Source organism: Marmota flaviventris, chromosome 1 (genome assembly GCF_047511675.1).
Source record: "Marmota flaviventris isolate mMarFla1 chromosome 1, mMarFla1.hap1, whole genome shotgun sequence".
Taxonomy (NCBI): Eukaryota; Metazoa; Chordata; class Mammalia; order Rodentia; family Sciuridae; genus Marmota; species Marmota flaviventris.
This window is the reverse complement of record NC_092498.1, coordinates 212394455-212446630: the sequence shown is the minus strand read 5'-3', so window position 1 is coordinate 212446630 and position 52176 is coordinate 212394455. Positions and strand designations below refer to the sequence as shown.

The 52176-nt window shown below is 38.6% G+C and overlaps 2 protein-coding genes and 1 pseudogene across 15 annotated transcripts in view; all 3 read right to left on the bottom strand.

Annotated features, from left to right (window-relative positions):
* Window positions 1-404: 404 nt before the first annotated feature.
* LOC114107848 (zinc finger protein 26-like) lies at window positions 405-30750 on the bottom strand. Of its 7 annotated transcripts, XM_071602887.1 has the most exons (15): window positions 30677-30750; window positions 30311-30386; window positions 23388-29992; window positions 20185-20314; window positions 17784-17843; window positions 16438-16516; window positions 14068-14166; window positions 13503-13591; window positions 12609-12735; window positions 11684-11770; window positions 10449-10531; window positions 9532-9658; window positions 8244-8327; window positions 7213-7295; window positions 405-6976 (listed from the first exon to the last, which is right to left on the bottom strand). In XM_071602887.1, exons 7-15 carry the CDS (start codon window positions 14090-14092, stop codon window positions 4670-4672), a joined length of 3012 nt encoding a protein of 1003 aa, XP_071458988.1. In that variant the 5' UTR covers window positions 14093-14166; window positions 16438-16516; window positions 17784-17843; window positions 20185-20314; window positions 23388-29992; window positions 30311-30386; window positions 30677-30750; the 3' UTR covers window positions 405-4669. The 7 variants fall into 7 exon arrangements, with proteins under 7 accessions (XP_071458988.1, XP_071458991.1, XP_071458987.1 ...); XM_071602890.1 differs by lacking the exon at window positions 16438-16516 and having other exon boundaries at window positions 14068-14218; XM_071602886.1 differs by lacking the exon at window positions 16438-16516.
* A 3013-nt stretch (window positions 30751-33763) lies between these two features.
* On the bottom strand, window positions 33764-34498 carry LOC114107688 (transmembrane protein 192 pseudogene; annotated as a pseudogene).
* A 16430-nt stretch (window positions 34499-50928) lies between these two features.
* Znf561 (zinc finger protein 561) overlaps window positions 50929-52176 on the bottom strand; it is a 25111-nt gene continuing 23863 nt past the window's right edge. For all 8 annotated transcript variants that reach the window (XM_071602945.1, XM_027955322.3, XM_071602930.1 and 5 more), the window contains one exon: window positions 50929-52176. This exon is cut by the window's right edge. The gene's annotated coding sequence lies outside the window, so the exon portion shown is untranslated.

Below are 52176 nucleotides of genomic sequence, written 5' to 3'. Positions count from 1 at the left end.
GCAAAAATTCTGCGAAGAACACTTTCTTTTGAGACAAGGTCTAAGTTGCCCAGGCTGGCCTCAAACTTGTGATCCACGCACCTCAGTCTCCTGAGTAATTGGAATTACAGGTGTGAGCTACCATATCCAGCTTTCAGAACATTTCATCAAAATATGGCCCTTTCTCATATGTATGTCACTTTGTATGCTAATGTTATATCCATTACTCTGGGTTTACACTCTCACCTTGTGAGATTCTGGACTACTATGTAGCTCCTTATTCTAGTGTCACTCAGCACAAGGTTATTACATAAATGACTGTTAAAAGCTGTATATACCAGAAGGAACAGTGCACACACCTATATTCCCAGACCTTTAGAACTTACGAAGAACTTGTCTAAAAAAAATAGAGTTGGAGAAGAAGCTCAATGGTAACTGAGTTTAATTCTCATGTGTATGGGGTGAGGCTGTATAATTTATGAGAAAGGAGTACTACAAATATTTTAGGGAAATCAAGTACATAACTTCCAGCCAAGAAAAGTAATGGAAAAATGAACCATTCAAAGAAAAATGCAACAAAAAGACAAATCATAAGTCACTTAAGTATACTCAAAATTTATCAAATTATGTGTAAACAGACATACAGTTCCCAGTAAGTAGGTTAGTGGGCACTTTGAAAATGTCATTAATGCACTACAGAATTAAATGTTCAATGGTGGTCCAGACAAAGGTGAAAAATGTAAAATTGTATGGCCTAACGTATAACCTACCATTTAAGGCTCCCTTTTGCACTTAAAATAACAGTATTCTTTTGCTTTTGAATGGAATATTAGGTCCATTTGGTCTAAAATGTACAATGTTTCCTTAATGATTTTCAGGCTAGATGTATGAGGTATTGAATTCCCTACACACACTGTATTGTTTTTCTTTTTTAAATTTTTTAGACACAATACCTTTATTACCTTTATTTATTTTTATGTGGTGCTGAGGATCAAACCCAGTGCCTCACATGTGCTACAAGCACTCGGCCACTGAGCCATAACCCCAGCCCATGTATTACTATTTCTTTCTACACCTGTTAATATTTGCCTTTCTTATTTGAATGCTATACTGTTGGGTTCACATATACTTAGAAATGTTATATCTTTTTGATGAAGTGATCATTATCGGTTTATCCCCTGTAAGTACATCTATACATACTCTTGCTTGATTTCCACTTCTTTTTTTTTAAGGTGAAAATGGACACAATACCTTTATTTTATTTATTTATTTTTATGCGGTGCTGAAGACTGAACCCAGTGCCTCACACATGCTAGGCAAAGGCTCTACCACTGAGCTACATCCCCAGCCCTTGGTTTCCATTTCTAAGAGAGATTTTTCCATCCCCTCATTTTCAGTCAACTTATGTTCTTTTAAAAGACAAAGGAAGCGCTTGCTTAGCATGTGTGAAGCTGAGACACTGAGTTCAATTCTCAACACCGCATATAAATTTAAAAAAATGAAGGTCCACAAACAACTAAAAAAAAATATATTAAAGAAAAGATGGACTCTCTCATAGATAGCCCAAAGATGTCTTTTGAAAAAGTATTATTCAATAAGACAATCTAGGTATTTTGATGGGTAAATTCAGTCGTTCATTCACACTAAAATTAAACATTAAAAGGAACATACACACCATGATAGAGTGATTTATCCTTGGGATGCAAAAATGGTTTAACACATGTAAATCAATAAATGCGATACATCACATTAGCAAAATGAAGGACAAATTATATCATTGGAAAAACATCACGTTATAACATAAAACATCATTTCATGATAACAATTCTCAATAAGTTAGACATAAAAGAAATGTACTTATACATAATGGCTATGGACAAAGCCACATTCATATTAAAGATACTTTAAAGCAGAAAACTATAGTGGAAATTAGAAATTTATAATTGAAGTCCTAAACAAATATCATTACACACAATGGGAAGAAGCTCACGGATTTTTTAAAAACGATCAAGAACAGACAAGATGCCTACTCTTCCCATTTCTATTTAATATAATAATGGGAAAAGTCTAGTCAGAACAAATTAGCCAAGAAAAATGGAAGACATCCAAATCAGAAAAGTACTAAAAATTGTTTGTGGAAAAGGACAATACTTCATGGAAAAAAAAAAAAAACAGAATAAATAAATTCACAAGTTGCAGGATTCAATGTTAATCTAGGAAAATCATTATTATATCTACACTCTAAAAATAACAATATGAAAAATTTCAAATCCTATTTACAAGAGTATAAAAAATGAAAACATATTTCAGAACAAATTTAAACAGGAAAAGATTTAAACACAAAAAACTATGACATTATGAAAAAAATTAAACAGTCCCAAACGAAAGGGAAAATATTTTTGCTTATGAATTGGGAGATTTTAATTTCATCCCTTCAAACTTCCAATAGCATTGTTCACAGGATTATGAAAAAAAATTTTCTAAATTCATCAGCAACTATAAGCTGAGAAAACAAAGTCAGAAAAGCAAGATTCTTGAACAAGAACAGAAATTCCAAACTTTAAATCATTATTACAAAGGTGCAATAAAAGAAACAGTATGGTACTGGCATAAAAGCTGACACACAGACCAGTGGAACAAATGAGAAAGCTCAGAAAACACACATATCATCAACTAATTTTCAATAAAATTACCAAATATGAAAAAGATACTCTTTCAAATAAATAGTATTGAGAAAGCTGTTTATATATACATAAGCAAAAAGAACAAAACTGGACCATTAAAAAAAAAATAAAAGTAAGGATGTGAAACCATAAAACCTCTAGAAGAAAATGTAGAAGAAAAGCATCCTGATGTTTACCTTGGCAGTGAAATTTGGAGTTAACAAGAAAAAGCAGAGGCATCAAAAACAAACAACTAGAACTACAAGAGATTTCACAAACCAAAGCAAAAACACCCATAAATAAAAAGGCAACATATTCAATGGGAGAAAATATTTGTAAACCATGTTTACAAATGAGATAATGGGTTGATATCTTGAATACTTAAGTAATTTTGTAGCAAAAACCAAAATATCCCAATTTTAAACTTAACAAAAAACTCAATAGATATTTTCCCAAAGACAAGACAATTGGCTTGTGGGTATATGAAAAGACACTCCAAATCAGTGAACATTAGGGAAATAAAAATCACTTAAGGACAGTTCAGAAAAACATCAAAAGATACAATAGCTTAGATGATAGAGGAAAAAGAACATTTCTACATTGTTGCTGGGAACTGAAATTGGTATAGTCATATAAGGTAAGGTAGTTTCTCATAAAATTAAAATACAACTACCAGGCCAGGCACATGCCTGTAATCCCAGCAGCTCAGGAGGCTGAAGCAGGAGGACTTGTGAGTTCAAAGCCAACCTTGGCAAAAGCGAGGCACTAAGCAACTCAGTGAGACCCTATCTCTAAGTAAAATAAAAAATAGGGCTGGGGATGTGGCTCAGTGGTTGAGTGCCCTCCTCCCAAAAATTCAACTACCCTATAATACAACAAATCCACCTCTGGGCTTAAGGAAATAAAATCACTAATTTAAAAGCTGCACTCCTGTTCACTGCAGCAATGCTCGTGGGAGTGAAGTAGGGAAATAATGTCATATCTCCTGACAGATGAATGGAGAAAACATGGTCTTAAATAATTTGCCATAAAGTAGGAATTCCATCATATATCATAACCCAGTTTGACCTTGATGACATTATGCAAGGTGAAAGAAGTTATAGTAAGACAAATACTGCACAATCTCACAAGTGGAATCTAAAGTTGAACTTAAAACAGAGAATGGAGTACCAATTACCAGATACTGGTTTTAGGACAAAAGGAGAGATAATGGTCAAAGGTAAAAACTTTCATTTGTAAGTACTTGAAAGCTTAATATAAAACATGGTGATTTAAGTTAAAACTCATGTAGAGTATACTTGAAATTTAAAACAATAGAAAGTGTTTCTAGAACATAATGAAAAACCATGTGGTAATGGATCTATTAAATCTGTATATTCATCGTCTCACAATTTTTAAGCATATGGCACATCAGGTGGTAGATCTTAAATATAGACAATAGTTTCATTCATATTAAAGATACTTTAAAGCTGAAAACTATAGTGGAAATTAGAAATTTATAATTGAAGTCATAAAAATAAACAAATATTGAAATGCTTGGAATATTCAAAATTTATCTATAGAACCACTCAGAAAGCCATGTTTATAACCATACAAGATTTTAGAACACAGTGAAGCTTATCCCATATTACATACACATGGTTTCTGTTCCATTTAAAACATCATTTCACTCAAGGTTAAATAATACAAATAAACTTCCCAACATTTCTGACTTTCATGAAGCTTTTTCCCACTGTGAGACACAGGTCAACACTGAACCTCTCAGAATGCTGTTTTCACTCTTAGAACATTTTATTGCGATATCTTGCATATTTAGTAAGACTCAAAGAAATACTACAGGGTTAGCATGTTTCTTATTCTACATAGCTTACATGAGTTCTTACATACTGGACTGAGATTATGACGACTCGCCCATGTTCTTAAATTCATGGTATATCCTCAGAATAAGTTTGTCTTTGAAATGAACAACACTTTTATACACTGCTCATATCCAAGAGTTTTCTCAACTATGAATTCAACTGCAATTACTAAGGATCAAGAGGACTTCCAAAAAGATTTTCTGAATTCCTTACATTCAAAGAGTTTTCCTGTTCATTAATGTCAGAAGAACTAATGAAGGGATCCTCACATTCCTTATATTCATATGGTTTCTCTCCAGTGTGTTTTCGCAAATGTTTATTAAGGCCTGAATGCTCGGTAAAGGCTTTTCCACAGTACTTACATACATAGGGTTTCTCTCCAGTGTGGATTCGCATGTGAACCCGAAGATAAGAGGACCACAGAAATGACTTTCCACATATTATACACTGAAAGGGCTTCTCACCAGTATGAGTTCGCATGTGGACCGGAAGGTAAGAAGAACATGTAAATGTTTTTCCACACACCGTACACTGAAAGAGCTTTTCTCCAGTATGAATTTTCAAATGGACATTAAGATACGAGGAAGAAGCAAAGGCTTTCCCACAGTGGTCACATTCGAAGGGTTTCTCCCCCTTATGACTCCTTATGTGTGCAATAAGGCCTGAGGAAGTAGTGAAGGCTTTCCCACATTCCTGGCATGCATATGATTTCTCCCCAGTGTGATTTCGTAGATGTATAGTAAGGCCTGAGCGTGCAGTAAAGTCCTTTCCACAATAATTGCATTTATAGGGTTTTATTCCAGTGTGAATTCGAAAGTGGGTCTCAAGGGATGAAGAATTTCTAAATGATTTTGTGCATACCTTACACTGAAAGGGCTTCTCACTACTGTGAGTTTTTATGTGCACATTAAGTTGAGAAAAGCTAGTGAACGCCTTCCCACATTCCTTACATTCATAGGGTCTCTCCCCAGTATGTGTTCTTAAGTGCTTAGTAAGGCATGAGCGTTCAGGGAAGGTTTTCCCACATTCCTTACATTCATAAGGTTTCTCTCCAGTGTGAGTTCGCATGTGAATGCGAAGGTGGGATGAAGTTGAAAATGCTTTCTCACACATGTTACACTCAAAGGGCTTCTCTCCAGTGTGAGTTCTCAAATGTCCAACAAGAGATGAGGAATGAGCCAAGGCTTTACCACAGTGGTAACATTCAAAGGGCTTCTCTCCTGTATGAATTCTTATATGTTCAACAAGGGCTGAAGATGTACTGAAGGCTTTCCCACATTCCTTGCAATCATATGGCTTCTCCCCATTGTGTGTTAGCACATGCTTAGTGAGGCCTGAGCGTGCAGTGAAGTCTTTCCCACAATAATTACATTTGTAGGGTTTTATTCCAGTGTGAATTCGAAAGTGGGTCTTAAGGCAGGAGGAATTTCTAAAGGTTCTTGCACATACCTTACACTGAAAGGGTTTCTCGCCAGTGTGAGTTTTTGTATGTTCAGTAAGTTGAGCAAAGCTGGTGAAGGCTTTCTGACACTCTGTACATCCATAGGGCTTCTCCCCAGTATGGTTTCGTAAGTGTATAGTAAGCCATGAACGCCCACTGAAGGCTTTCCCACATACTTTACATTCATATGGTTTCTCCCCAGTGTGAGTTCGTATGTGACCCACCAGGTAAGAGGAACGTGTAAATGCTTTCCCACATATGTCACACTCAAAGGGCTTTTCTCCAGTGTGAGTTCTCAAATGTGTAGTAAGATAAGATGAAGAGGCAAAGGCGTTTCCACATTGTTCACACTGAAAGGGTTTCTCTCCTGTGTGACTTCTCATATGTTCAGCAAGGCGTGAGGGTTGAAGGAAGGCTTTCCCACATTCCTTGCACTCATAGGACTTTTCCCGAGTGTGTTCTCGTAAATGTACAATTAAGCTTGAGCGCTTGGTGAAGGCTTTCCCACATTCCTTACAATCGTAAGGTTTCTCCACAGTGTGGTTTTGCATATGAATATTAAGGTAAAGAGGATGTGTAAAGAATTTTTCACATTTCTTACATTCATAGTATTTTTTTACAGTGGGCATTTCAACACACCCATCGGGGCTTGTGGAATTAGTAGAAGTTTTCCCACACTGTTCCAATTTGTAGATATTTTCTCCATTGTGAATTCTGCTATGTGCCTGAAGATGTGTCTCATTAACAAAGGTTTTCCCACAGTCACTGCATTCAAAGGATTTATCATCAGTAAATTTTTTCTGGTAAACATCTGGAGTCAAGGTAAAAGGTTTTACACACTGGTTCAACATAGAACGTCTTTCTTCAGTAGAGGTGTTGTTGAGCAATGGAAGGAAGTTTTTTCCATAGGTATTACACTCTGAAGTGTTCTCTTTATTAGGAGTACTTGCATATGTCTGAAGGAATGAGTGTTCACTAAAAACTTTTCCAACTTGCTTAGAGTCACAGTGTTCTTCTCCATTGTGGCTTCTTGCCTATTCATAAAAAGATGAATGAAGATTAAAAGATTTTTCAATCTTTGACAAGAATGTGAACTTGCAGGAACTCTGAAGAACCAAGTATTACACTAAGTTTAGGGCATCCCTCCAGAGAAACTGTGATTGGTAAAGACTACCTAGTTCAAATTATCTCTCATTTGTGCTGACTTCCATCATGGAATTCCCAATCTGCCCTGAACTTGGAAATTAAGAAATATCTCTTTGAATCTTACCAGCTGTATCCCATTTGATGTATCTGACCAAAACACATCCTGCTGAAGTGCTGTCCCTTTGGTTTGAAGGTGCATCTCCCATTCTGCAGTAAAAAAGAAAAACATACAAGGTTTTGAAAGAAAATAATAAATCTCAATTGTATTCATATTAAACATGTTAAGTTTGAGTAGATGACCTGTCTAAAATTTGGCAATCATAAGGATATAGGACCAATATATAGAAATTTATTAACAATTTGTCCTACAAAAATTAAATCTAAAATAATTAAGGGGCTGGATTTGTGGCTCAGCGGAAGAGCACTTGCCTAGCACGTGCGAGGTCCTGGGTTTGATCCTCAGCTACCGCATAAAGATAAATAACTAAAATAAAGGTATTGTGCCCAACTACAACTAATAAATAAATAAACAGACAAAAATAAAGATAAAAAAAATTAGATGTAATGAACAGAATTAAATATCAGAGAAGGAAAGCAGGAAACATGTGCAACCAAAAACACCATATACTCCCTAGATGTGGTGGCACATACCTGCAATCCCAGGAACTCCAGAAGCTGAGGAAGGATAATTCTAAGTTAGAGGCCTCCCTCAGCAACTTAGAGGGGCTCTAAGCAACTTAGTGAGACTCTGTCTCAAAATAAAAAAGAGGGATATGTAGCTCAGTGGTAAAGTCACCTTGGTCTCAATCCCCAGTACAAAGGAAAGGAAAAAAAGGCTGGACAAAGTAAGGGACTAAGGGAGCATGGGAAGTTGAAGATAACCTAGAACTTACAAGTCCAAGAACCTCAGTTTTCAAATTGAAGGTATTTTTTTTTTAAATCTTTTTTTTTTTTTTTTTTTTTTTTTTTGTAGTTGTAGATGGACAGAATGCCTTTATTTTATGTGGTGCTGAGGATCGAACCGAGTGCCTCACACATGCTAGGCAAGCACTCTACCACTGAGCTACAGCCCCAGCCCCTGAAGGTATTTTTTAAGAAGTTTCCTCATACTTCAAAGCTTATAAATGACACAAAATATTTTTTATAAATACTTACCTTGAAGAATGCCTCGTTCTACTATTGTCAACTGCACTTCTTCCTCCAACCAAGAAATCAGGCTGGGTTTCAACAGCTGACGTCCTATACACAGGGAATGATACATTAATGGATGACACTCATGTGTGATAAACCTTCCTATGATAAGTTAACATTTTTTTTTTTTTCCTTTTTTGGTACCAGGGATTAACTCAGGAGCACTCAACCATGAAGCCACATCCCCAGTTCTATTTTCTGTATTTTATTTAGAGACAGGGTCTCACTGAGTTGGTTAGCATTTCGCTGTTGCTGAGGCTGGCTTTGAACTCTCAATTCTCCTGTCTCAAGACTCCTAAGCTGCTAGGATAACAGGCTTGTGCCACCATGCCTGGCCAGTAAACTACATTTTTATGAAAAGGATTTCAATTATTTCTAAACAGCGCAAAATAAAATACTCATGCTTTGGGAGTCCTGAAGAGATCAGTTTTGTCTGATCCCTAAAATCCTCATTTGGTCTTCACTCATATAGAAACCACTGAAAAAGTGTAATACTCCTAATGTCTTAGGCATTAAATAAATATTGTGCTGTTTAACTAATATCAAAAACCCACCAAGACATTTCTTTCACAAGGATATAATAGAAGCGCAGAAAGGTCCTCATTCTCAAACAAAAACATTGCAACAGTGGTTCCTAAGTTCAGATTGCTTTTTTTAATTCCAGGGGCTGGGGATGTGGCTTAGTGGTAGAACACTTGCCTAGTATGTGTGAGGCACTGGGTTCAATTATCAGCATTGCATATAAATAAATTAAATAAAGGTATTATGTCCATGTAAAACTAAAAATTTTTTAAAGTAATAAAATTCCACTCTACATTATTAAATTCAGATTTCATGTTGAAGAATTGTTAAAACATGAGCGACAAAGACAAAATCTCAAAAGGGACTTTTTAAAAAATATTTTGTTTTTAGTTGTAGATGGATAAATAACTTTATTTATTTTTATGCGGTGCTGAGGATCAAACCCAGTGCCTCACACGTGCCAGGCAAAGCACTGTACCATTGCGCCACAACCCCATCCCTAGAAGGTATATTTCTCTAATACAATGATAGTGATGCTATTGATCCTAAAGATATCTGGTTGAGAATAATCATAGTAGATTAAGGGACTGGGTCTCTATTACTTTCCATCATACCACTGTATTCTAGCTGATACCACTAATCCTGGAATGCAGTTATTACAAATTACAAAATATATTACAAAATATTTTCCTATTTCTGAGAGGCTACAAAAAAATGATGGCAGTCTTACCTACTGTAGACAAGTTCTGGAAGTTCTCCAGCATCACATCTTTATAAAGGTTTCTCTGAGTTGGGTCCAGTGAAGTCCACTCCTCCTGGGTAAAGTCCACAGCCACATCTTCAAAGGTCACTGAATCCTAAAGCACCACACACATGAGGTTTGAGGCAAGTAACATCTCTACCCAATATTCAATGGTGAATGAGAAAGTGACACCAATATTCACATAGGATGGTTAGGTCTCCCATATTCTATCCCAGGTTCAGAGGTCCTGAGAAACCTCTCTATTCACACTTATTCACTGTGGATCTACTCCAATCATATGGTTTTTGTACCTCTTACACATAAAACTTCTCTCTCCACAAACAGACTGGGAGTTTTCTCATTTTATTTCTCCATTGTAACATACTCCTGAAGCATACTACAAAGACTCAATAAATCAAGTTATAGAAATTCTTTGAAAAAAGACACTTTTATTTTCCTTACTATCTGTTAGAACACTGGAAAAAATGAAAGTATCTAATAGGCACAAGGGAACTTAATATTCATGATAATAAAAAAATACTGAAAAAATTTCAGGTTAATCCCTCACCAATATTAGTGTGTCTTTCTGAGGGAAATTCAACTAAAACCTTAGTCTTCACATAGATCTTTTTCCCTCTGAAAAACTCTGCAGACAGGTCTACCTACAAGGAAATGTGTCTTCCTGGTCAGTCTATTATGTCATTTGGGGGATGTAAACAATAAGTTTGACAGCAAATTTGGATATCCCTAATTCATCATTACCAGAGTTAGTGTTCTAAGGCACTGTGTTCTCTAGTGTGAAATCTGTTTCTCTCAAGTATCTTTCCATATCCTGACATCCAATAATGGAGTACCCAATCTTACCTGAATGTGTAAAACAGTAAATACACTTTTATTAAACTTACTAGTTGTATATCACTGGAGGTATGTTCAGTCAAAAAATTCTGCTGAAGTGCTGAATCTTTGGTTTTTAGTTGCATATCCAATTCTGAAATCAAACCAAAATAATAATAATAACAATAATTTAGGTTTAAAGAAAGAAATAGCAAGGCTGGGGTTGTGGCTCAGTGGTAGAGCGCTTGCCTCATACATGTGAGGTACTGGGTTTGATCCTCAGCACCACATAAAAATAAATAAAGATATTATGTCTATATATATCTAAAAATATACGTATATTAGAAGAAAAAGAAAGAAATAGCAGATTAAAGGAGTTAAAAATAAATCTTTGGGATGAGGCATGCCTATAATCCCAGTGGCTCAAGAGACTGAGGCAAGAGGATACCAAGTTCAAGCCAGCCTCAGCAACTTAGCAAGGCCCTAAACAACTCAGTGAGACCCTGTCTCAAAATAAAAACTGGGGATGTGGTGCAGTGTTAAGTGCACTGGGTTCAATCTCTTCTACCAAAAATAAAATAAGTCTTGCCAGGCAGGGTGGGGCATGCCTGTATTCTCAGTCACTAGGGAGGCTGAGGCAGGAAGATCACAAGTTCAATTCAGTAAGACCCTCAGCATCTTAGGACAGTCTCAAAGTAAAAATAAAAATAAAAATGAACTGGGAGTATTTGATGTTCAGATCTTCTGTACTTTCTGTCCTGATGTTCTGTGAGCTCATGAAACATTTTTAAAATTTTTTTGTATAGACAGCATGCCTTTTTATTTTGTTTGTTTATTTTTATGTGGTGCTAAGGATTGAACCCTCACATGTGCTAGGTAAGTGCTCTTCTGCCCCTAGGCTATGGCCACAGCCCATATATTATTATTCTTTAGGGTCATCATTTTGAGGTATGTATTTTGATATTTGATGTTCAAATTTTTCTTCCTGGGCTGGGGTTGTGGCTCAGCGGTAGGCGCTTGCCTTGCATGTGCAAGACCCTGGGTCCGATGCTCAGCACCACGTAAAAATAAATAAGTGAAATAAAGATATTGTGTCCAACTACACTAAAAAATAAATATTTAAAAAAATACATACATCAAAATGATGAACCTGAGTAATAATAATATGTTGTTTCACGAGCTCAAAGAACACTGGGACACAAAGTAAAACATTCTGGAGTTAAAGATAACTTCTGAGTTCCCTTGCTATTGTTTCCAAATATAGTGAATCTGTCACTGATCAGGGCTGTTCTCCACAAACACTCACCTTGGAGAACTCCTGTGTGCATGGTCATCAACTCTTCCTCTTCTTCCAAGGAAGATGCAGGGCTGGGTTTGATAAGCGTCTGACATCCTGCACATGGGAAAAGATGCATTCACAAAAGAGATGATAAATCTTCCTATGATTCAGGTCTATAATTCTCATGAAAGCAGTGAAATTATTTCAAAGCCTTATCCCAAAGTTTGGTAACCTCAGACCCCCAAAGTCTTACAATAAAGTAAAACTAGTGACTCATAATTATTATAGTGCATGAGATTTAAGTGGAGGAATTGACAGACACAATGGACAACTAGAGTCTGAGTATGTCAAAGGTGGAAATCAAGACTACATTTCAACAACAGTAAATGATGCTACTGAACCTGGACCTGGACAACATTTTAAGAACTACCATAGTAGGTTGGGGATACAGTGCAGTGATTAAGTATGTCAACAGCACATGTAAGACCCTGGATTTGGGGCTGGGGATGTGACTCAAGCGGTAGCATGCTCTCCTGGCATGCGTGCGGCCCGGGTTCGATCCTCAGCAACACATACAAAAAAAGATGTTGTGTCTGCCGAAAACTAAAAAATAAATATTAAAACACTCTCTCTCTCTCTTAAAAAAAAAAAAGACCCTGGATTTAACATATAGCATCACACACAGGGGGAAAAAAACCTGCCACAATAGATTAGAATGTATTGGGAGGGCTGGGGATGTAGCTCAGTGGTAGGCTGCTTGCCTAGCAGGCCCAAGGCCCTAAATTCAATCCCCAATAATGCAAAGTGAAAAAAAGGGGAAAAAAAAAGTATTAGGGAAGATTGTGTTTGCTAGTTTCCATTCACAGAGGTGACATTATGGATCCTACAGCACAGTAAATACTTTGCATATACCTATTCCGTATGAGGTTATAAGGAATGATGGCAGTCTTACCTACTGTGGCCAAGTTCTTACAGTTCTTCACTGTCACATCATTATGTGTTTTTCTCTGAGTTGGGTCCTCTAAAGTCAACTCCTCCTGGGTGAATTCCACAGCCACATCCTCAATGCTCACTGAATCCTAAATAATCACACACATTATGTCCTAAGCCAAGTAATATCTTCACCAATTTTCACAGGAGAATAAGGATGGTGGAACCAATGCCTATGCAGAGAGGTGAATTCCTTCACTGCCTACCCTTAGTCCATTCAATGGCCCTAAGGACTATTTTCTGTATCCACAGTCACTCACCATTCATCTACTCCACTCATATGGTTGTAATGGCACTTCTCAAACATGAACTTATCTCACCACAAGGCAAAGCCATTTATATTTTTTTCCTCTTTTATTCCTGAGCACACAGCACACATTTGATAAAATAATAAATGAATAAAAGTATTCAAGAAAAAGACATTTTTATCTTCCTTATCTTTCAGAAGACAGCAAATTGAGAAACATGCATTTGGAACCACGGGAATCACGATTACTTATTAATTACTAGAATATTGTAATGATTTTCAAGGTAATCCTTCACCTATGTGAAAAGCTTCATTCCCTGGAAAAATTCAACCAGGGACTCAGTCCTTGTATGAGGCTTTGTTTCCCTTAAGAAATCATGTGAGCAGAAAGATCAGTTAAGTAGAAGAAAGTAAAAAGAACAAGGGAAAGGAGAAGAATGGAAGGGAAAATACTGGGGACTGAATCACAGGAAATTATGTTCCATGCTTGTACAATTATGTCAAAATGAATCCTAATGTTATACTGCAAACTAGTAAGTGTAAGTAAACATACATATAGTTGGTAGAAGCAGCCATGTCAGTTTACAGAATGAAAAACATTCATGATACCTGATCATTTCTCAGGCAATCAGCCACTAGACTTTCTTCCTCTGTCTCATCTTCATGACTATACACTGGGTCCACAGGTAGTAGACCTCCTGAAAAATAAGATAATCCAGATCTGACCAGAAGCCCACATTTACGTGATGACATCATTCCATCCTAATTCAAAATTCCCGTACAATTGAACACACTCAGGAAAATTCACAAACAGAATCTCTAGGAACATACAATGCCACAGCAATTCTGTATCACTTACACTCAGAAAAAAGGACAGTAAGCCATGCGCTCTTCAAGAAAAGAATCCTGGTCTCACTTCACAAGTTTCTTAACTTGAGCCCTCAGAAATGTGACTCTTCATTTCCCCATAGCAACTTTAGTCATAAACAAGATTATGTAATATCTCTTCCCTCAACACACATACCAGGAGGCTGACATAAAACAGCCCTCTCTTGCCCTCTTTAGGACCTCAGTGAAAAACTAGCAACATGACTGTTCTGTCCCAGACCTCTGGCTTTGTATTGGGCAGGGGGTACCTAAAGCAGATTTTCTGAAAAACAGCAACAGGACTTACCATGGGACAAATTGGTAACATCCATGTTAGTCTGATCCTGAAATATTCGTGATCACTCTCTTCAGGGATTCCAAGGACACGTCAAGGTAACTTATGAATCTAAGTGAATAGTGGCAATACTTACTCCTCTTTAAATAGGGTTATTGGATTCCTGTTGATATCATTAATCAACAAATAATACTTAGTAATTATCAAACATTATTATACATTCTCTCTCCTAATGACAGATCTCAATCTATCTAAAAATTGTATACCATAACAAGATTAGTAACAACAACTGCCATTTATTGAGTAACCCCATTTTCAGTAAGTTACACAAGCTTTTTTTTAAGAAAATATTTATTTTTATGTGGTGCTGAGGATCGAACCCAGGGCCTCACACGTGCTAGGCGAGTGCTCTATCACTGAGGCACAATCCCAGACCACAAGCAGCTTTTATGTACATGCATATATGCTAAATTATATATAGCTATTATTACTCTATTATTCAATTATTTCTAACAATCTCTCCCAGAAGATTATCATAATCACTAATGATGAAACCACCTAGATTCAGAAAACACAAATGACTGTTCTAATATCAAGTAGTGAGGAAATGGTTAACCAGGACTTTGAAGTGGTTAACTGTGCCCCTAAAGTCTAATCCTCTGTGGTTATCATTTTATTCTAAATTACAACCATATAAAGGATTCTGGAAACTGGTCCCTGATGTGTTTGTTAGCCTTTCATTGCTGTGACAGAATACCTGACATAAACAACTTACAGGAAGAAAGGTTTACTTTGGCTCAAGGTTTTAGAGGTTTCAGTACAGACAGGTAGCTCCATTACATCATGGCAGAACATGGAAATGCAAAGGAAAACTACTGAGCTTATGGCAGCCAGGAAGAAGTGGAGTAAGTGGGAGGGCAGATCAGAGTATAGTCCTCAAGGATACAATGCTAGTAACCATCTTCCTTCAACAATGCCCAACCTGCCTAGTTTCCACTTCTTAGTGGTCCGTTCAAACTATTAATCCATCAAATGGATTAATCTACTGATGAAATCAGAGCCTTCATAATCTAATAACTTCCAAAGTCCACCCCTGAACAGAATTCATTTCAACTATTGCTTAGCCTCAGCAGAGTCTCAAACACTATGTTCTGACCTCTGCTTGGTGCTCAAGGCAATATCTTGAGATATTGCTCAAGAAAATATCTGGGGCTAGGATTGTGGCTCAGCGGTAGAGTGTTCGCCTAGCATGGGCGGGCCCTGGGTTCGATCCTCAGCACCACATAAAAAAATAAAAAGACATTGTGTTGTGTTCATCTACATCAAATAAATAAATAAAATCTGTAAGGACAGCACCAAATTGAAGTTTGCCAAACTCCTGATAATTTGGTGGGTTTTATGAAAGAACCTTATAGTATTACCAATAGGTCTGTTTTTTCAATAGTTCTGCTTCTATTTTTTTCTTATTCCTTCATATAACCTTCTCTTTCATATTAAAAAAAATAAATAAAAATAAAAGATGCAATAAAGAACATCAACAACAGACTAAAGGGACAGAATAAAGAACCCATGATCTCCAAGACAGGGCATTAGAAAAATGTAGGGTCAAAGGAGAAAGTTAAAAAAAAAACTTAAGGTATTTATGGAAATGTAACAAAACAGCAAATTCTGATATACAGTACTTCAACAGGAAAGAGAAACAATGAGGTAGAAACAATACTGGGCTAACAAAGAACTTTTCTAGCATACATTAGCCCTCAGAAATGAAAGAGATGCCTTTACAACTGAATCCAATGATACAAAACAATCACAGAACAAATTTGGCAATCTAACAGCAATGAAATTAGATAATAAAACCTACCAAAATTAAATGAGGGGCTGGGGCTGTAACTCAGTCCCCCAGCACTTGCCTAGCATGTGTGAAGCACTGGGTTCAATTCTTTGCACCACATAAAAATAAAAACAAAACAAAATAAAGGCATGTTGTTAATCTACAACTACAAAAAATTAAAAAAAAAAAAAAAAGATTAAATGAAGAGGGCCGGATGTGGTGGTGCACGCCTATAATCCTAGTAACTAGGGAGATTAAGATAGGAGAATGTTGAGTTCAAAGCCAGCCTCAGCAATTTATCGAGGCCCTAAGCAACTCAGTGAGACCCTATCTCTAAATAAAATACAAAATAGGGCTGGGGATAGGGCTCAGTAGTTGAGCCCCCCTGGGTTCAATCCCCAGTAACAAAAAAGAAAGAAAAAGATTAAATGAAGAAGAAACAAAATACAAGTGGTTAAGCAAGGAGACTGAATCACTAATCAAAAATCTAACATCCAGGGGCCGCGGTGTAGCTAGAAATAGAACATTTGGGGGCTAGGGTTGTGGCTCACCGGTAGAGCACTCGCCTAGCACGGGTAGGACCTGGGTTCGATCCTCAGCACCACATAAAATGTATTGTGTTGTGTCCATCTACACCAAAAAATAAAAAAGAAAAAAGAAATAGAACATTTGCCTAGTATGCCAGAGCCGGGACTCCATCCCCAGCACAACCAAAATAAAAATAATAATTATTATTACCATTGTCATCATTAACACTGTGACAATGATGATGATAATAATAATTAATTTACCAGCAAGGAACAGCCCAGATTCAGTGTCTTACAGCTGCACTCTACATACAAAATGTCTAAATAACTAATAGGAATCCTTTTCGCACCCTTTGAAATACTGAAGAGCAAATAACTCCAAATTCATTTTATGAGGACAGCATTACTGTTATCAAAGTCAGATAAGGACAATATGAAAAAATAAAATTACAGACAAATATTTATGATTAATGCAGGTATAAAATTTTTCACCAAAATACTAAAACACAGCACATGGAATCATTCACAAAGAGGAAGTAAAATTTATCCCTGGGATAAATCTCAAATGCCCAAAACAACCTAAGGAATTTTCGGGGAGGGGGTAGGGATTGCTGGGGGTGGGATGAAGCCAGAGCCACACTAAATTAATTTGAAAAATCTACCACAAAGCTATAGGAAACAAAATTGCATACAGTGAAATAAAATTGTACCCACAGGATAATGAAACAAAACACAGTACCCAGAAGCACATCTATACATTTAACGTCAATTGATCTGCAGGCTATATATAGGATAAGGAGTTCAATTTCAAAATGAGTTACTATGGCCATTTTGAAAAACAGTACAAAGGTTTCTCAACAAATTAAAAATAAAGCTAGGTATGGTGGCACTAACCTATAGTCCCAGCAACTCACAGGAGGATTTCAAGAACAAGTCAGCCTCAGCAACTTATAGCGAGACCCTTAGCAACTTAATAAGATCCTGTCTTTAAAAAAAAGGCTGGGGTGGCCGGGGTTGTGGTTCAGAGAGAGAGTACTTGCCTAGCATGCGTGAGGCACTGGGGTTCAATCCTCAGCACCACATAAAAATAAAATAAATATATTGTTTATGTCCACCTATAACTAAAAAATAAATATAAAAAAAAAAAAAGACTGGGGATGTGGCTCAATCATTGGTATCAAAATGAAAATAAAACTGCCATTTAATATAGCAATCCCTCTACTAGGTATATTTCCAAAGAATATGAAATCAGAACACCTCAGACATCTTGCATTCCCATTCATGCAACACTACTGACAATAGCTATTTCAACAATTCAAGTGTCCAAAAAAGAATGAATAGATAAAAGAAAATGTAATATATATACTCACTGTAGAATATTATTCAGCTTTAAAAAAGGAAATCTTTCCTTGGTGACAACATGGATAAACCTAGAGGGCATCATGGCAAGTGAAATGAGCCAGAAGCGGAAAGAAAAATATCAAATGACCTCATTATAAATGGGATTAAAAAAAACTGAACTCAGAAACAGTAAAATGGTGGAATAGTGGTTATCAGAGACTTGGAGGGAAGGAGTTTGGAGATACTAGGAAAGGATACAGAATTTATTAAATAAGAGGGTTAAATTCAAGAGACTTATTTTATATCACAGTGACTACAATGAATAGCAATATACTAGATACTGGAAAGTTGCTAAGAATAGATTTGTACATGCACTAACTATACGCACACACACAAAGTATGTGCAGTTACATACATTAAACAGCCAGTTCACAACACAAAAAGACATAAAATGTTCTATATGAAAAATACATGTACTGTTTAATTGTGAATCATAACAAACTAAAACTAGAAAAATAAATAAATAAATTTTAAAAATAAGGACAAAACATGTCTGATTTCCCCTTGCAGTAACAAAGGAGCAATACCAAATAAGAGTTTAATTGACTCTTATGTATATACCAGGCAGTGAGGCCCTACTGAGAAGGCCCCTTATCAGAAGGTCTACATGGAATACATAATGTGGTCTCACTGATGTTTTGATTATCCACAGTTTACAATCAGGAGGGCAAGAAGGGAAACACCTAGTGGTCTGCACCTCGTAGTCTGGACTAGATAATCACAAATCTTGCCCAAACCTATTTTTATACATTTTTATCTTGCCCCTACCACACTAAAGGCAAGAGGTCATGACGATCAAGGTTGTATATTCTCTGGGTCCTGATTAGCAACAGAGTCTCTCAGAAGTCATGGTATTGTTTATTTGATATGGAATCTATTTAAATATAAACTTTCATCTGAAAAAACAAAACTAGCCAGGTACAGTAGTAGACACCTATAATCCCAGCAGTTCAGGATGCTGAGGCAGAAGGATAGCAAATTCAAAGCCAGCCTCGGCAATTTAGTGAGGCCCTAAGCAACTAAGCAAGATCCTACCTCAAAATAAAAAATTTTAAAAAAAGGGTTAGGGTTATGGCTTAGTGATTGAGCACCCCTGGGTTCAATCCCAAGCACACCACCACCCCCACACACACAAAAAAATTAAAAAATGAAAACAAAACTAAAAGCCCTTAGGCAGATCAAGAATGTGTATTCTCCAGGTACTTGCTCTTATGTGGCAGAGTTAAGATCATCAGTTTATAAAAACAGGTCTGGACAAGATAAACAAATGCAGGAGATAATTCATTTTAGTCTAATTTAAAAGGAATTGTTTGTGGAGACCACTGTGTTTGTCAATTAGACTAATTATACAGGACCCACCAGGAACATAAAAGTTCCAATCAAATTATTTTCTAAAATCCTAGCAACTATAAATTATTTTGAAAAGTAAACAAGCTTATCTTAGTTATTACCAGTAATGCCTGTAATCCCAAAAAGGCTATTGTTGTTAACATCTAGTATTGTGGCCTCAATAATAAAAAGGCATGTGATTCTTACTTTCTACCTGTGAGATAAAAGATCCCAAAAGATAAAAGATTTGTTTTGTTTCCTGAGATCATCTTAAGCAATGTGTTGCTCAGCACTCTAGCACCAAGATGAATTCAAGTTTTGCCAGTTTCCTGGATCTTTGTCCTTTATTAGGGACAGTGGATAAAGGATGAAAAACAGCAATATTCTTCTAAGTTCAATTATGCATGACATTCAACAATGCCATTCATATGGTCCATGAACTTCCAGTGCTATTCTCTCAATTAATCCTAAGGGGTTCTTAAAGCATCCAAAGATACAGAAAAGAGGTAATTTCTTCCAGTATTGTATTGTCTATCAAGGGACTGAAAAGAGGGAAAACACTTTCTCCTTTAAGTGAAACATCAGATCTAGATTTGGTTCCAGATGTCTAGAAAGACTACAATAGCAATGACAACTGTTGTGGGTACTGATGACCCAGAGCATAATGCACATCAGGGTCGGGGGCGGGGGAGGGGGGGTAGTACAGATAACGAACAGCTCTGGATCTCTGAGATCTTTTATTTCCAGGGAACCCAGCAGACAACCAGTCTTTGCTTATCTTAATGATATGTGGCAACTCCTTATATCAGAGCCTAGGGGCAACTAGATTATCATATATGATCCAGAAACTACAGAGGCATTAGAAGAGGTTACTAAAGCCTCTATAGTAAAAAAGTCCCTGATTATTTTAATTTATAATTATAACTTATTAAGTGAGGAATATGTTCCTACCAGAAGCAAAAAAGGACTAAAAGATATTATACATTAGTGTGACAACTGAATGTTGTTCTGGAGGAAGACATTATCAGTATTGTATCATACCTGTGGTCCTGGAGAAAGGGGGCTACAATGGAGGTATTATCTCCAGAGACTGTGTGTGATAAGAAAGGTGTTGAGGTACCTCAGGACAGCCTTCCAAGGTCTGACCAGACAGCACACCACTTCTGGGAAGCTGTTAAAACAGGAAATGAATGGAATATTAATCAAGGTATAAAAAAAACAAAATACTTACCAACTATTATTGCACAGAATCAGTAATCTTAATATTATTGAAAGTTGACTATAGGAAGCTTTATGAATGGAATCACAGCATTTAAGACTTCAGTACTTGATTATCAGTACCATTTACTTACTCATTTATTTCTGGATTTAAGAATAGGTAATGAAGACTGATCAAAAGGAGAAACAGTGGAGAAAGGTTTTATAATATTTTATCCTTGAAGACCATATATTAATTGATTTTGGGTCATATGAACTATCTTAATTAAGGCCCAGGGAGTTTCATGTGTTAAACCAAACATAAATGACAGGAATATACTTTAATTTGCTATATATTGAGCATACGTAGGGATGTTTTAAGGCAAAAAATACTGTTACTGTAAGAAAATAAGAAAAATAAGATCAAGTGTTGGGGAATGTACAGTGGTTGTCTAGCATGTGTTAAGGTCCTGTGTTCAATCCCATGTTGAGGAAGGGAAAAAAAAAGACAAAACAAAAAGAAATGTAGTCAACCCTACAGTTAAAAGTGAAAGAATACCAATTTTTCCTCCATGTTGTGTAAGGTACATGTGTAGGGCTATAAAAGAACAATGTTTAAATTTAGGAAGATATCCAGGTATGACTATTGAGTGCCAATTTTCTTGTGTGTGTGGTACTTAGCATTAAACCCAGATCTCTGTGCATGCTAGGCACATTATGCATGAGCAAAACCCAAATAATGCCCTTTATGTAAACTTGGTATTTAATGAGACCAAATTATGAAACTTCTTTTAAATTAATGTGCCATAAATTTATTTCATATTATTTACACTAAAATATCTTAATGCATAGTAGAGCATGATGGCATGTGCCTGCAGTACCAGCTACTCAAGAGGCTAAGACACAAATAATCACTTGAGCCCAAATGTTCTAGACTAGTCCGGGCAGCATAGAGAGAATCTGTATCAAAAAATAAATCAATTACATATTCTAGAATGTATATAATCTACTTAATTTCCTTGTATTTCTCTCATGATACCTATGGATTGGATATTTAATCACTAATCTACAGCTACCATTATCTTTGCTCAATCTGGCACTTACATAATATAATGTTCTTTTGCTATCCCCCTTGGGCTCAAATTGGATAAAGTGATTCTTTATCCCCACTTTTTAAAAATTTTATTTTAGGCATTAGCTACCTTAAGCCTAGGTATTTTGTCTCTGGCTGTTAAAGAGGAAGAATGGTGACTGCAGGTGCCAGGAACCTCTTGTCCCCCTCTCCCTAGGATGACCCTTGTCCATAAGATAATTATTTCCCTTCTCCTTTTACCCTCATGCACAAAATCTTGTTTTCTCTCCACTGTTAATATCTTTTCCCTTTGTCTAACATATCTCACAAACTCCTGATGGACCTGAGCAGTTAAATCAGTCTCCCTCTCTGGAGGGTCATTATCAGTTTTAGAGGGTCTGCAGACCACACCTAGAGATCAGTTAAGAGAGCAATACTGGCCTAAATTTGTTAATTTTTTTAAATAATTTACAGCAATAGACCTGTTATCTCACATGATTTCAGAAACATCTTCAAGTGGAGAGAGATCCAAGTGCTCTTTCCCTCCAAATTCACTTTTTTTTTTAAAATTTTTACAGTGAGTCACCAACCTGGTCACCATGTATGCGATTTGCCATAACCCATGGGTGGGAGCGTAAAGAGCAACATCAACAAGGGATATACCAGAGAATTATTCATTGCCATAGGAACTAAGATTCTTCCTCACCAGAATAAAGTTCTAGATGTGGCTCTGCTTTTCTACTGGTTATATTTCTGCTAGAACCCACCTGCACACTCAAATGCTTTACCTATAACCATGGCACTCACAGCCTTCTTTCTCATCAAAAAACTCTTTTCACTGCCATGTTCATGCCATCAAGTGGTTTTATCATACACTGTCACTCATAAATAGTTTATCTGAATGAAAGGTAGAATGGCTTATTGAACATTCACTTACAGGGCCAAATGGAAGAGACTACTCTAACAGAAGGGATTCCATCTCACAGAACAGGTTATATGCTTTGAATCAGAGTTTCACATGGTACTGTTTCCCACAGACAAAATGCCCTGGACCAGGAATTGATGGTAAAAGTGGAATTGTTCCTTAAACTATTTTTGCTTCCAATTCCAGCAATTTACAAATGCTTCAGGTCTGAAGATCTTAGTTAGGAATGCTTCCCAAGGAAACACAATTACATCTTAGTACACTGGAGGTTGAGATTGACACCTGGCCATTTTGGGCTTCATATGGCAATAAACCAAGAAACAAACAAGTTTAAAAACAGATAATGGGTGGGGGGGAGTAATCTATTGGCAGAATTAATTAATCTCAAATACCAAAGGGAAAATGTAGCACTACCACACAACTGGAACAAGGTGGAAGTGTACAAACCACAAGGACTTCTAAACTGCATAGAATAAGCTGATAGAAAATTACAACTGAAAAAGGCAGGATAAGGGAGGACATGGACTCTTGGGGAATAAGGTTTTGAGTGACTCCACCAGGTACACAGAGCAGTTGAAATTCTGACTCATGACAGCATAACAGGAAATATAAATATGGTCATAAATGAAATGAACTATAAACTACAGTCTTGAGACCAATTACAGTTTTGTGTTTTTTTCTTTCCTTGTCCTAGGTATGTCTTTACTAACAAATTAATAATTGCTATATTGTATACATGTATAAAATATGTAACAAATCTCATCATTATGTATGACTATAGAGCATCAATAAAAAATGTCAAAGAAAAAATAAAAATGAGCAAAAGAAAAAAATAACCATTCTTTTTCCTAATTTTATATACATGAGAGATTAAGTTTATAATATTATCTTCAGTTATCAGAATATTCAGTGAGGAAGTAAATTTGAGGAGTAATTAACATGGTTTGGGGGGTAGACACAATGACTATATGACTATGCATTTTTCACTCTTTGGAGAAGAATTCAGTTTTTTTTTTTTCCTTTTTATCTTCTTAAGCAGAAATATGATACCTGTTTAATTATTTTGAGGACTATCCAATGTATGCAGAATGGATGGTAAACAGCCAAAGAATGGACTGTGCTCATCAATTTATCTCAGCTCCAATTTCATTTTCAATACCTGCTATGGAATAAAAGACCATATTTTCATATGTACAATAACAGATGTTATGCTTGAATATAAAGGGTGTCATAAACTTCATCTACTCGCTACCTTAGCATCCCTTTATATCTTCAGATAAGCTATCTGAAATCTAGTCATGCTGGGCATGACGGCACACATCTATAATCTGAACTACTCAGGAAGCTTATGCAGAAGGATCACAAAATTGAGGCGTAAGACCCTGTCTCAAATAAAAAAGGGCTGGGATATGGTTCAGCAGTAGACCACCCCCTTGTATGGTGAAGGCGTTCCCCAATCATTCCTGCCACCTTTGGCCTAGTTAAAGCTTCTCCCCTGTGTTGTCATTGACTACATGGTCTCTTCCTTCAACTGATGAAAAAAGCAACACATCAAGCTGCTAACACCAGAGTGACTTAAGAAAGTCAATCTTCAAATGGTATTTTCTCTACATTAGTCAATCCACAACCTCAGCGGGAAAGTCTGAAGGACAATGCCCACAGACCTTAATAAAGCAGAGTTCCAAATGTCCTTTCTCTCTCAATCCCTACCCCACTATTGAGAACTCTATTGTTTCTGTACTTCTCCAAGGCTCTTAGGGGCAGCTTTTTGTTTTTAATTTTTTTTCCCTGTAGTTATACTCAGACAGAATGACTTTATTTATATATTTTTATGTGGTGCTAAGGATCAAACCCATTGCCTCACACATGCTAGGCAAGCGCTCTGCCCGAGCTACAGCCCCATAAATGTTTCTGCTATTTCATGTGTTTTTTCTGCTGTCTCCTATATTATATCTCACTTGACCATGATGTAAGTCTCCTGTTCTGGATAGGGCTAGAATTTATAGCCACTCTGCAGGGAGAGACCTCCAGACCCAAATAGAAAAATACAGCAAGACGTAGCAAATTGAGTATGGTCACACCCATGAGGGACACAAAAATAGACTTCTCTTGCCTTACCACATGACTCTCCCATGAAGCTAATACCATTTTGTAAGGCTCCATGGCTCACTGAGTTATGCCTGCACTGCTGTGTATTGCTGTTTTTCTCTACTGAATAATGCCAAAACTCCCCTCCCTAATTTGGAAGGAGTCAGACAGTCTAAGGGACCTTTGGGAACAACTGCTAGCCATAATAGGACAAGAGGGGCAACCACAGTCAACAGCCACTCCTAGTAGTGGTCAGAGTGAAACCAACTATATTCTGAAGGCCTTATTTGGTTGATTGACTTGTCACTGAGAAGCAGAAGGGGAAGGTAGGCAGTGGGTAAATATGAGAGCCAGCAGAGTGCTAGAGGGAGACTGGCATTCTAACTGCCCATTGCACTGGGGATGGAATATTCTATGAAGGTGACTATACCTCCCAGCCTGATGAGGCACCCCCTTTACAAGGGAGACGATAGCACCTCACTAGCAATGGTCCACTGGGATTTGCGAACCCTATGTCCTTTATACCTCTTGCTCTACACCCCTAACACCTTACAGAGGTCTAGAGGGACACACTAGAAAGAAAGGTGAGAGCCTACAAACGGGGTAATAGAAACAACTAATGGAGACCGTTGATCCTGGGCCATTTGAAGTACCCAGGAGTTTGTCAGGTAAAAACAAAGGGGATTAAATCTTTTAGGTAATTAAAGATTTATTGATCTTTATGATTCAAGTCTTCCAAAGATTTTATTTAAAAAGAAAAAAATATATAAAATAAAAGAGAGAGAAAAAAAAAAAGAGTAGAAGGACTGATTGTCTTAAGGTCTGACTATCCCAGAGGGACAACTGAACCAAAGCACTAGGTTCTGTGACCACCACCCTCTTTCTTCCTCTTATCAACAACAGACAGAAACCAAGAACCACCATTTCAGACAGCTCAAATACTTAAAACAAAAAAGTTATAAAAGCCTTGGGCTTTAGGCAGCACCAGTCAACAGAAAGGAAGGAAAAATAGAGGGAAAACTTTAAACATTTAATACTGAGTAAATACCAAATGCCAGGACTAACCAATGGAAGATTAGTGATTTAAGGAAAAAAAACACAAGATGGGGGCGGGGGGTTAATTAAACATTTAAGTTTAACATTTGCTAAAGTGCACCAATTAAAATAATTATATGGATTACTAAATCTAGAGGTCAAATTATGGTTATACCTGGGGTTCCCACTAACTTTAAGTATTATACCCTTTAAAACTAGAGTAAATATGGAGGAAAAATTAGGCATCCCTAACTTTAACTTGAGCCTTGCTTAAATTTTCCAGTCATAGGACCAAATGTTTCATATTGAGAATAAACCCTCTAATACAAGAAATAATCACAAACTAAGAAGTAAGACTTTGACACAGATTTGATTAATAAAATGAGACCCCTCGATACCCAGATAAAATAGTTAATACAACTCAATGTTTTAAGTTATAGAGGAGGCTGAGGTTATAGGTCAGTGGTAGAGTGCATCCCTCACATATGTGAGGGACTGGGTTCGATCCTTAGCACCACATAAAAGTAAATAAAATAGGGGGTTGAGGCTCGGTGGTCGAGCGCTTGCCTAGCATGTGTGAGACCCTGGGTTTGAGTTTCAGCACCACATATAAATAAATAAAATAAAGGTCCATTTCCAACTAAAGTAAATATATATTTTAAAAGATTAAAAAAATAAATAAATACAGATATTGTGTCCATCTTAAAAAAATAGGGCTTCAATGATTAAAATTTGCATAATACACAGTTTGTGAGAGGGTGATTACCTCCATTGCTCTTCCATTCAATACAATTGTTTCTTCTTCTTAATCTGAAATAAAGACTGTTAGTTCTTCCAAGGCTTCTAATGCAAGAAATTGCCCCTCTCAGCTTCATGGTATTGCCATCAAAACAAATGACTGGCCACCAACTGGTATCTCCTGGAAATAAAGACTCTAATATATCCTGAGCCTGTGACCCTATAATACCCAAAGGTCACAGAAACAGGACAGAGCTTCATACTGCTACTTAGGCCTCCTTAAGACAGGGTAGAACCAAAATTAAATCTTCTGGTATACTCTACCTATAGGAGAAGAGGGTTTCCTCTGACTTCAGTCCCTTGCCTGAGGCAAGGGTGCTAGAGGAGGTGACTCCTCCTCCAGACTCACTGATAATCTGAAAAGCCCCTTGGGATCAACTGAGTGAAAAGTAACTGGAATTCAGAGACTTCATTACAAAAGGGCACTACTAGCTAGGTGCAGTAGCACATGCCCGTTAGCCCAACAACTCAGGAGGCAGAAGCAGGAGGACCACAAATTCAAGTTCAGTCTGAGCAACTTAATGAGATCCTCAGTAACTTAGCAACAAGCTCTCTCAAAATAAAAAAGGGCTAGGGATGTAGCTCAGTGGTAAAGAGCCCATGGGTTCAATCCCTGGGGGTAGGATGGGGGAAAGGAACTACTGACTATCATATATGCATTTTAAAGGAGAGTTGCTGCTTTCCATTCCTCAGCCAGGATGGTCCTAATTAAAATCTAAACCCAAGAAGCAACACAGCTGGGCAAATGCCAGGCAGTCATCTTGGCTCTGGATACCCTGGATACCCTTGATCATTAAAACCCCATCTTTTTTTAAGAGACCCAAGGAACTTAACAAAAAGGCAGAGACCCACCCACAGATCTCATCATATCTCACTCCCCTCTGGCTGACTAATCACCATGGTCATGGCCTCTACAAACTTCCCAAAAGTCCTCCAGGGAACACCTCTCTCACAGTAATTAAGATGCTTCTATTATATTAGATGTTTACTGTGCTGCCTCCCTTGTGTCTCAACTAACCAACACAAAAGAACCCAACTCTCCCAGTAAAGACAGGGCTATAACTATGACCATTCTCCAGAGATACCACAAGACCAAATAAGAGGAATGTGTAAGGGGTAAATGGATGGACATCACAAAAGGAAGGAAACTTTACCTTCTGGATATAACTGCTGCATGGTAGTCAGCAGTGTCCAAGTGCTATGCCCATGCCATGAGCCCAGAACACATTCCCTAGATGACCATCAACCCCTGACCCAGTTACCAACATCCTACTGACCTCCTACTATGGAGCCCATGTGCTCAAAGGTATCCCACTAGCAGAGGTACTCTCTGCAAATATGCTAACATAGTTGATGACTTGTTTCCCAACTCTGGATGCATGCTGCATGTTGACCCAACTTATTTTGTACATCAGACACAATAAGCTTGTGCCCCAGTAGTATTCCCCTTGGCCCTCCATAGACAGACACATGATGGGCCTGGCACTACCAGATAGGTGGCATCCAAACTCCCACTGCCTACCAAACTCATTTGAAGGGTTCCCTGTGATATGTATCACAGCTCTCCAAAAGAAAACACTTTGTGTGGGAAGCCACTATGAATGACCCTCCAGTCCTGAAGCAAGAGCCTCTGACCAATCACTACATTTCATGGTGACTTGGGCGTTGTCCCAGATCAGGAAGTAAAAGACATGTCCTTCAGATGTAGGTGTCACCCCCTGAGGTTAAGTTACACTCAACTGTCCCTTGTAACTCAGCCCCTTCTGGCCTTTTTTTGGATAGAACTTTCTAAAGAACAAGAGTCCCTGCAATAAAAGCCCACTTCCGAACGTGCTCGCTCTCTCTCACCAGCCTCTCGTGACTTACTGTTGCTCTCCCTTTTGGGGAGCCTGAGGCCGAGAGTGGAGAAGCCGTCCTGAAGCTTGTTTTAAGGTAAAGTGTGTCTGTTTTATTTGGTGTCCCTGAAAATTCACATGAGCGACTTTAAGTTCAGCTGTCCACACATGTCAAGGAGAGCAACTATGCAGTCAGGGGCAGAGGTATGCACCTGTAATCTCAGCTACTCAATACACTGAGGCAAGAAACTTGTGAGTTCAAGGGAGAAGTGTCCCAATTCCCTAATATACAAAAACGCCAACAGCAGCTAGCATTGTTTTAATCTTGCTTAATCTATGTAATAACCATCTCTGGACATAAGTAACCCAGCAAACTTCACCACCCAATAGGTTACAACTATACTATGGCTGATATGCCTTCTTATGACCTCAGTGATCTCTACCAACTGGCACAGAGAATATAGGCCTTTCCTGAGGAGTCACGTAATAAGAACCACAGGTAGCCTCTAGAAGCTAAGATCACCCTCCAGATGACAGCATCCACTATGTGCTATAGTTCTAAGAAAATGAATTTTGCCTACTAGTGAGAATGCAAATATTCTTCCCTGATTAAGCTTTCCCAATTAAGCTAACTGTAACCCAACCAATGACTTGATAGCAGCTAGGTAAAATCTTGAACAGAGGATCTACCTACACCATGCCTGGATTCCTGGATATGCCTAGATATTACACATTATTCTTCAATTGTCAGGCAGCAATAGAGAACAAATACATGTGTGTTATCTAAGGAGCTTTAAATCCCTGTCTTGGAGAAAGACAGACATTGTTTTGTTGCCTAGCTTCTTTTCACTCAAAACTTTGCAAAATTCACCCACATTTTTGCAACTACCTTCGGTTTGTTCTTTCTATTTATGGAACAGTCTTCCATAGTATAAGAATACCACAATTTACCCATTATTCTGCTGGCCTTTTTCCATTTAGGGCTGTTTCATATAATACTATTTTTATCTTGATATGCATGCACATGCATCCCTGTGTGACAGAGCATGTGTACATACAAAGTTAGCATATAGTCCTAACAGTTTTTGAAAGTCCTTTTCCAATAAACATGCATACCTTCACCAACTTATCTTCAGAATCCTCATTAATTATTTAACTATGTCCACTTAGCTCACTGGGACCCCTTTGTGGCTAAATGAAATCATGGTTATTAGAGGGATGGAGGGGACATTAAGGAGGTATTGGGAGTGAAATGAACCAAATTATGTCATATTCATATATGAAATACACCACAATGGAACCCATTATTCTGTATAATTATTATGCACCAATAAAAATTTTTCTAAAGAAAACAAAACACGGATATTGCAAAGTCATAAAACTCCTTCAGTGCTTACTGGCAACCAACACTGGCAGGGGAGTTTTCTGATCACTTACCTATGGAGTGTGAATGTCTCTAAGGAGTCACATTAAGAGTGATTAACTCTAGACATTCATTCAGGAAAATGAAGGACAAGTTTGGATAGGAGTAAGAACACCAAGGTTGACTAAAAAACACTCAAGAGACTTTTGACTGTTTATAGACACAGACTTTCCAAATATAAATAATTAACAAGTGAATTTTCATAGTGAACTTTTTTCTCAATGGTATCACCGATGCGAATTCCTTGAATTAATTTCCTACTTATAAAAAAGTCATGCTTTATTTCATCTCAAATTACACCATTTCAATAGGTACCAGTTTTCTTGTCAGTTATATACTGAGTTGTATATTAATTTTCCCAAATGTAGAAAATGACTTTGGTGCCAAAACTGTAGTTAAGTCCTTGTCAATTCTCTTTTCTCTCTCTCTCTCTAGAGACTTAATCAGTTAATCCATTGTCTCCTGCTTCCTATTTTCTGGAAGAAAGAAAATAAGTTCAAATATGATAGTACTTTAGTGCAATAAAACCTCGTCCTTCCTACAGATCCGTTTTGAAGCTCCGTGGGGAAGCCCAGAGCAGAAAGTTCAAATGAAGAGAATGGGCTACAGATCCTTTCCGTCCCTTGGCAGAATGGTTTGTGGTCCGCTACCTATAGAACAGGTGCACCCTAGACGTCTTTAAAAGAAGCTTTATCTTCCTGCCTAAATGTGTCAAAAATATACTCCACACAAAGACAAAGCCCAATTGAAAGACAAAAGAAGTCCTGTGGAGACAACTTACACCAAGCACTCACCGGAACGCGCCGGGGTCGCCAGGTCCGCGCGGAAGGGGATGTTATGCTGCCCTCGACAGCGGAAGTTCTTTTCCTTCTGGAAAAAAAAAAATTTTTTTTCAAAAGATTACTTTAAAGGCTTTTGAGGAAAAGCGCACAATGTTCGAAACGAGGACGCGCCCTTCAGAATTATGTCGAAACGGCGCCTGGCGGGACCCTCCGAACCACGGCCACCGGCCTGTAAGACCCGGCCGCAACCGGAGGACCCGCGACCCCGGCGGACGCGATCGGGAAGGGCCGGCCCTCTCTGAGAGGCTCCCCGACGGCCCGGGATAAACTCGAACATTCCCTGGACCCTTCCAGCGGCTGACTGTCCCCTTACTCCACCTCGCCAAGGCCCCGTTAAGTGCACCACCACCAAGGAGAAAAGAACTTGGCCGCGCAGAGCTAGACCGGAAAAGACGGAGAGACATCTCACATCACTTCCGCTTCCAAGTTCTGGCCCGGAAGTCCCCGAGTTCGGCGTCGAACCACAGCCACGTAGGACCCTCTGCGGCAGAGAAACGTAGAAATTCTAGCTTCTTCCCATGGGGGCGGAGAGCACTTAAGGTCCATTCTGAGCCTAACGCTGGGGACCAGAACAGGCGAGGCCGCGGCTGGTGGTTAGAATCAGGATTCTGGGCGAGGTGCATTCCCAGGGCGGAGTTGGAGGTTGGACCTGCCAGACGCACGGAATGAGGAGGAGGGAACGGTGGGAGGGGGGGCCCAACCACAGGCCGCTCACAAAAGCTGCCTCCATCCACGTAGTTAGAACTTCCTTTGTGTTTCTACGCCTGCCAATCAGTGAGATGGTCGGTCTCCTCCACGCAATTAATCCAGTCCTTCAGCCTTTATTTCTTTTTATTATCTGGACACCATGCTAAACTCTTCATAGTTGATTGCTTGGAGTTTACAGCGTACTGACACTTTTTGTAAAGCTTGAAATTTTTCTTCTTCAAATATGCATTACTCTTTCCTCTTGACGGATTTTTTTAAATTCAGGGCCTTCCGCACTGCGTTTTGTAAAACAGCGCTGATAAACACTCAGAAGTGATTGTAAAAAGTTTTCTGATCATCAGTTTTGCTGTGATTTTCAGTGAGCGGCTTTTGTGGAATAAAGAGTTGTTTAGAACTCTAATTTACAAATATTTTACAAAGATTTGTTCGTGCCTATTAGATATGGAAAATGTGAAACCCCCAAATAGTGTGGACTCGGAAAAAGGAGTGAAAAAGAAAGCCATACATTAATAATATTGATCCTTACCCAATCGTTCTTTCTTGGTGACAAAACAAGCCCTGGGGAGAAGTTCTCCATCAAACCTAGACTGACAGTCTCTGGAAAAAGACTTAAGCATTGATTTCTTCCGAAATAAATCCTTTCCAGATGCTGGCCACTGACCCCAGACCCTTCATTGCCCAATAAAAACAAAATCTCAAATTCCTGAGTGAGGAGCTCTGTCATTAATTCATCCCTCGATATAAATAGAAGTATAGACTCCTGCTTCGGCTGGCTGCCCATTTTCCACCAGGAAAAGGGTCACTCCATTCCTGGAAAAAAAAAAAAAAAAACTGTGCTGATCCGTAAAGTTTGCGTCCTGTCCTGTTCTTTTGGGCTAACAGTGCCTGTTATCAAATGTGTTTTGTGAACACTAGATTGCTAATTACCTCACCATAAAATTTTTATTTTTTGCCATATACAATATTTACCTTTTATGTAGTCAAAGGTGTTTGTTTTGTAAAGGAACTTGTGAGTTTCTTGCCTTGCATTAAAAAGTATTCTTAAAAATCTATATTACAAATGGATTTCCTAATTTTCCTTTGTAATGTTTTTGTTGTTGTTATTGTTTTCTGCCAGTAATTGAATCTAGAGGTTCTTAACCACTGAGCTACATCCCTGCCCTATTTTGTATTTTATTTAGAGACAGGGTTTCACTGAGTTGCTTAGCACCTCACTTTTGCTGAGGAGGCTGGCTTTGAACTCACAATCCTCCTGCCTCAGCCTCCGAAGCCACGCTATTGGGATCATAAACGTGCACCACCTGGCCCAGCTAAATTCTTTTTTTTTTTTTTTTTTTTGTACCAGGGATTGAACTCGGGGGCCCTTAACCACCGAGCCACATCCCCAGTTCTATTTATTTATTTATTTGTTTATTTTTTTAAATTTTATTTTATTTTTATTTATTATTTATTTATTTTTATTTATTTATTCTTTTTTTTTTTTTTTTTTGAGACAGGTTCTCTCTAAGTTGCTTGGGTTCACTCTAAGTTGCTGAGGCTAGTCTTGAAAGTACAATCCTCCTGCGTCAGCCTCCTGAGCCACTAGGATTAGAGGCATCTGCCACCACACTGGGCAAGAAATTAAATTATTTCAAAATGTACAAAACAGACATTCTTATGAAGTTATCAAGGCTTCTACCAAGCATCTTTCAAATTATCCACAAGCTTCATCTGTTAAACAGCCACACAAGTGAGACCCAAATTCAGGTTACCAAAATGCACTATAGTATGTTATTCAGCAAGAGCTGAAGTTCCCTGGAGCAGAGTGTCAGGCAGACAATCAATCAGTCTGAGGTTTTTCTGGACCCTTCAAAAATTGTCATGCCTAAACTTGGAATGGAACCACCATTTGACCAAGTGATCCCACTCCTTGGTCTACACCCAAATGACTTAAAAAACAGCATACTATAGGAACACAGCCACATCAATATTTATAGCAGCACAATTCACAATAGCTAAACTGTGGAACCGACCTAGATGCCCTTCAATAAATGAATGGACAAAGAAACTATAGTATATATACACAATGGAATATTCCCCAACATTAAAAGAGAATAAAATTATGGCATTTGCAGGTAAAAGGATGGAGTTGGAGAACATCATGCCAAGCGAAACAAGCCAATTCCAAAAAAGAAAACAAAGGCCAAACGTTTTCTCTGATATGTGGATGCTGATCCACACTTGAGTGGTGGGGACAGGGGACAAATAGAGGAACTTTGGATTGGACAGAGGGGTGTGAGGGGAGGGAAGGGGGCTTGGGGGTAGGAAAGATGGTGGAATGAGACAATCATCATTACCCTAGGTACATGTATGATTGCACAAATGGTATGATGCTACATTGGGTACAACCAGAGAAATGAAAAGTTGTGCTCCATTTGTGCACAATGAATCAAAGTACATTTTATTGTCATGTATAACTAATAAGAACAAATTTTTGTTTTTTTGGTTTTAGGTGAACACAATATCTTTATTTTTATGTGATGGTGAGGATCGAACCCAGTGCTTCATGCATGTTAGGTGCGCACTCTACCACTGGGCCACGACCCCAGCCCTAATTAGAACAAATTTAAAAATTAAAGAAAAATTGTCATGACTGTGAGACTCTCATGTTCTATTTGGCTAAGAGGCCAGGTCTGAGAACATGAGCGCCACTCATCACTAACACAACTCTGCATTGTATTGCTTCAGGTATACTACTATATCTCCTTGCTTTTCAACAATTTCTTCTAGGCTTGAAATAATCCTGAAACCAGTTTCCAAAGTAATGTTGCTGTGGTAAGGATAGTTTTTTTTCCTTCTTCGAGTACATCAGCTCTTGTTTGACTTCCTTAAATTTTCTCATTTTCACTGCACAAAGGAGCAGACAGGTCAGGGATCAGAGCTTAGTTCCAGGGCCAGGATGGCCTGACTGAGGTCAAAGTACAACTTATGAGGCTCAGGAAAAGAATGCTGCATGTACAGTATGAGGAGAATTATTGTGTTGCTGGTTGAATACACCATTAGGACAAGTCTTTTAAGACCTTATGGTGATGATACTGAATGTTGCATTCAAAAGTAAATGTGAAATCCGCAAAATAACTTTTCCCAGGATTATGACTGAACTTTAAATGGGTTGGTATAGTTCCTAGACACTTGTCCTCATTTAATTAGAGTAAAAACAAAGCACACAGGTCAAAAATTCTAAAAACAAAAAAATTGCTAGACAACAAACACAGCATGGATAAACAAGAGATTTGCTATGATGACTATTAAAAGAGAATGGAATCTGTGTCTAAAATGAGCTTGTAACGAGTGATGTGGTAGAAGATAGACATGAAGAAGTAGATCATCTTCAATTGGATAATGTCCAAGGAAATGCCCTCCATCCTGACCCTCATCGCCATTTCTAGACATCAGAGGCTAAAGCCCCTGCAAGCCTGATCTCTCCACCTCTGCCAGCTGAAGAGTAGGAAAGTTGTGACCTTCTGGGACCTGTGGCCTCAACCCCAAATGTACCCACCCACCAAAGTAATTTTGAACAAGAACAAAACCAGAGGCATCACACTTCCTGATTTCAAATTATTTTACAAAGCTATACCAATCAAAACAGTGTGGTGATGGTATAAAGATAGAAACTTGGGCCAATGGAAAGAGAAAGCCCAGAAGTAAACCCATGCATATATGGTCAACTAATGTATGTTCCAGCAAACCCCTTCTTTTACCAAGGAAGTAAAATCACTACCTGAAAGAGAAAGCTGCAGAACTTTAGATAGGGCAAAGGGGAGGGAGGGGATAGGAGGGGGCAAGGGGGTAGAAATGATGGTGGAATGAGTTAGACATCATTACCCTAAGTACATGTATGAAGACATGAATGGTATGAAAATACTTTGTGTACAATCAGTGAGTTGAAAAATTGTGTTCTACATGTGTAGTATGAAATGAATTGCATTCTGCCAATATGTATAACAAATTAGAATAAATATTTTTTTTTAAAAAAGAGAAAGCTGTACTTCTATGTTCATTTTAGCAATACGCAAAATAGCCAAAGTATGTCCCTTGACAGATGAATAGGTAAATAAAATGTAGCATATTTGCATATATAAAATAGAATGTTTAGCTTTTATTTTTTATTTTATTTTTTAATATTTAGTTTTTAGTTTTCAGTGGACACAACATCTTTATTTTATTTTTATGTGGTGCTGAGGATTGAACTCAGAGCCCCACGCATGCCAGGTGGGCGCGCTACTGCTTGAGCCACATCCCCAGCCCTAGAATGTTTAGCTTTTAAAAAGAAGCAAGCTAGAAGCTGTGACACACCCCTGTAATCCATCCCAATGGCTCAGGAGTCTAAGGCAGGAGAATCGCAAATTCAAAGCCAAACTTGGCAACTTAGCAAAGACCCTACACAACTCAGCAAGAACTTGTCTCTAAATAAAAAATATTAAAAAGGGCTGGGAATGTGGCTCAGTAGTTAAGCGCCACTGGGTTCAATTCCCAGTACAAATAATAATAATAATAATAATAATAATAATAATAATAATAATAATACATGAAAGAAAAAAAAGAAATCCTTTCACTTGCAACAACATGTATGAACCTAGAAGACACCATGCTAAGTAAAGCCAAAGAAAGACAAAAATTGTATAATTTCCCTTATATGTGGAATCTAACTAGAGAAAGCATTTAATAGAATCTTAAGTCATTCAAGACAAAGCCTCTCCCAAATGGAAAGGAAAGAAAAGCTTTAACCTTGTGAAATCTATATCAGTTAACACAGTTATTGGTGAAAATGAAAAAAAAAATTCCAATCCCAGCAAGTAGGGAGACCAAGGCAGGAGGATCATTGCGTTCAAAGCCAGCCTCAGTAACTTAGTGAGATCCTAAGCAAATTAGCAAGACCCTGTCTCTAAATATAAAAAGGAACGGGGATATGGCTTAAATAAATAAATAGATAAATTCCTTTAGGACTAATAAGAAAAGTATGAAGTTTTTCCTGCTTTGGTCTCAGGAAAAACCTATGTGGAAAACCCTTAAGAATACATAAGAACTAGAACTGGTAAGAGTTTTTAGCAAGGCTTCTAGTAAAATCAAATACAAAGATCAATTAAATCAGAATTAGTTGATGGAGCAGAGATGGGTATAGATGATAAGACTGGGATGTGATATGTTAATACTACCATTAGGTTTCCAAGTCCCAGATGCCATGGCCAAACTGCAGTATTGACTTCATCTGTGATCCACAAATTCTCAAACTCAGTCATCTGTGAACAAGTTCCACAAACGACCTACTAGTCTTATTTCATACAATCAGGATGGCATCCAAAGTCAATCCATGATTCTTTACAACCCACACAAAACAGTTAAAACCAATCTCATGATCTATGATGTGTATGCCCACAATTAAAGGTGACAACACTTAAAACCACAAGAGAAAAAACTCAATGACCCTCTTGTCTTCAATTTTCAACAAACAATTCAAAGTACAAAGGTCTCTTATATTCTGGATTGTTAAACTTGATTTGGATTACTATTAATTACAGTGTTTTGATTAGACACCAGAGAGCCATCAAGCAGCTATAGCTCTGAGGGTCAACCATGACGTAATCCAAGATTGATCAAGCATCAGAAGTACATAAACTTGGACTGAGGTTGTACTCAGTGGTAGAGAGCTTGCCTCGCACATGTGAAACACTGGGTTCAATCTCCTCAGCACCACAAAAAAATAAAAATAAATAACTACAACTAAAAATACTTCTTAAAATTATATAAACTTGTATCACTCAACTGAAATATAAATAGCTGAGTGCTCTTGTCTTTCTTTAGTAGAAAGGCTCCTACTCTAAATATATTTAAATTTATATACAGAAGTAAGGCCATTCTGTATGTTTAGAATTTATCTTAACTTTCTACTCCAATATTCTTTGTCAAAAATGAAGGGCATCAGCCAGGGACGGTGGTCAACACCTATAATCCCAGTGACGCAAGAGGCTGAGGCAAGAGTATCACAAGTTCAAGTTCAGCCTCAGCAACTCAGCAAGATTCTGCTTCAAATTTAAAAATTAAAGGGGCTGGGGATGTAGCTCAGTAGTAAAGTACCTGGGCTCAATCCCCGCACCAAAATAAATAAATAAAGCGCATCAAAGACAAAGTAAAAATCTCAGAGGAAATTTTCTTTATCAAAAAAAAGGGGGAAAGGGCCCTTTTGGACTAACGTTCAGCCAGTGGTCACTGAACACACAGGATGACCAAGTCTGTGAAGTGAGAGGTCCCTAAGGTCAAATCGACGTGACTCAAACACCAGAAATCAATTTCCTTCATGAACTATTCACAAAGGTTGCTCTTAAGGAGCCACCTCATGAGACAGACCACCCTGCCTAGGCCGCTCAGGAGGGCCAGGCCCAGGGACTCGAGGGGAGCACGCCACGTCCCCGGTACCCCACAGCAGCCTTAGCCAAACCCGCCCTTTGACGCCCCCCCACCAAATGGTGGACTCGCAAGTATGTAGAAACCACCAAAGCCAGAGTGGGCCCCCCCACTAGGAAGGACAAAGGACAACAGGCAAAGCCAGAGCCGGAAATGATATCACTTCCTCTTTCGGCCTTCGGCCTTCAAGATGGTTCCTCAGGCATCAGCCACATGGAGCCATATCCGGCTGGCCATGTGCGGACGTTTAATGCTTCCTCCCGGGAGTCTGGGGCTGAGTCATAGGTCGGTTCCTAGCAGGAGGCGGAACCAGGTGCTCTGCTGGGGTGCGAGTCAGGCCTGGGGGCGGGGCCAAGCCCTGTGCTGACTCCGCCCATGGTTGCTGAGCCCAAAGTTGATAAGCCTGCCAATGCATGGTATGGTCTCTTTCTTCTGTAAGTCTCTCTGTAGGCCTTTATTGCCCTTTATTTCGTTCATTTACCTGGGCACCATGCTAAACACTAAAGTTCGTTCCGTTGTGTTTTCAATGTGATTATATTTTCTGCAAATCTTTAATTTTTTTCTTCAAATATATATTTCTGTGTTACTTATAGGATTTTGCCATGGGGCCTGGGGCCACCTGCCACCTATGTGATGGTTCAAAAATAGCACTGATGTCATCGAGCATTTTCCAAGGATTAATTCAGAAATGTGTCATAATCTCAATAAGGATGCCAAAAGCTTCTTCGTGAAGTCAGGCACATTTATATTAAAGTCCTTATGGAAGAACTAACATCTAACACTAAAAGAAGCACTGAAAATTGGTGATCACCTAAGGATATTAAAATATACTATAAAACCTCAGTAATTAACACTGTGTGTTACTGGCACATGAACAGGTAACAATTTTTGCAAATATACTCAATATAATATAGAAATTTGGGTCGTTAATATATTTCAGATCAATGCAGCAAAAATGCAGCAAAATGCTAAAACAACTGGTTACCCATCTGGGAGAGATGAAATTAAATCTATACCTTAGCCTGTGCGGTGGCGCATGCTTGTAACTCACTCCAGGGACTTGGGAGGTTGTAGCAGGAGGCTGAGCAGGAGGATTGCAAGTTTGAAGCAATCAAACTTGCAATCAAACTTTTGGGCAATTTACGGAGACCCCCGTCTCAAAAATTAAAGAGAGCTGGGGATGTAGCTTACTGGTAGAATGCCCCCGGGTTCAATTTTTCAATTTCATTCTTTAGTAATGAAAGTAAAATTTTACAGCTTTTACGTTATACAACAATAAACTCCAAATGAATTGGGAATCTAAATGAAAACCAAAAACGTGCATAAGGTGTTCAAGTGATTTCTAGTCTGAGTAATGGGAAAATGTGACCGCGAGGTGGCAGTAGAATACCATTATTAGGGCAGCGCTTTGAGAAGTTAGTGGGTGGAGGAAGCCCACACAACCCGGAGAATAGCCACAGACTTTCTCTTGGGAATCACCACTTGGAAGATGGAGAGGATTGACGATGTAACTCAGTGGTCAAGCGCTCGCCTGGCGTGCTTGGAACCCTGGGTGGGTTTTGTATATTTTTTTGGGGGGGGAGTGGGTTTTGGTTTTTTCTTCTGGGTACTGGGAATTCAACCCAAAGCCTCTTGCACATGGTAAAGGAGCATTCTACCCCTGAGCTGCTTCTGAGCCCTTATTCGTTGTTGTTGTTGTTGTTTCCTTGTTTTGTTTTTGCAGTGTTTTGTTGAATTGCCTAATAATTCTGTTTAATTTTCAAAGGAAACATCATAGTGTTTTACAGGCCTAGGGCACCATTTTACCACCAATGCACATAGTTTCCAGTTTTACTATGTTTCCCACCAACCTCATGCGTGCAAGCTTTCTACCATTGAACTACATCCCAGGCTTTTTTAAATTTTGAGACAGTTGCTCAGGCTGGCCTCAAACTTGCTATCTTCCTGCCTCAGCCTCCCAGATAACTGGGATTGTAGACATGTACCACTACACCCAACTTTTTTTTTTTTCTCCCTCCCTTTCTCCTCCTTCTGTTGTTTCTCCCTTAAAAACAAACAAAAACAACAACAACAAAAAAAGTAGCTGTCATCGGGATCAAGTGATAGCTCATTGTGATTTTTTTTTGGAGGGCTGGTGGTTGAACCTATAGCCTTTTGCATGCCAAGCATATAATCTACCATTGAGCCACACCTCCAGACCTTCGTTGTGATTTTAATTTCTCTAATATTTAGTGAGTTGAGCATGAGCATCATATAATATATCTTAGTTGTAGATGGACACAGTACCTTTATTTTGTTTTTTTATATGTGGTGCTGAGGATTGAACCCAGTGCCTCACATGTGTGAGGCCAGTGCTCTACCGCTAAGCCACAGCCCCAGCCTGGTGAATTGAGCATCTTTTCATGTTCTGGCTCGTCATCTGTTATCTTCTTTGGTGAAATTATTCTAGTTCTTTTGCATATTTGAATTTGATTTTTTGGTTATTCTTGAATTTGTTTTTTTTCTTTTTTGGTACCAGGAATTGAATCCAGGGGTGCTTAACCACTGAATCACATCCCCAACCCCAGCCCTTTTAAAATTTTTTTTATTTTGAGATAGGGTCTTACTAAGTTGCTTAGGGACTCCCTAAGTTGCTAAGACTGGCCTCCAACTTGCAGTCTACCTGCCTCAGCTCCTGAGCCACTTGGATTACAAGTGTACACTACCATTCCCCCCATTGCTATTATTCTTGAATTTTATAGTTCTTTATTATAAACTCTGTATATTATCCTTAATCAACATATGATTTGTAAATATTTCCTCCCATTGTGTGAGTTTCCTTTCACTCTCTTATAATATGATGAGGTCCAATTCATCTACTGTGTGTGTGTGTGTGTGTGTTTTACTGGGAATTGAACATAGGGGATCCTACCACTGAACTACATGCCCAGCTCTTTTTTTTTCACTTTTTAAAAAAATTTTATAACTTGTTTATTTATTTTTATGTGGAGCAGAGGATCAAACCCAGTTCCTCACACATGCTAGGCAAGCGCTTTACCACTGAGCCACAACCCCAGCCCCCTTTTTATTTTATTTTTATTTTTTGAGACAGGTTGATCTTAAACTTGTGATCCTCCTGCCTCAGCTTCCTGAGTAGCTGATATTACAGGCATGTGCCACCATGCCTAGCATAAACTTGGCTTTTGGTGCTTGTACATTTGAGTCATATTCAAGAAATAATTTCCAAATCCAATATCTAAACTCTCCCCACCCTACACACACACACACACACAGAGAGAGAGAGAGAGAGAGAGAGAGAGAGAGAGAGAGAGATTTTCTGCAGAGTTTGTACCTTTAGCTCTTACATTTAGGTTTTTGATCCATTTTGAGTTAATGTTTTGTTGAATTGCCTAATAATTCTGTTTAATTTTCAAATTACATGATACAAATTAAGATTCCAACTCCATTATTTTGCATGTAGATATCTACTTTTTCCAGCACCATCTCTCTAGGCCCCCAATTTTATGATAGTATCATTTATTTTTTTAAAGGTGTACAATGTGAAGATTTGATATATGTGCACATTGTGAAGTGATAATCAAGCTAATTTTACATCCAGCATCTCACATAGACACTTCTTTTTGAGTATGGGTGAAAACACTTAACATTTACTGTCTTGATAAACTCCAAGCATATAGTGCAACATTATTACATTCAGTCATCATGCTATAAATTAAAGTACACAGAATCTCATGACTCAAAGTTTGTTCCCTTTGACCTACATCTCCTGATGCCCCCTCCCAACCACCATTCACTTAGAATCCATATTCTATTCACTGCTTCTATGTGTTCAGCTTTATTTATTTTTGGTGTCAGGGATTGAATGCAAGGACACTTAAACACTGAGCCACATCCTCAGCTCTCTTTATTTTTTTTATTTTGAGATAGGGTCTTACTGAGTTGCTTAGGGTCTTTCTTAATTGCTGGGGCTGGGTTTGGAGTTGTGATCCTCCCATCTCAGCCTCCTGAGCCCCTGGGATTACAGGTGTGCACAACTTCACCTAGCTCCAAGTTCACTTTTTTAAAAATTTCCCGTATACTAGAGATTAGGCAGAGTGTGTGTGGTGTGTGTGTGTGTGTGTGTGTGTATCCTATTGAAAGTTGAACCCAAAGCCTCACACATATTTGTCAAGGATTCTACCACTGAACTACACCTCCAGATCTTTTTTCAATTTTTATTTTGAGACTGGATCTCATAAATTGCCCAGACTGGTCTCAAACTTGCAATCTTCCTGCTTCAGCCTCCAAAGTAGCTGAGATTACAGATGTGTGCCACGTTGCCCAGCTTTTCTTTGTCTTTTTATTTTGAGGGTCTCACTATTTTGCCCAGGCTGGCCTGAACAACCTGGGTTCAAGATCATTCCACTTCAACCTTTTGAATGGATCTCTGCATGTGCCCCTGTGCCCAATATGTTCCATCATTATGCTGAGCCTTTGGACCCAGTGATCTCTAGACCATTTTTAACCCTAAGGCCACCCTCCCTACCCTGGATTTTGAGTCCAAAGAGTGATTATTATAAAGATCCTCACTTCTTCCAAAATTACAGGCTGGTTCTCCTTTCTCTTTTCAGAAATTCATACGCCATACAGAAGGTGCTGAACAGAACTGACATTTTGGCTCGTATGATGTTAATACCCATCCCACATAAATGAAGGGCTGACCCACATGAGTGAGCAAGACATTGCATTCCTTTTCAGAATCCTGTGGCTGCTCATACCAAGATCAACCAAAGAAACTTCTTTTCAAGTTACAAGTCAGCCAGGCTTGGTGGCGCACCCCTGTAATCCCAGCAGCATGGGAGGCTGAGACAGGAAGATCATGAGTTCAAGGCCAGCTTCAGCAATTTAGCAACTAAATTGAGGCGCTAAGCAACTCAGTGAGACCCTGTCTCTAAATAAAATACAAAATAGGGGGTTGGGGTGGGCTCAGCAGTAGATGCTCACCTAGCACTTGCAAGGCCCTGGTTGGATCCTCAGCACCACCTAAAAATAAATAAATAAATAAAGGTATTGTGTCCAACTACAACTAAAAAATAAATATTTTTTAAAAATACAAAATAGGGCTGGGAATGTGACTCAGTGGTTGAGTGCCTCTGAGTTGAATCCCCAATACCCATCCACTCCCCACAAAAAAAGGTAAGAGAAGAGCAGAAAGAGATCTGAAGATTTGAGCTATGTTAAAAATCTGGCAATGATAAAGACATGGGGTGAAGATTTTAGATAGTATTACAAATTGACTCTGAAAATTAAAGCCGACAGTGAAAAAAAAGAAAATACCAGTGAAAGAAAGTAGGAAATTTCTGGAAAAGGAGCATATATCAAAGCAATAAACTTTTGTTTTGTTTCATTTTGGTTTTGTGCTGTACTGGGATTGAACCCAGGGGGCTTAACCACTGAGTCACATCCTCAGCCCTATTATTGTATTTTATTTAGAGACAGGGTCTCACTAAATTGCTGAGACTGGCCTTGAATTTGTGACTCTCCTACCCCAGCCTCCTGAGCCGCTGGGATTACAGGTATGCGCCATGGCACTTGGTGCAAACCAATAAACTTAAAGAAAAGTTTGAGTATAAGAAAAGTAAGGGGCTATGGTTGTGACTAAGAGATAGAGCACTTGCCTAGTATGTGTGAGGCACTAGGTTCAATCCTCAGTACCACATATAAATAAATGAATGAAGTAAAGGTCTATCAAGATATAAAAAAAATATTGAAAAGAAAAAGAAAACCAAGTATTGGAAATTGAAAATTTCCTAACATCTGAGAAAAAAGGCCTCAGCTGTCAGGAGCGAGGAATGAATTATGGGTCTTTGAACTCCCTAGAGACAGAGGTCACGCATCTCTTGGGAATTTCTTGGTGCAAAGGAACCAAGAAAACATCCCAGTTGTATGCTAGCCAAGGAATTTTATTAGTTCATAACCTTGGTTTCAAATGCCTGATTCCCACAGGTAGAGAATTATAGGTGCAAGCTGATAAGCCCTAATTGGGCTGCTCAGCTTCAGCTCTTTTATCTTGAAGAAGTTTTCTCAACAATAAATCCTTTAACCTATCTAATAAGCATTCTGAGCTTGCTCGTGATCAGTTTTTTTCCACGAGAGGCAGGCTGAACCACCACACCCCAGCCTTTTCTCTACTTTTGTGTCTGTTTGTCTTTTTCCTAATCCTCTCATCAACTGGTTCAGTTACCCCTGAATAAAACTGTCACACAGGAAATGACACTCAGTCTTTTTCAATAAAGTGCATCTTCAAAAGTTTCCTCCTTATAGTTGCAAGCACACTGAACTTCTCACAAATCAGGATTGTTTTTCATGAACAGTTACTTTGGAGAATTCCTTTCTGAACTGTCCTCAACTCTTCTTCTTGCTCCAACCAAGAGATCAGACTGGGTTTGATAATTTGACATCCAATATACAGGGAAAGACAACTTAATGGAAAAGATTAACAGAAGAGACCAGAAATCTTCCAGATATTCAGGAACTAGAGGTCTTTTAAAAAAATTTAAATTTATAGTTTTAGATGGACAGCATGCCTTTATTTGTTTAGTTTTGTTTTGTTTTTTAATGCAGTGCTCAGTATCGAACCCAGTGTCTCATACATACCAAGCAAGCGCTCTGCCACTGAACTACAGTCCCAGCCCTAGAGTTCTTATTTTTAAATTTATTTATTTTGGGGGGTACCAGGGATTGAACTCAGAGGCACTCAACTACTGAGCCACATCTCCATCCCTATTTTGTATTTTATTTAGAGATAGGTTCTCACTGAATTGCTTTGTACCTTGCTAAATTGCTGAGGCTGGCTTTGAACTCATGATCTTAGCCTCCTGAGCTGCTGGGATTTCAGGCCATGTGCCACTGTGCCCAGCAGGAACTAGAGTTCTAATAAAAGTAGTGAAATTATTTTGAAAGGGCTAAAATATACATATATCATCTGTTTAATTACCTCTGTCTCCTAAAACTCAAATTCAGTCTTATGTACACATTTACAAAACACCAAGACTTTACTTTTATTCTAATAGGAAATAAAGGAATGCAACAAAGAGATTTTTTATTCTTTAGGGCAAACAACTACAGCAATGGTTCTTTTTTTCTTTTTCTTTTTTTGGTAGTAGGGGATTGAAAACTCAGGGGTGCTTAATGACAAGCCACAACTCCAGCCCTCTTTTTTTTTTTAGAGAGAGAGAGAGAGAGAGAATTTTAATATTTATTTTTTAGTTTTCGGCAGACACAACATCTTTGTTTGTATGTGGTGCTGAGGATCGAACCTGGGCCACATGCATGCCAGGCAAGTGCTCTACCACTGAGCCCCAGCCCCTCCAGCCTTTTTAAAATATTTTATTTAAACACAGGGTCTCACTCAGTTTCTTAGGGCTTCACTAAATTGCTGAGGCTGGCTTTGAACTCATGATCCTCCTGCCTCAGGCTTCCAAGTCACTGGGATTATAGGCATGCGACACAATTCCTGGCTACTAATGGTTCTTAAACATTATTATGCATCAAAGTCATCTAAAGGTCTTACTGACACATAAATTACAGAATCTCACATCCAGATTCAGTACAGCACATCAAAGTGAAGAGAGAAAATGTATACTTTTTGTTGTTTTTTGCAGTATTGGGGATTGAACCCATGGTCTCATGAATGCTAGGCAAGAGCTCTCTCTACCACTGAGCTACTTTTTATTTTATTTTAATTTTGAGACAAAATTTGTCTCACCAATTTGCCCAGGCTGGCCTTGAACTTGTGATCCTCCTGCCTCAGCCTCCTGAATCATTGGAATTATAGGCATGCCCCACCACTCCCAGCTGAAATTGTATACTTCTAGCTTACTGACGGCACTTTTATTGATCTTGGCCATTTTGAGAACCACCACTGTAGATTATGATCTATTTCGGGTAGGGACTACATTTCTATTATTTTTCATTGCATTCAGAGCTAACATCACCAATCCTGCAACACAGTAAGTCCTTGTGAGGCTAAAAGGAATAACAGCAGTCCTACCTACTGTAGCCAGGTTCTGGTAGTTCTCTAGCACCACATCACTGTACAGGTTTCTCTGAACTGGAGCCAGTAAAGTCCACTTTTTTTTTTTAATTTTTCAGTTGTAGTTGGACACTATACCTTGATTTCATTAATTTATTTTTATGTGGTGCTGAGGATCAAACCCAGTGCCTCGCACATGCTAGGCGAGTGCTCCACCGCTGAGCCACAACCCCAGCCCTAAAGTCCACTCTTGTCTATGTTGCATATACTAGCCTCCTGAGGGAATAAGTCTGGCATTGGGAACTCCCCGTGGCACCCCCGACAGGGACTGACCATCTGATGCAGGTGAACTTCCCCCTCAAGCTCTGCCAAAGATCCCACACAACACCTGAGATGGTTGTGACCTGCCAAGATGTCAGTTAACCTGCTGACAGCAAGACAGCAGGAAGCAGGTAAAGAACCCAAAGCATCTGGATTCCATTGCAAGGGAACTATGGAGCTGGTCTTTGAAGTAAGTCAGGCATATAAACCACACCCTCAAAACCAATGACAGAAACAAGAACTGTAGTAGCTTTGCATGTTTTTTTTTTTTTTTTCACTTTTGAGTTCTATTCTTTTTTTTTGGTGGGGGTTACTGGGGACTGAACTCAGGAACACTCAACCACTGAGCCAGATCCTCAGCCATACTTTGTATTTTATTTAGGGTCTCATTGAGTTGCTTGGCTCCTTGCTGTTGCTGAGGACAGCTTTGAACCCACAACCCTCCTGTCTCAGCCTCCCAAGCCACTGGGATTACAGGTGTGTGCCACGACACCCGGCTATAACCTATAATCATTCGCCTCTATCTCCTTTCCATTTCTACTTTTTTTTTTTTTTTTGTAGTTGTGTATGGACAGAATGACTTTGTTTATTTTTATGTGCTGTTGAGGATCAAACCCAGTGCCTCATGCATGCTAGACAAGCATTCTACCACTGAGCTACACCCCAGCCCACCATTTCTACTTTATATACAAGGTATTGGAGGATAAATTCACGATTTGGTCTGTAGGTAATAAGACACTACATGGGCTGGGGATGTGGCTCAAGCGGTAGCGCGCTCACCTGGCATGCGTGCGGCCCAGGTTCGATCCTCAGCACCACATACAAACAAAGATGTTGTGTCCGCCAAAAACTAAAAAATAAACATTAAAAAAAATTCTCAGAACATGACTACATTCACGTAAAAATTAATATGGCCTGTGATGAAGGATGTATTCCTTCTTACTTAGGAAAAGGGTGAGAATGTCATCCCTTCAATTTTCTTAGGTAGAAATATAGAGCTGCTTAATCATTTTTTTTTCCTTTTTTAAAGAGAGAGGTGAGAGAGAGAGGTGAAAGAATTTTTTTAATGTTTATTTTTTAGTGAGACCCATGGGATGCTGTATCAAAATTAAAAAAAAAAAAAAAGGTGGGGGTGCAGCTTAATGGTAGAGTGGGCCTGGGTTCAAAACCCAATACTGACAAATTAATAAATAAAAATGGCTGGGGATGTAGTTCACCATGCAAGGACCTGGGTTCAAATGCCAGTACTGTAAATAAAAGATAAGTGTGAATGAATAGAAAAAATATGTCTTCCCAGACAAAGTTGTAAATTCCATGGTGGAAGTACTATGCATTTGGATGATCATTGTTCCAGTGTCCCTGGCAGAAAGCACATCAGTAAGTCTCTAAATTTAAAGAATCAGTGATCATTTGTGGACTTTCAGAAAATAACCATTGTTAACTAAGCACAAACACAACATGCAGAAACAGAATTTCAAAGTAAAAATTGAGTAAGACTCATAAAATATTGCCCCAGAGAAAAACTACATGAGCCAAAACTTTTTTTTTTTTTTTGCTTTACTATTTTTTTCCACATTTTTTATTGGTGCATTATAGTTGTACAAATTGATGGGATCTGTTATTACATATTCATACATGCACACAATATAATTTGATCAATATTACCCCCCCACACCCCTTTTGGTCCTTTTCCTCTATTGATCTCCCTTTGATTCTTTTTTTAAGTTGCAGATGGACACAATACCTTTATTTTATTTATTTATATGTGTGCTGAGGATTGAACCCAAGGCCTCACACATGCTAGGCAAGTGCTTTACCACTGACCACAACCCCAGCCCTCTCCCTTTGATTTTTAGGGTGATAATTGTGTCATAGTTTTCCAATGCCTGATCAGTAGCCTTTAAAAGAATATTATGTGTACTTCAAATTGAATTTCATTAGGAAGACATCCATTTGTATGTCCTTCTATTAATGTTACTAATTTTGATACTTGTTTAAGGCCCTAATCAACATAGCACTGTATTTTAGAGACTTTTCCATTTGAACAAGGAAGTAATTTGTAGGTTAGTACTTTGGTAGAAGGATCGTCTCCCCGACCCCCACCCCATCTTATCACCCCTATTTTTGCAAAACATTACTTCTGAAAATATATTTGAGTATTCTTACCATGAATAAGAGAATACTTATTTTCTTTTTCAAAACAAGTGCCTTGTAGTTAAATTTTAAGTATGTTCCTTATTTTTATCCAGAATAATTTTTGTTTTTAAGTACCGGGGAATTGAAACCAGGCCCTGTGCATGCTAGGCAAGCACTCTACCACTGAGCTACATCCTCAGCCCCTCTCTAAAATTATTTTTGAACACGGTCCAGTCAGAAACTACCAAGATACAAGATACAAGGAAAGGGAAAATTTAGTGTACACCAAAGCTAAATATCTACTTGCCCTCTGATCTAGACATCCAACCTGAAAATATTACCTGAAAATGTAGTTCCACAAATGTGAAAAGTGAAGAGAAAATTTTTCACTGCAGGTAATCATGGTGGATGCTCAAACAATTGGGAAGAATGAGTGTCGGGGGAAAAGATGATCCTACCAAAGTATCAAACTACAAATTACTTTCATGTTCTAAAAAAAAAAAAAAAATAGTCTGGAAAAGTCTCTAAAATGCAGTTCTATGTGATTAGGGCCTTAAGCAAGTATCAAAATTAGTAACATTAATAGAAGGACATACAAACAGATGTCTTTCTAATGAAATTCAATTTGAAATACACATAATATTCTTTTTGTCAGGTCGGTGGCAGTGACTTAGAACAAAGCAGCCTGCGTGGAAAAGAAACATCAATCAGGTGCTGACAGAAATGCCTGTCAATCAGCGGGATCTCCTGACTAACAGCCTGTCAATCAGCAGGACCCTCTGGCCAATCCTGGAGTTCAGACAACTCCAACAGGACAAGAGACTCTAAAAACACCTTTTCCTGTCCCAAGCCCTTCCCTTCCTGCTGTAAGCCCCATAAAAGTCCAGTCCAGTCAAGCTTCACGCGGTTTCTCCTCAGACCCTTCTCCTGTCCCCTCTGTGGGTCTGACTGAGTTCTCCCAGGGAGTGATATCTCAATAAAGCCTCCTTCAGCGGCCTTTTAAAATCTGCCTCCTTTGATTGCTGCCCGCCTAGCGTGATCTTAGACTTTTTTAAAAGACTACTGACCAGGAATTGGAAAACTGTGACACACTTATCAGAAGAAAGCTGTGCCCATTTACTACTGTACAAGGCTACTTGCCCACTACTAAGATAGAACCCATTATTTGAAGTCTTTATGGCTTAAAAATAAATGCAAGCCGGGTCCAGTGGTGCATCCCTCTAATCCCAGCAGCTGGAGAGGCCGAAGCAGACGGATCGCAAGTTCGAGGCCAGCATCAAGAATATAGCGAGGCCCTTTGCAACTTAAATAGGGCTGGGGATGTGGCTCAGTGGTTAAGCACCCCTGGGTTCAATTCCTGGTACCAAAAATGAAAATTAATATAGAAACCTTGAGCGGATCTTAGATCCCCAAACACCCAAAGCAAACATTGATACAAGAGATTTTTTTTTTTTTACAGACTTGATATTTCATGACGTGATTTTAAATGTCTTGATTGAAGTAATATTTGCTCTTAGTAAGACAATGTCCAACCAAACAACCAAATCCTCAGTTAAAGCGTTAGTTTCTGTCAAAAAAGTAAAAGTAAAAAGAGGGCCCTGTCCCACCGCGTTTCCTAGTTCTCACCAGACGCCGCGGAAGCGCTGGTCCGACACAGCGCAACCCAGCGGAGGTTCGTTTCCTTCCGGAAAAAAAGAAAGAAAAAAAAAGGCGGGGGTGCTCGGGGAGGGCAGAGCACGCCCGGCCTCTATACAGAGGCTCCCGGGCGAAACCCGTTCCGCAACCCACCCTTTAGCGCGTAGCCGCATCACTCAGGCGAACGCAAAAAATCTCTCCTGCAAAAGCACGGCCGGAAGAGACCGCAGGACCACTGACGTCACTTCCGCTCACCTCCAGGGTCTGCGGTGCTCGGCAGCTCAGGCGTCGGCCGGGCAGTGCGGGAGGATGGGGCCTGGGGCCCGCGCCCACTCAGAACCTAAGGCCGAGGGTAGAGTGTGGGCGGGGCTAGGGCGGAAATGGGACTAGGCGGCCATGGGGGTGTTCTTGTCCCACCAGAAACGACTCATCGGATTTCCTCCCGCTTCAGCCCACGTTTCTAGAGAGCCCTTGCTTGGTAGGGAATTTAATATGGAATGGCAGTCTAGCTCTAGCAACTATGGGCCTCTGGATGGTGTTAGAATCACTATTGATTACAGCCATTCTGGGGGATTCCACACAATCTTGCACCCTCAGTCCATCCAGTCAGGTTCAGGGGTCAACGGGAAGAATGGCAGAGGCTAAAGGGTTCTGACAGTGCTTTTGAAAATCACTAATAATTTAGCATTCTCACAACTTATAGCATTCCACTTTTCAGCTTTCCCATCAACCGTTCCTCAAGCCCCCAATTTCTGCGAGGGCCCTGGGCCCCTAAACTTATGAAGTTGAGTTAGAATCAGGATTTTTCTCATCTGAGGTTACAAGGAGATACCCAGTTCCTCCATCACTAATGACACAATTCTCAAGACTGAGCCTGGTTCTGAAGGCTCTCCTGATATATATCATGAACCAATTTATCAGTAGGTTATTGCTTGACATTTACAAATATCCCCAAAACTTAGTAGCTGGAAATAACAATCCATTATTAGTAGAAGCCTCTTGAGGACAAACTTGCACAGTTCAGATTTCTATTGGTCAAAGTCACAAGATCACTTCATATGAAAGGGAAAATGAAACACTCGTCTTCTGATGGGAGCAACTTCAAAGAATTTGTGGGTTGTTTGTAATCTGTCACAGGATGTGCTGGGTCTTGGTCAAGGGTCCTGTTGTTTTTTTCTACTTAGATGTGTTTAATGGGTTGTGTGAGGATGCACCTACTCCTGGGTCTCTGCATGTGTGAAGCTCAGGAGGTGTATCATGGGAATATGAATGCAAATGGGCCGGTCCATTTAGTTAGAAAGAAAAAGCATTAACAAAGAATTAAAATTTTTTAATGAATTTAATGGTTTAGATAGCAACTAAAAAGTAACGGAGTACCTAAATTTAAAACACTAAGAGTAGAGTAATCTCAATGAAAAATACCAGTACAAATACAGATAAGCACAAGGACAAACAGAAAAAACAAGATGCTAAAAATTACTCCAAATTTATTACTAATTATATTATACATAATGGACTAAATGTTCGAGATAAAAGAAAAGGATTGTTAGGATTTTTCAAGTATTCGATTTTTTTTTTTTTTTTTTTTTTAACTCCAGCTACTAAAGTATAAAGACACCTCTGGGGCTGGGCTGTAGCTCAGAGGTAGAGCACGTGCTTAGCATGCATGAGGCCCTAGGTTTGATTCCCAGCACCAAAAAACAAACAGAATATATACAAAGGGTCAGAGAGACTTAGAAATGGAAAAAAAAAAAAAAATCAGGCTGATATAGCCATATTAATATCAAAAAAGAACTGAATAGAAAACATGAGAAAGTTTAGATTTTTTCAAAACAAATATTTTTTGAAAGCAATCACAAAACTAAATATTTGCCAAGATTAACACAAGTTAAAAATGCACAAAGAAATCATTCCAGAATGCAAGAAACCTAAAGTAAACTTAATTACCCAACCAGTAAACATTAAAAATATAAGAAAAAAACCCCGCAAATTTTTGCTGCACAAGTGAAAATGAAAACATGCCTAGAAAATTTTAACTCACAATGTGTAAGATGGGATTGGAAACCCTAGTTGTCCTATAAGCATAAAAGAAATTGACCAAATGCTTTAAAATCATTGTAGAAAAAGGGTACCTAAAACAGTAATAATTACTCTAGATCTGAATAAATCAACAGGATAAATCACCAAGTTAAGAATTTAGAAAACATGGCAATATTCCCCAATGCAATGTATGATACTGTCATAATCTACATAAAAATATCTTTCAAGTCTTTCTTGAATTATTATTTTGGTAATACTGGGGAATGAACCCAGGGCCTTGCATATGCTAAGCACATACCCTGCTTTTTGTTACAGAACAATCACATGCCACTGTTATTCAAACATATATTTGTGAGAATATTTTATAACATTAGTAAATGCAAGTTACCTTTAAAGATGATCCATTATGTCCAAGTTGAGTGGATCTAAGAACACAAAGTTAACACTAGCTGGGTATAGCTCAGTGGTATACTGCTTCCCTAGCATGTGTGAGGCCCTGTGTTTGATCACCAGCACAAAAAAG

Excerpts from the sequence above, each read along its gene's own strand:
- LOC114107848 (XM_071602887.1), bottom strand. The coding sequence starts at position 14,092 with ATGGATGTTACCAATTTGTCCCATG. Across the intron at positions 13,592-14,067 it reads TGTTACCAATTTGTCCCATG|GAGGTCTACTACCTGTGGAC; the intron begins GTAAGTCCTGTT and ends CTTATTTTTCAG. Across the intron at positions 11,771-12,608 it reads TAAGAACTTGGCCACAGTAG|GATGTCAGACGCTTATCAAA; the intron begins GTAAGACTGCCA and ends TCCCATGTGCAG.